Source organism: Rhipicephalus sanguineus, chromosome 3 (assembly GCF_013339695.2).
Source record: "Rhipicephalus sanguineus isolate Rsan-2018 chromosome 3, BIME_Rsan_1.4, whole genome shotgun sequence".
Taxonomy (NCBI): domain Eukaryota; kingdom Metazoa; phylum Arthropoda; class Arachnida; order Ixodida; family Ixodidae; genus Rhipicephalus; species Rhipicephalus sanguineus.
In genome coordinates this window covers 90,455,204-90,527,292 of record NC_051178.1, presented here as the reverse complement: position 1 = coordinate 90,527,292, position 72,089 = coordinate 90,455,204, and the positions used below count along the sequence as shown (strand labels likewise).

General features: G+C 44.6%; 2 protein-coding genes across 2 annotated transcripts; both read right to left on the bottom strand.

Moving 5' to 3' along the window:
• Positions 1–13,200: 13,200 nt before the first annotated feature.
• On the bottom strand, positions 13,201–16,681 carry LOC119386837 (uncharacterized). The gene is made up of 4 exons (XM_037654101.2): positions 16,590–16,681; positions 16,125–16,212; positions 15,378–15,529; positions 13,201–13,563 (listed from the first exon to the last, which is right to left on the bottom strand). The coding sequence occupies exons 2-4, from the start codon at positions 16,174–16,176 to the stop codon at positions 13,222–13,224; spliced, it is 546 nt and encodes a 181-aa protein (XP_037510029.1). The 5' UTR covers positions 16,177–16,212; positions 16,590–16,681; the 3' UTR covers positions 13,201–13,221.
• A 46,806-nt stretch (positions 16,682–63,487) lies between these two features.
• Positions 63,488–71,259, bottom strand: LOC119386836 (uncharacterized). Its single transcript, XM_037654100.2, has 4 exons — positions 71,162–71,259; positions 70,471–70,527; positions 66,500–66,639; positions 63,488–63,893 (listed from the first exon to the last, which is right to left on the bottom strand). Exons 1-4 carry the CDS (start codon positions 71,205–71,207, stop codon positions 63,567–63,569), a joined length of 570 nt encoding a protein of 189 aa, XP_037510028.1. The 5' UTR covers positions 71,208–71,259; the 3' UTR covers positions 63,488–63,566.
• Positions 71,260–72,089: the final 830 nt, after the last annotated feature.

Sequence of the window (72,089 nt, the reverse complement as noted above, 5' to 3'; positions counted from 1 at the left end):
TACACCCGCCCCATATCTCGCCATTATCACTTTCCTGTGAGTCGCAACCAGATAACCTTGAATGGCAAACGAAAGCGAGTAAACAGGTTACTGACCCTATCGCCACCTTGTGTTACAACCTCAGAATGACATATTCGTGAAAGAGGAAGCTGCATTCGGGACTGCCATATCAGGGTGTCATTCTACATGCATTCTGAAAACAATAGGAGGGTGGCCACTTTAACAGCATATGTCCGCAGTTCCTGTCAGAGAATTATAGAGCACGAGCACAAGACAACATTCAGCGATGTCTAACGGTACATCGGCACTTGTCCTATATCTTTGGAACAATTAGTGAGCAGTAACGCTAAAAAAAGACAGTTACACCGCGAGTGCAAAACAATAAATGCGAAACAGGCTAGCAGCTCACTCCTTTAGCAAATACGGCTCATGAAGCGTGCGAAGTGACCTTAGTGTGGTCTATGGCATCAGCGCCAACGTGATGAAACGTGTTGTGACGAAAACATAACTCGTACGAAGCTAGAAGCCATCTGCTGAACCCCTCGAGAGAGTTGCATGCCCGGTCACGCGAGCGAAACGCCAGTCCGTTCTGTGCGATTTTTCCAACGTGCTTGAATTTATTCAATCGCACAGAAAGGACTGGTGTTTCGGTCGCGGGACCGGCCTTCGTCGAAGGGGCGACGACGTCGGACACCGACGAAGGCCGGTGCCGTGGCCTAAACGTCAGTCCTTTCTGTGCAAACTTTATTGCGATAGCAATTATATGGACACTCTCGGCGGACTTTTGCAGTCGCCGTCGCCGTCATGTCCCGGCTATGTATATTGTCACGACGCAGAAACAGCAGAAGTCGGATATACTCGTAGCACAGCTCACTTTAATTATGCGAGGCACTAGAAAAAAAGGGATCGGGCGTGAACCTCGTCTTCCTCCCTTGCTGCGCGAGCTCTTCTTTGTTGTCGCTGTGCAGATTGGATGCGGCATTTGCCTCCCTCCAGGGAGAGCATCGTCCCGATGCACTACTACAAAAGACGGTGTAGTAGACGTATAATGGAAGTTAATCTGCACAATAGGGCTTCATTCGTACAACATGCACGATTTCCTATTTGTGCTGGCGAGCTCGCGAGTGACTGTCCGGGATAACCTCATAGTTCACGTCACTTAGGCGTCGCACAACACTGTAGGGAGCAAAATACCGCTTGAGTAATTTTTCAGAAATTCCCCGTCGGCGAATAGGGCTCCAGACCCACACTTTCTCGCCTGGTTGATAGCTGACGTATCGATGTCGCAAGTTATAACGTTGTGCGTCGTAACTCTGCTGCCGGGGTATTCGGACGCGTGCAAGCTGCCTCGCCTCTTCAGTTCGTTGAGTAAAAGTTTCAGCGTCCGTGTCGGTATCATTGCAGTCATACAGTAACATAGCATCAAGCATCGTTGTCACTTCACGGCCATGAAGAAGACTAAATGGCGTCCTTCGCGTAGTTCCCTGCTGAGCTGTATTATAGGAGAACGTGACGTACGGTAGAATGTCGTCCCATTTTTTATGATCCACGTCTATGTACATACTCAGCATGTCGGCAATTGTCTTGTTGAGACGTTCTGTTAAGCCGTTGGTTTGTGGGTGGTAGGAGGTAGTTCTACGATGAGCTGTTCCGCTGAGCTCAAGCACTGTCTTCAGGAGCGTGGCCGTGAAAGCGGTACCTCTGTCCGTTATTATGACTGTCGGAGCACCATGCCTCAGAACGATGTTTTCAGTGAAGAACCGTGCGGTTTCTACGGCGGTGCCGTTTGATAGAGCCTTTGTTTCTGCGTAGCGCGTAAGATAATCGGTGGCGACTATTACCCATTTGTTTCCAGCATGCGAAGTCGGAAATGCTCCTAGAAGGTCCATTCCAATTTGGGCAAACGGCACGGTGGGCACTTGAACTGGTTGTAACAATCCATCTGGTTTTAAAGGTGGCGATTTTTGTCGTTGACAATCGAGGTACGTGCGCACGTAATGCTTCACAGTGGCTGGAAGCCTTGGCCAGTAGTATTTTGGTTGGATTCTGGCCAATGTGCGCGTGTATCCGAGATGGCCGGACGTCGGCTCATCGTGGCAAGCTCTCAGCACCTCTTCACGAATGGACGTCGGGACGACAAGTAGGTGGGTGCTTCCGCTGGAAGAAAAGTTCTTCTTATATAGCACACCACTGCGCAAGCAGATTGAAGGCAGGCTCCTTGCAAATGTCCTAGGAATGCTTGCAGTCCGGCCATTCAAGAAATTAATAAGGGGAAGCAACTCGCTGTCTTCTTTCTGCTTACACGAAATCGTGGCCGTGTCGACTACTCCTACAAACGCCATGTCATCATCTTCTGGGGCATCGTCTTGCTTTATCAGTGACCTGGATAAGCAATCGGCGTCGGAGTGTTGCCGTCCCGACTTATACACGACCGTCATATCAAATTCTTGAAGGCGTAAGCTCCAACGTGCTAGCCGACCAGGTGGGTCCTTCAAGTTGGTCAGCCAGCAAAGAGAGTGGTGGTCGCTGACTACGTGGAAGGAACGGCCGTAGAGATAAGGGCGAAACTTCATGACTGCCCTTACGACAGCAAGACATTCCTTTTCCGTTGTGGAGTAATTATACTCGGCACGGGAAAGCATCCTACTTGCGTAAGCGATCACGCGCTCGGCTGAGTCTTGCCACTGGACGAGTACAGCGCCTAATCCTACGTTGCTGACATGTGTGTGGATCAGGGTAGGAGCGTCCTCGTCAAAGTGAGCAAGCACAGGTGGTGTCTGCAGGCGCTGTCGCAGATCGTCAAATGCCGCTTGCTCATCGTCGCCCCAAACGAAGGGAACGTCTTCTCTCGTTAGGCGTGTTAAAGGCGATGCTATGTGCGAGAAATTGGCAATAAATCTGCGGTAGTATGCGCAGAGGCCAAGAAAACGTCTCACTGCCTTCTTATCCGTTGGCGCCGGAAATTTTCTGACGGCCGCGATCTTGTCGGCGTCTGGACGAACACCTTCATGGCTCACAACATGTCCTAAGAACTGAAGTTCCTTGAAACCGAAATGACATTTCTCAGGTTTCAGTGTCAGCCCGGCAGACCATATTGCTCGAAATACCGTTAGCAGCCGTCTTAGGTGTTCGTCAAATGTTTCTGAGAAAACAATGACGCCGTCTAGATATACCAGACAAGTCTGCCACTTAAGGCCTGATAGGACGGTATCCATTAGTCTCTGAAATGTTGCTGGAGCTGAGCACAACCCGAAGGGCAAGACTTTAAACTCGTAAAGCCCATCAGGCGTTACAAATACAGTCTTTTCTCTGTCTCGCTCATCGACCTCAATTTGCCAGTACCCACTTTTGAGGTCCACCATCGAGAAGAAGCGTGCATGCCTTTCAAGCGAATCGTATATACGCGGTAATGGGTATACGTCTTTTTTTGTCACGCGGTTCAGCTTGCGGTAGTCGACACAGAAGCGTAAGCTTCCGTCTTTCCTATTAACCAGCACTACCGGTGATGCCCAAGGGCTTTTTGACGGCTGGATGACGTCATCGTCGAGCATTTTCTGCACTTGTTCTTGGATTGCTTCGCGCTCTTTCGGTGCTACGCGGTATGGATTTTGTCGAATTGGTCTTGCTGTCTCTTCCGTTATAATCCGGTGCTTCGTCAGTGGCGTTTGATTTACCCTCTAGGTCGATGAGAAACAATCTTCGAACTGGTGCAGAATATCTACAAGACGCTGCCTCTGCGCTGGTGATAAATCCATGCTCACGTCAACAGGTGGTGGTGCTGAAGCGGCTGGCGTCTCTTCCTGTTGCACTGCAAAACACTCGCGGGCGTCTAAAATCTCGTCGAAGTAAGCAACTGTAGTGCCCTCTGTAATGTGTCGACGCTCGTTGCTGAAGTTCGTCATCAGGACCTCTGCTTGCCCGGACACGATACTGACGAGACTTCTGGCAATGGCAACACCTCGAGTGAGTAAAAGCGTCGATGCTTGTTCAGTGATACCTTCTCCGGTATGCTGCGTGTTGCACGTGATTGAGACAAGGCGGCACGATAACGGTGGTATGGTCACGTCGCCGATGACACGCAGGGACTTGCGCTGTAGCGGTGCGCTATGATCCGCCGAAAAGGTCAGGACACCGTCCGGTATACTGATGATGGCGCCGTATTCACGCAAGAAATCCATCCCTAGGATTGCCTGTTTACAACACTCGCAAAGAATAACGAAAGCTGCGACGAATGATGAATCCCCTATCTTGATTCTTGCAGTGCACTTTCCAGTAGGTGTGAGCATCTGCCCTCCAGCTCCTCTAATCTGCGGTCCCGTCCATTCCATTTTCACCTTCCTGAGCTTATTTGCCAGATTCTCACTCATTATTGAAAAGTCCGCACCAGTGTCGACCAGTGCCGTCACGTCGTGACCGTCAATCTTAAGTGTAATGTCGGCGGTAACAATCTGATTTGTCGTCGAGTCATTGCCAATTTTCGGCTCTTCGTTCAGCAGTAATGGGGGATTTTCAGCTTTTCGACGATTCGCAACCTTCCCACTGAGGTCGCTGCTTTTAGTTTCCCCGGCGTGGGCTGGGAGACCTCCCTCTCGCCATGTCAGTGGGGGTACGTCTATTAGAGGGGGAATAACGTCCTGGAGAGGGTGAGCGCGAACGGAACCCAGGAGAATCATCCCGCGAAGTCGTCATACTCGTTTCGATGTGAGGTCTTCCATTGAAATGGCGCCGAGGAGTAGTGGGCGGAAAGCCTTGGTACCCTGCGACGCGATAAGGGCAATACCGAACGATGTGGCCTGCTTCCCCACAATGAAAGCACAAGGGCCTGTAGTCAGGGGTACGCCAAATGTCGGTTTTTCGAAGTGGTGGTCGCATCGGCGTCGAAGTTTCCCTGTAGTACCAAGGCGCTGTCGGCGGCTGTGGCTGATGGTACTGCTGCGGTGGCGGCCGATTCGATGGCTGTCGACGGACAATGTCTGCATACGATGGCTTAACATTGTCGATGTTCGGCTCGGGAAGCGAAAGCGCTTGCCTTATCTCCTGACGCACAACTTCGGTGACTGACGCAATTGCGCAGTCATTCGGCGTGGCAACGAGCTTCTTCACCTCTCCTTCTACGATTTCTCGTATTAGTTGGCGCAAAGAACGCTCGTCAGGTGTTGTCACTGCGGTCACGGCTGTGGCGCTGACTGGCCCACTGTTGTTTGGGCGGTCATACTGGCGGTAGCGTAGGTGCAGTGCGCGTTCGATGGCTATCGCCTCCTTAGAAAATTCTTCGACGCTCGTAGGCTGGCTGCGCACGAAACCAGCAAAAAGCTGCTCCTTAACGCCGCGCATGATGTGGCTGATCTTTTTGGCTTCGGACATATCCGGATCTGCCCGATGAAATAGACGGGCCATGTCCTCAACAAACATCGCAACAGATTCATTTCGCTTCTGAATCCGTGATTCCAGGAGTCGCTGTGCATGCTCTCGTCTTTCGGTGCTTGCGAAAGTGTCCAGGAACTTCCGCCGGAACTCGTCCCACGATGACCACACGCGATTCGTGAACCATGTTCGGGCTCCGTCTTGAAGAGGGAAGTACACGTAGCCCAACTTCTGTCCGGCGTTCCACCCGTTAACGTTCGCTACGCGTTCGAACTCCTCGAGCCAGTTATCTGCGTCCTCATAGGTGTTGCCGTGGAAGTCCACCGGAATTTGAGGGTTCAAAACAGTCACCTGTGTCGCGCTTGAGCTGGTCATGTCTGGGACACTGCTTACAGGCGCGGTCATCCTTTCTGGCAAAGGACCGAACTCTGGGCTCAGGCCCAACAGGCGGCGGCTGGTGCGGTGAACGGGTGTGTCTACGCGCGGAAGTCTTTCTGGGCTAGATGCGGGGCTGCTGGCAGGTGTCCCGAACATGTACCCAGCGCCTCCACCAGTGTCACGACGCAGAAACAGCAGAAGTCGGATATACTCGTAGCACAGCTCACTTTAGTTATGCGAGGCATTAGAAAAAAGGGATCGGGCGTGAACCTCGTCTTCCTCTCTTGCTGCGCGAGCTCTTCTTTGTTGTCGCTGTGCAGAGTGGATGCGGCGATATGTATGTGTATAAATGAAAAAGTCACAAAGAAAAATAAAGCAGGAGAAAAATTCTGAAATACCCGACCAGGGATTCGAACCAGAGGCCCTTCGCTTCCCAGCGCCCTGCGTTAGACAACTCAACCACAGGCCATGTATGCGGCGGCGAAATAACGGCGAGCTATTTATGTTCACCATTTAGCGCTGGTGGTACGCAGATCTCCGAGGAGCTTGAGCGGGTTTTCTATCACGCAACGCTCCTACATTTTCTTTTAATCTGAAAACTGCCATTGAGACGCAGCACGGCAAAGTGTCCCCTTTCTGTACCCACTCGTGATGTGGAACGAACAAAAAAAGGAACATCGGGCACACCTTGCATTAGACGTCTCCGGTGGCAGGAGGCGCAGAGGGGCCGCCCCACGCGCCGCAGTTTAATATAAAAAGCAATAACTAAGAGCGTCTGATTCTCCAATGTCCACACGCAGTCTTGGGAATCCCCCAGAGTGGGTATGTGCCATAATTTTGAGGAAACCAACAAACAAACAACCATTGTCAACACTTGCGGTGCGTTGCCAAAGCATATATACATAACAATTGTGACAGTTGTTAGTTTAGGCTTGTCCAGTGTATACCTGCGCGTTCACTTCGGGCGTCCTTCTTTGTGCTTCAGTGGCGCTGCAACTATCGAGCTGCTTGTCGTTCTTTAACTTTTACTTACGGGCCCTGTGTCAGCACTACAGTATATATATATATATATATATATATATTTATTTATTTTTATTTACAAAATACTGCAGGCCATGTGGCCCATGCAGGAGGGGCAGGGCACAACATAAATACACGTACAATGCACAATTTGGTATCATAAACAAGTAAAGTAAAGATAAAAACAACTCTAAATAAAAAATAATTAGGAAATAGTGAGGAAGTAATTCTGTATTGATTCAGTCGAGTCGAGATGATCAAAAGGTATCAGGTTCCATTCTTCTATGGTGCGGGGAAAAAAAGAATATTTAAAGAGTTTAGATCTGGCAACATAATGGGAGAGTGTGAGGGAATGGGAATGACGGGTTTTCCTAGTCTCAGAAAGGGTTATGAAAGGACTGGGATCTAAAAAAAAATTCACGATTTAACAAAGAATGGAGGAACTTCAGTCGGGATATTTTACGTCTCATTTGAAGTGTGTGAGAACCGTTAGAACGTATAAGATCAGTTACAGAATCCTCGCGGCTGTATTTAGAAAAAATGAATCGCATGGCTGTTGTCTGTATTCTTTCAAGAGTATTAATATTGGTTTTGGTGAAAGGATCCCAAATAATGCAGGCGTATTCTAATTTGGGTCTGATAAAAGTGGTATAGGCTAAAGTTTTCACGTCAGGGGATGCATGTTTAAGCTTGTGGCGAAGTAGACATAATTTTCTGAAAGCTGAAGAGGCGGTGTTATATATATATATATATATATATATATATATATATATATATATATATATATATATATATATATATTGTGATGACAAAGACTCCGATGTTCGGGCGCGCGGGAAGGGAGATCGAGGCAGAGAAAGAAGAAGTAGAGAATAGAACAGCCGGCCTATTGAACAGGCGTTGTGTCTATGTCTCTTGTTTCTCGGCATCACAATGGCGCAGTCTACGAACTATCAACCGTAAGTGCGCCCTCGTGGCTCATTGGCGCTGCGGACCTTCCCTCCAAGGAACGATTATGCAGCCCGTCTCGCTACTTCTGCCGGAAGCACCTGTGCCACCATGCAAGGACGGCGTCCAGGCCTCCTCAGTGGCTCAAGGGCAGGCTTTCCCCGGCGCCGCCACGACAGTACACGGCCTACCGTTGCCTGGGAATGCCATCCACGCTTCCCGCAGCGACAACGGCTTACTCGGTGCTCCATCGGCACCCGAGCCGCTTAGGGGTGCTGTCCAAGCTCCCTCGGACAAGGGTCCCTCCTATGTGAGTACACCGATTGTGTCCAAATCCTCGGACGTCACCACTGGCTCCTCATGCGGCTCGCCCGAGAGCGCCGCCGAGCTTTCCGCCACCATCATGGGACTCCGAGTAACGGTGAACGCCTTGGCAGCGTCAATCTCCGTGCTGTGCCCTGCCGCCTTGCCAGCACTGCACTCACTCAATGCCGCGTTGGCCGCCGCCGCCTCGCAAGACCATGAAGAGAGCTCACCCGAGAGCCGCAGAAAGCTCCTGAATGCCCTCACGGAGCTCTCATACCAACTAGGCTGCTTGGCGTCGTCATGCTCCGGAGTTTCGGCTGCCGTATCACCATCACCGGCTGCCTGCGAACTACCGGAGTTCCGCGGCTTCCAGGACGACGCCGACCATTGGGTGGCCACCGTCAACGCTCTAGGAGCTCGTCAAGCGTGGACGGACCAACGGAAATGGTGCGTGGCCATTGACCGCCTTCGGCATGCTGCCGCGGCGTGGCATAGATTCGAAAGCGTGCGGCAGCAGTCCTGGGCGGAGTGGAGCTTCAAGCTCATTGCTGCTTTTGGCCGGACACCCTCCAACTTCTATGCGACCACCGAGGCCAATCTGACTGCGACCGAGGTTGGAGCTCAGGAGGAGAACCACCTCGAGGCTGCAACTGCGCATTGCAGCTCACCGGCGGGCAGTTTGACAACCTGTCCTGGTACGCACATACCTCCGAAACCAGGCGCACCACTTCCTGCCCCGGTATCTGACACCATACCATCCCGGATAGACGCCGAGACCACATCCCATTCACAGCGGGCCCCGACGCGGCCTCTAAGCTGGTCAGCACTAGAGCGCACGGAGCCGTCGGCCTGCTGTCTGACGTCAGTTTCCTCGCAACAAGTTGGAAACAATGGACGAACCGCCACTCCATATTCGACCATCACTTGCAAGTCACAGCCCCGGAAATCGCGGCAGTCATTGGCCGAGTGTGCGAGCGTTTCACTCGCAGAAGCCAATGCAAACGAATTCACAATCGTCGAACATCTGGCCGTTTCGTCAAGATCTCCTGACGACAACATGGCCGGGCCTATCGATGCAGACGGTGTCGGCATCGACAATTCGGGCTACATGGCGTGCGAGCCTGCTGATGACGCGACGCACTTCGTTCTGGCTACGGGCGTACCGCCTGAACGCCGCGCAGATCAAGACGAAGCTGTTCTCGTCGCTACAGGACTCACCACTGATCCTTCGGACAGTCACCGCAGAGCAAAAGAGTACGATGACCGCGAGGGAGATGCTGCTCTGTCAAATAACGACGATCCCGTCCCGCTGCCTGTCCGAGTTCGCACGCGTTCTGCGTTGCGCAAGTCTTCGCCGGCTCTGCACGCAAACGCAGATAAAGACCAGAGCGTCAAGCTGAGGCGGCACAACGATTGTCTGCTTGGCGTGCGACGACCGCTGCATCACGGCCAGGGTCGCCCACCAGACCCAATTACGGCAGGTCCACGAGCCAAGTCACAGCGTGGCCGGGACCGTCCACTGCGATGCAGCCAAAGCCGCCCACCAGAGACACTGCCGGCAGCTCCGCGCGCTTGCAGTCATGGCCGAGTGTGATGACAAAGACTCCGATGTTCGGGCGCGCGGGAAGGGAGATCGAGGCAGAGAAAGAAGAAGTAGAGAATAGAACAGCCGGCCTATTGAACAGGCGTTGTGTCTATGTCTCTTGTTTCTCGGCATCACAATATATATATATATATATATATATATATATATATATATAGATATATGGACACCCCCGGCTGTTTACCGTGGTCGACATTGTGCCCCATGTATATATATACCTGGTGGCGCAGCTAGTGTCGCGCATGGCGAAAACCCGGAAGTGTCGATATAACTACTACCGCAATAAAAATTTTCAAGCTGCGTGCTTTTGTTTTTTTTTAATATGTCTCTATTTCTGCCTGTAGTATGTCCAAAGGCGTTATTCATACCATATTATTCATTCACACCCTAACATGGCCATGCTGTTCATGATCGCGCGGCCATGTTGGCTGCAAAGTGAAGACCGCCAATGGTGGTTTCTCTTTAACGGCTACCGTTTCTCTTAAGCCGCTCATCGGCCGATTCTTGAGCAGCGCGACAAGAATCGTGGAGATGCTGAACCCGACAGAGACGTAGGACCGTGATATAGGAATAGCTATGACATTACGCTTGAGGTTAATTTACGTGGCTATAGTTGTTCTAGCGATGAAACATACCTCAGTAGAAGCGCTCGTGGGTGTAGCGAAGGTGACGTCTCGCTCACCGGTGTGAACATCTGTCACATTCTGCAGCTCCTTGATCGTCTGTCAGTCGCCGCTGTCGATGCCCCAAAAGCCTTTCGCCGGCAATTTAAGGAACTGAGATTACAAAAGTCGGGTAAGCGGGCCACTCTCTTCATCGATCTCTGATGGCATTGTCCTCCTCTTGGCGACGATCCTGCCAGGTCCCTCCGATTCTCGTAAGCATTATCGAAAGGCCTCCCAATATCGCTACGCGTCATTGGGCGCTAGCGCTACACTCTCAGTACAATCCTACTGACGCCATTGACCGCGTCTCAAGAGGAAGAGGTCACAACGACGATACTTTCTATGCAGAGCAAAAAACAAAACACAAAAGCCATCGGTGGCCTTCTTTGTGTTTATGCATAACTGCCCGCTCTTTATTTTTACATGGCAACGTCTTGCTCAGACGCGCGTCTGAGGTTTCGTGTAAAAACACAAATCAGTAGTGCACAGTGCGCAGGCATGACACACAAGTACACGACGGGAACGGAAACCAGGACCGTCGCGTGGGTGGCGAGTGGTGTACATTCTACACCGCAGATGCGTACGTGTATGTCAGATGACTATTTTAGTTTAGAAGACCCATGTTCACGTAGTCGTTTATACAATTGCAGCGAGAGCCGTTCATTTTTCATTCGTTGGAAGTTGCTTTTTTGCGCGTATACGTGACAGACCTGCGGCACTTATCGCGTCCTGCAACATCAAATGACACTGCCGCTGTACCCCAGTGGTTAAAGTACACGGCTGCTGACCAGGAAGACGCGGGTTCCTTTCTGGCCGCGGTGGTCGCATTTCGATTGCGGCTAAATGCATCTTGTACTGTGCGGTGTCAGTGAACGTTATACCCCAGGTCAAACCCATCTGGAGCGCTCCACTACGACATCTCTGATAATCATATCATGGCTTTGGCGTGTGATACTCCAGACAATTATTATTATAAAATTATGTTGACATGTAAACCTTAAATATCGCTTCTACTATCGCTTCGGCACGGTGTTCGACTGTTGAGTGCTAAGCAGTTTCATTTCCCCTTAGTGAAGCACCTGCAGTTTAACCCGACACTAATCCTAAATGCACGTGGTTGTCATTTTCGTGTATAAGTTGCTAGACAAGTTGGGAAATTACTCTTGCGTCCTCCTCGTTGAAGTCGATTGTCCAGGATGGCCGATGTTGGTTGCAACAAATGCCTCGTGGACGCGACCGACGTATCGATGCTCGCACATTTGTACACTATGTGGTGAGTATATTTGAATCGCGCTACCTACGCGTGGTTTAGGGGTGAAAGAGAGACAGAAGAAATGGAAAGATAGAAGCAGCGAAGGTAGCAGCATATCTCCAGCTTCAGTTGCACATTCCAGGCAGCAACATCGAAATCTTATTTCATTCATGATGCCTCTTTCTTCATCGTTTGAACATGTCGCGCCATCGTACAGAAATGCTCCTCCTCGACGACAAGTGGATGTTTATAGCGAGGAAAACACTCGATGCTGGTGCTATGCACAAACGAAGGAAGCTTGGGCTGCGTTCCGTTCAAACATTCATGAATACCAACAATGTTTTTGTAACATACAGGGAAATGTTATCTTGGTCACAATCTGAAAACCAAGCATGCGCATTGCAGTAGAGGGTTTGACCAAGACCAGCGCTGCCGGAAACTTCTGCAGTGAGATTCAAGAGTTTTATCTCTGTACGCTCATCCTTCCCTTGATAGAACGGTGCTACGTGCTGATTGGGGATGGGGAGAAAACTGGAGCCTACCGGCTCCAGTTTTCGCCCCATGGCTTTCTACCGGCTGCCCATGGCTTTTCGAGCCACTTGGTGAAGAAAGGATGGCAGACGAAAAGCCATGGGGAGAAAGGTCGAAGGCAATGTCCACGAGCATAACGAAGTATTTTTCTTTTCTGAAAGCATCACCTTTCTTAATTTAATAACACACTCTACAATGAGGGTATCCTAAAGTATATGCAGTACATATCCAGGGTGTTTCAAGAAATCTGTCTGAACCCCAAAAAATAGGAAAATGCAATATTTGCTCGCTTCGATCGTCGTTACTCTTTCTGTGGCAGCAGACATCTTAACGGGACCACAGCTATCAATTACGGCGGTAATTAAGGAGGTTAAATTAAGTAACTTTTCAAATCATGCAGACAGGTGGTCTTGTCAAATAGGAGAACTGGAGCACTTTCCGTCGAGATTCCAATCCCGTTTAAGATTTTCAAAAAGCAGCTGCTCGAAATTTTGGCAGAGTGATGAAATTTGACCAACATCGCCGGCGAAACCGAAACCAAATCGAGGAAGAGCGCAACTGCCCCACTCTACCAGGACGTCTAGAATTAGCGGTCGCAGTACAACCAATCATCGATCTACATCATCACGTGAGCGGGGGGGGGGGGACGCATCGCACACGTACGTTACCGAAGACGGAAGAATTAAGACCACTGCAGTCGTTGTCGTGAACAGTGACGTCGTCATGCTGTTTGTCTGTTACTCATGCTCCTCCACTCTTCTGTTTCGCTTTTGCCGGTGAATTTCGTCGAATTTCATTACTCCGCAATAATTAGCGGAGGGCGCTTTATCGAAATCGCAGCGATGCAATGAGCTCTTTGCACGAAGGGCTTCAGTTCTCCCATTTGACCCGACCGCCTGTTTCCGCTAATTAAATATTTAAATAAATTCATTTCTTTAATTACTGCGGTAATTGATCTGTCTAGTCATCTTGAAATGTACGCCGCTATTGAAAAAGTTATTATCAAGGCAGCGAGTGAATATTTCATTTCTCCTAGTTTTAAAGATTTTCGATCACATTTCTTGAAACACTCTGTACACAAATCGGGGCACTTCTTCCTAGCTTTTAAAAGTATGTCACCACTTGCACCCCGTTCAGAAATTCTGAAGTTGATGTTATTCTCTAAGAATTTCTGAGCCTTGCCCTATCAGCGATCGCCCAACTTGCTCAAGAGCCTTGCTCAAATGCTTGATAAAGTCGCCGTTGCTCTTGAGCTCTGACGAGTCCGTTTGGGCAGCGATCTTGTCCATGATTTTTGTCACAATGAGGACGGCCTTTTCCTTGGCTTTCTCTTTCGCTACCTCGACTGCTGCATCCGCAGCTGCTTTGACGACTTCTTTTATGGAGCTTTTCACTTCCTTTCCCAGGTCATAGAAAAAAACGGCGGCTTTTTCAGCACCCTTCCTTACTGCCTCTTTCAGCTTTGCCCAGAAGGATTTGAAGGAGTACTCGTCTGCCTGAAATCAAGAATACAGATAAACAAAACAGTTCTTTTATTCCGTTGAGCTCAAAGTGGTATTCTTAGGCTTTTATATAAGGGCGTAGAAATGCATGGTAAATGTTATGAATACATCGAAAAATGCGTCTTTTTTTTGGTTCTTCAAACATTTTGAGCGAGGAATTGTTTCGAGCGCACACATCAAGTCATGATGAACGAAAGTGTCAACCCGACTTGGAACGTTTCATTGCACAAGTAAGAACTGTGTTTGTATGTGAAGGGTTCTACAGCACCGCTTAGGATATGGAAAATTGTTTAGGCATTTGCCAGAGAAGGAAAAGCAACACAGTTCACCTGTGTATAGCTTTTTCCCAGCGCGAACTCATTCATTCTCAAAATATATCAACGTGTTTACCTTCGACCAGGTGTCGTTTGACATTTGCAATTTGTTTACACTCTTGTTCGTACAATTGTAGTTAATTTTCAAATAACCCCTTAAAATGTAAGTAGACTGTCTATAGACTGTCTAAAGATGGGTTCAGGCAGTCTATAGACTGTCCACGTATATTTTTGTAAGGGACATAGCCGCTTGTTCTTGAAAAGGTGCACCGCGCAGCCATCAGAAGCTGATCGTGCTGGTCACAATCTTGCCATTCAACACACGTTGCTAGCAACGCCATACAACGGGCCATGTTGTCCCGCTGTGTAGATAACGCTGCCGTAAAAAGAGGGCATTAATATAAGTTAAGGTCAAACGTGACCCCTTGACCCTTCTTAGAGGCCTACAACTTCATCTGCGAAGCAATAAACTGAAATGCATTAAAACTAAAACTAGCAATTAAACAATCTTTGGCGTAATAGCGCGGAAAAACGGCAAAAGACTAAGGGGGCAACGGTTTTTCCGCGCGATTACGCCAAACACCATATAGTGCAAACTATAGCCCGAACTGCTACCCGAGTGCGAGAGCGAATGCATCGACAACTGGACGCACATGGTCACAAATTCTTGCAAATCAGTACTGCGGAATCCAGCAAGGAATCTCGCCACCTCACGAAATTCTCCAGAACTGATTTGCAGTAGTACTCACATAGGGCACTGTGTCCAGTTTTAGGCGCTTGAGCTTTGCAGAATGGTTCATATTACTGCAGAACTGATTTGCAGTGATATGTGTCCATGTCTGTCGAGTTGTTCATGAATTCGCCCTGGTGTTGCCAATTACTAGCTTCCTGGTTAGCTCAATTGGTAGAGCGACGGCACCGGCTTCGATACCCGGACCAGGACGAACGTTTCAGTTGCTAAGAAGCTTTATTTGTAAGAAATCTGTTTGAATTTTTTTGCAGCCTTGTGCTACTAACAGGTGGTTGTCAATTCCCCTTTCTTAACCCTGCCGCCGCCTTGCGGGATTCCGCAGAGCTTATTTGCAATAATCTGTGTATGAAGTGTAAAACAGCACATATAACAGGACAAATTGAAGAGACAGAGTCGTCCCGTCTTAAGCGCTGTTTTATTCATCATCTACAATGCACCAACCAGTCCCATCAAATACCTTGTACATTAATGCGTGCCCATGTGCTTTGAGTTACCGATGAATTCACCCTCGCGCTGCCAATTGGCAGCTTCCTGAATAACTCTACTGGTAGAGCGACCACCCCGTAAAAGCGATAATCGTGGGTTCGGTACCCGGACCAGCACGAAGTTTTCAGCGAGAAGCTTCCAGCGAAGTTCGTTTATATTTCCTTGTGGCTTCGTGCAACAAACGGGTGCTTGTCAAATGCCCTTTCTTCACTACATCAATGCGCGTGCAAAGGCAGTTACGTTGCCCCATTACTCACCTCGTTGTCTTCAGGATCGTTTTTCTCAAGCTCACTTGCCGCGATACGCAGAATGTGCCCTACTAAGATGGCTTCCTTGGCAGCCTCCCTGGAACCCACACCAAATGCGGCTTCCACAGTGAAATCATCTTCAGGAAGTTTGTAAGCAGGCGCTAGAAAAAAAAATTTAGGAAACAAATTGACCAGCATATTGTATGAATCAAGTGCTCACAAAATATTTCATAAAACTGTAGATTGTGTCTGCCAACATTCTTTTGAATAAATTGGAACAAATTTCCACGATGACAAGCGAGGTATCATTCACTGCTATAGTGACCTGTTATGGGTATCTTCTGTTTTCTCTTGGAAATATATAACGAATTATTTCACAAGGAGAAGCGGTGGTGAAGTTCGTACATTGTGTAAACCAATGAAAAATGCTTAAGTATTATGACAACAGCTCGAAGGAGATAGCACACTCATAAAGTCGAGACAAGCCACAAGAAAACTTGCATAAAATGAAACTCGATGCCTAAAACACAATACAAGACAAGAAAAGGTGGAAGAAGAATTGAAGTTGTATAGACAGCTTAATGTGTTGAAAGTGGTAATATTCAATTTTGTAATCAAACAACCAGTTTATTCCAGTATTCGATATAGTTTCGTCGAGAAAATGAAGTGTGCGTATATATGTAAATAATAAAAAATCACTGCTTCATTGACTTTTAATTGCGTAAGACTTATGCGTAATGAAGATTCGTAGCTTACCTGTGAAGAGAAAGACGCTCAGAAGCAGGATGGTTGCGATTACTTGCTGCATGATCCCGACCTCCGATGCCAGCAACTCGTTTGCGCTCTAGAAAATGGCGAGAATTTATTAGTTCCAGTCAACATTCAAAAAATTAAGATATGGTCGCGTAAACCTCACACTCTAATATGGTTTGCTAGTAATCATAACTACGAATTACTAAATTTTTCTTTGACAACAAATATGAAGCCCTTCAGCACAGAAGAATGAACTGTAATTAGCATAACGAAGAAACTGACAATCTATTTTATTACATGTCGAACAGTATGCAGCATTTCCTGTCAGTGTCGTAGTTTTATGACGTTTTAGGCACTTAGGAAGCAGTTGCGTTTTCGTAATGCAATAGCACCGTGCCTGTTTGCGCACAACGGTCGCTACTGGGATCCATGACAAAGCTTTTGTTGAGTGGATGAAATAATACTTACAGGTGATAAACCTACCCGTGAGGTCCAACACGTTGCCTGCAGACCAAAGTGACATTCGTCGACACTGACTCCATCTTATATGGCTTCCAACAACATGTGGTATGTCGCAATTTGACACCTACAGGATAAGCTGATAATTGTAATCAATGACCTTAGGCAAGAACAAAGCCTATGTGATATCAGACAGCACAGCGCAAGAGTGCAAGGTCACTAAGTGGCACAACGGCCCAATGCTGTAAGAGCTGTTTTGTCATATAGGCCTAGCGACAACTTCAAGAGCACTCGAAGTGCCAATTTCCGGGATTAAATCCCAATTTTTTCGCGAGACGTAACGCTCTATTTCAAAAGTGGGCAGGCGATACAGCGTAAGCGGCAGCCGCCTCTTGTCTTTGGTGCCTAAATTACATGAACAGTGCGAGGTGAGAAGAAAACGTAACGTCCTTCTGATCAAAGTTCTCTAATGAGTTCTTAGGGCATACTCTTCATAGTAATTAATGCTTCATATCGAATATTGCGGGCGAGTATCGTTAGGCTTTGACAGTGGCTTGCAGCTCCCCTAAGCCAGCAGAGTGATAAATGAGGAGGCAGGAAATAACGCAATAGAACAGCACACGAAGAATAAGAAAGAAAGCTATTACGAATGATGAAACGAATATCACAAAGAGAAAAAACAGCAGAGCATTTGTGCACGTGAGAATGCGCCGTAGTTTTCGCAGTTTTTTAATGCCTTATTCTTTTTCTCCCCTTTCTTAAGTGTCTTAAATACTGTCTTTTTTGTGCTACGAGACAGTCACACTGCATTATTCAAAATTCGTGCTACATTTACTTTGCATGAGATTTCACCTGATCTCTACTACAACATTACTATATCGTGTAACATATGCTTGCCCAATGTGTGAACAGTGCTATTGACGCGTGAACACTGCTTTTGTGAGAGGGCATTTTTGTGCGTGAATTGTGCATCACTTTATTGTTACGGATAACTTCATGAAGCAATATCTTATGTAAGAGAAAGGAGCAGCTGGAGCCATGCCTAAGCGCCAACCCCTCTTTAAACGCATTTAATAAAAAATGTGTACTTTTTACAACCGTTCCCATTTTTACTACACTTTCTAACACCCCCTGTACGCTGATGTAACCATGTAGAGCTCTTACAAGAGATATATACGTTATTTAAACTCAAAAATTAAACTGCGGGATTCCATAGCAGGTCCAGGTCGTGTAATCACACCTCTGAAGGATTATGTGAAAACCACGATCAAAGGAAACAATTATATTTTATCAGATCCTGTCCTACAGACACATGAGCGTGCACATAAGCGTCGATATAATAAGCATCGATTTCTTGGTATTACTAGTACAGTTCAAGCGTAGCGCTCACAAGACAGAGGCTGAATTTGTAATATATTTGCTTGATTTGATGGTGTATTCGCAAACATAATCACCACTTTGCATGTATTGTTAGAATTCGCAAAGGATTTAAGATTTGATTTTTCGAATTCGTTTAGTTTCACCGTATTGGTACGTTTGTAACAAAGCAAAATGCACTATTTCGGTTTTAACTTTCATTAATTTTGCGCGCATTATTCATAGGTTATTTCTTATCGGCTGACATGAGGGCTAGGCAAATATTCTCACAAATGTATTCCGGAATACCGATATTAAAATACATATGATGGAAGCCTAAAATAAAGATACTGAGATATATTTATCTTTGACGTAGCGGGATATTTCGGAGATACTTTTGCAAAAAGACAAAATAAGTATCCCGGAACAAAGCTCCAGGAATACATATGCCAGACAACAGATACCGGAATATGAATTTTATTTATTTCGGGGACGCTGGTGCTCCGCAAAGGCGTTTATTAAGTACAACATATCGGGAATAATGTTGCAGCACAATGAGACTTACAAGTCAAGCATATCTCGAATAACTTAAGAACAGCAGTGAATTAAGAAAAAGTATACATATATTTTGCAAACAAGATCTCGTTGGTTGAGAAGAGTGTTGTATTATTTGCACTCGACCAGGGCCGATCCGGATCGGACTTCTTGATCGCGATCCACAAGTTTGTAGATGCTAAACGGTACAGCCTAATACGGATCGAGTTTGGCGCAGACGTCAGTGACATTGCGATCACGAAGCCAGATCCCGGTGCTCAGATAGTGGTCCTGTTGATCCCGATTAAATGTCACCGTGTAGCAGCACCTGATCCGGATTGAGCCTAATCCAGATCGGCCGTGATCACAATCAAAAGTTGTCGTGTCACACCAGTATTACACAACGTCGGTTCAGCCTCAGCGCGAGACTCATAAACGAGAAATATCTCTCTACCGCAGCAACGAGCAAATGTTCAAGTTATAACAAATAAATACCGGTTTCATGACTGGAAACTCTTCCAGCATGGCGATATCTCTTCTTGAGTCATCTAAGTACTGACGTCCTTCCACTCTCACGTGGGCAATTCTGCGCTTTTGGAGAAACCTTCCCCACCCAGCCTGTGTCACCAACACGCGGCGCGTCTTGGCGAAAAGTCGTCCTACTTTCACAATTTAGAAACGTAAGCTCATTTCCGAAAGAAATAACGAGATAGCCATAGACAGTATCGCGATACAGTAGTTGTATCGTAAAAGTATTTCACTACTGAGATACAAATACAATTTTGAAATGTGTCTCGATACAGAAATACAGATACGCAAAAGTATCTCTAAGATACTTGCGCGATACTCTTGTGACACAGCCGAGCCCTGGTTTACACTTAGCTTTACCTACGCTAACGCTCAATTCCTAATAAGGTGATAACTGGTGCAAAAATAATATTGCTCCCTTGCCTAGTTGATAAAAAATCACGCAGACGGTGCATCAAAGAAAGCACGTTTGCTACCTTTTTGCCAAGGTTGCCCTCGCAAAGTGACTAGTGTTACTAAGATGAAAACAAGATACCTCAAAATAATCACTCACCAACAAGCTGAAGTATTGAATCGCCGGCACGAAGTTAGTGAAATTTCGTTACTTGTAGAAAACGGCGTGTACCCTTTTGTTAGTTTGGCAAAACACACTTCTGTGTGCATGCCGCACAGTTAGCCCAATGAGTTGTTCGATGTCTGTTGAACACCTCCATCTTTTCTCTGATTATACGTTCTTCGCATTAGCACGTATTATAAGGCCAGCAGTGGTATCAATATTAACAATATATGTCACATACACAATAAACAGCGCATAAAAATACTACCATAGACAAAATGCTCAGAAAATTCTACAAATGAAACAGCGAAGCTCGGGGCGTCAGGCTAACGCATTTCTATATTTTGCAAGTTTTTCAGATATGTTGTTTCACTGCTCTTTATTAGAGACTCTTTGTTAAGCTTTGAGGTGGCACTATAGGCACCATCTTTCATAACTAAAGAGTATCTCGTGATAGTTGTGTGACTGTGGTAACGCGCACGCTATTTGTTTGCCTAACTGTTGCCTTTTTTCTTTTTATTGGAAGTTGTGTGTAGTGGAATTTACCCGATTTCCGTGGCACAGATGCGTTTATGATGGTGATAGTTTTCTGATAGGCTGCACAAATTTCTGTGCCGCATACCCGTTTGTCGGGCTGACTGTTGCCTTCATTCTTAGTGGACCAGTGGTGAATAGTTGGATTTACCCAATCTGGCGCATACGCGTTTATGATCCCCACAAGCGTTACCACGGATCCCGGACTTGAAGGGCTCAACCAAGAACAGCTTCGCTGTTGAAAAGCCCGCAAATGAAGTAATTTACGTGTGTATCGGGTGCCATTTCGTCGCAGTTGTCATCAACAAAAGACCACACAGCTGAAAGTATGGATTTGTCTTGGTGCGGGGCGCTACAGTAACGGTTTCTATTGAAGTGGCTTGGATAACTTAGCGGAACACGGAACATTCTGGTGGAAAGGATTGTCGACACACCGCTATCACATAACACACACACAACGTTTTATTGGACGTTCCCTCTCTCTCTCTCTCTCTCTCTCTCTATATATATATATATATATATATATATATATATATATATATATATATATATATATATATATATATATATATATATATATATATATATATATATATATATATATATATATCAGAACAACAGTGAATAGCTTAAATTCGGGACCAGCTTAGCGTGGCGCAACCAAATCACCGTCATGGGTGTTCGTCCGACGGCAGCACCTGATTCTGCAAACATGAAAAGACAACCAACGTTCTTGACTGCGGCAATTTCTTGGCTGCTTCACGCGGCTCATACTAGAGCCTTGTTGCATCTCATGACCATCCAAGCACTCCATACTTATCCGGTGAAGCTGAAATGTGTAGTGAATCCGGCGAAGTGAAATGTGTTAACCGGCGAAGCTGAAATGTGTAGCCCCGTTGTTTCTCCCTGGGTTAATCAGAAAGGTTCGGTAAAGACTCCTTCAGTTATTGGTTACGTTTGTCTACCAAATCTTTATAGTGTTTCCTTTCTTCATTTTATATGGACCACTCGTGAGTAGGGCGGCTCGCCCAGTTTCTGCGGCACATGCCTACTTTGATTCTTACGCATATAGACCTTATGCAAAATTGCTGCCATCTGTCGGAGGTTTGACGAAACTACTGATTCGGCGCCATGTTGGAGGCTTGTGTCCGAATCGTATTGCTATCGCTGCTATAACTTCTTGCTTGTATCTGCGTTGATAGTCGGCAATCGGTGCATAAAAATGTCAGACGAGCCTGTACACGTTACCGGAATTTCCTAGTTTTTACGTTGGCACCTCGCAACGAGAAGAAGGTACATGTTTGTCACCGAGTCACATGTAAGCCGGTCGTCGCTGAGACTGAAGCTTTGCGCTTGGTTATAAAATTTGTCTGTTTTTAGTGGTGTAGCGAATGAAGCGTTGTTATATAGCTATCGGAATATCATGCGTGTGGTGTAGGATTTTTGGGAGGAGGCAATGGCGCGCGAAGCGGCTGAGCACAGCGATGACGGTAAGAAAGTGCTGTTGACCCATTTCAAAGTGTATTTCATAAGGGACAGCTATACGTCGACCTAATGTATTGTGCGTGTTAGTTAAAAAAAACCGCTGTCCTGTTTGTTGTTTTTGAAACAATGTAGTCACTATGTTTTGCATAGAGCTACCACACGATTAAAATGTAAGAAAGGTCCGCTTCCCACGCACGTGAAAAGTGAACATGAAACGCGTTAGTTACTCCAAGAAGTAGGCGCCGATTAGCTAGTATTTTATTAAATTGCCTTCCGACATGTACTCGTAAATAACACGATCCGCCAAGAGTATTCGCGTTCACATCGGCGCTTTCGGGGCCTACTCGAGCCTTACAATTTCAACCAGTTGCAGCAAGGCAATTTTGCGTCGCCGACTGAACGCTTACGAAACCATCTCAGCGCGCAGCCAACGGTAGCGCACCGATGGTCGAATGTAACACATCTGCGGGAACAGCATGTTTTTTCAGTTTCATACGAAAAGTGCCACACAAAAGCATATCTTAATATTTCATAGCACACAGTGGTGGATACAGGATTTTTTTCCGAAGGGCGATCAGCGTCAGCTGGGAGAACCTGACATGTGCTCTTCTTGGGGTATAAATAAAAAAAAAAAAGTAGGGGGGAGGGGGTGTCAGGCCATCCAGGCCGCCCCTCTGAATTCGGCAGTGATAGCACATGAAATGCTTGAAAAAAAAACGCATAGTGAAGCAATAGGCGCGCAAAGCACCCCGCCAGACGCTACCTTTTTAAACTACACAATCGAAAACAAACTACAAACAACACGTTCCAGCACAATCGGTTCGTTCGCTGAGAATCGATGACGCGTCTGTCTAACATGTAATTGTTATCGAAATGAAATAAGCAAAGTAATGCTGTCAACCAGGGGCGTAGCCAGAAATATTTTTCGGGGGGGGGGGGGTTTCAACCATACTTTATCGATGTTCGTGCGTGCGTTTGTATGTGCGCGTGTACATATACGCCAGCAAACTGAAAATTTTAACCCCCCCCCCCCCTGGCTACGCCCCTGCTGTCAACAGCAGCGCAGGCATGCGCGAGTAGCCGCGATGCAGCTTTGGAGCTCGTACACGAAGTCCGTTTGTCTGTTCCTGCAAAAGTACACGGCGCGAAAACTGTCTCGTTCTGGCATGACACGAAAGAGTGTTCTCCGATGAGTGCCGATGTTGTCACATACCGCATCTATTAAGAACGGCGAACGTAAATACGGCGTTAATCGTAAGCAGTAGCCGGAGCAACGGAACGATCTGCCGCTTCCCGTCGGCCGCAAGAAAAACTATAATAACAGATGGAGGCTAGTTTCCTGCTAACCTTTTTTCAGCATTCCATTTTCCTCAATCTCAGCAACACGGCACACGAAAATATGTCGGCATTGCCGTTCCTCTCAGCCGCCACACGTCGATAAGTACGTTCCGTGTGTGCACATGCGGAGCGCGCTTAGCCTTCAACATGGCGGAAATGCGCACTGCGGCCGCTAGATGGCAGCAATTTTGCATAAGGTCTATAGGACGGACGAACTTTGGGTTCGCCTAGCCATATACCGCATCGCTGTAATATAATGGGTGCCCTTTAGAGTCAAGGTGTTTATCATGGCACGTGTTCGCATCTGGGATAGTCGCTTGATCCCGCGCTTATAGGCAACCCGGCGTTGGGCATACCTTCCAGTTTCTGCTTGTCGAGAGCTATTGTTTAAGGCGTCCACCCTTGCACCATATGCACCCTGCTCAACCTCAACGAGTCGGCTCACAGTGCTGCGCGAAGGGCCATTGACCGCGTAGCTACCGGGCTTTGTGTCATGTGGGACAGACAGTCGGGACCCTCCTTCCTCGTACAACGAACTTACTAAGTATTTTTACTTGGCTCCTAGCATATACCCCCTCCCACATTGTAAAGCCAAGAGACCTCCGGCTCTCAAAAGGGAAGCTGGCGGTGTTTTAGAATTCGGTAAAGCTTCGTGGTTAACAAGGCCTGATAATACTGTCGATGATGTCGTAATTTTTGCCGTGGTTGTTGCAGCGGTAGCTTCAAAATACGCGAATGAAAAGGCCGCTTTGCTCCGCCCACGCGAGCGCACCAATAATGTGGGCGTAGAAACGGACTACATCATCTTCGGTACCTTTGGCGAAGCTGCGCGGCATTCCGACGGAATGTTTCCGGCCGTTCACTGATCCGAACTGCAAGAACGCCATTTATGTACCCGAGGCCCAAGTACTTATAAAGATGCTGAAATTTCGGTACTAAGATCACAATATCTACCATAACAACGAACAGCCGAGCGCAATGTGATCAAGAGTCTCGGTATCTTCAACCGTGGCCTCCGTGACTAGATCCGTCTGCGTGCCGTTGCTGGAGCTTATTGCGGATGCCAGGCTCTGACAGTGCTGCTGTTACAGATGACGCGCCATAAAAACGATCGCGCGACCTCGTTCGCTCAGCGTCTCACCGACTGCGGCCCTGTGGCCGCAGCTGGTGTTTTTCGCTAAAGAATGCTAGTTGCGTTCATTTTTCAGAACTCTCACGTCGGTTTTAGAATTCAGCAGAGGTCAAACTGTCATTAGAGGCTCCAAACTTATTTTCTTAAATGCTTTAGTATCCTTTTAACACTGCGGCTTTACAAACGGGGGTATACCCAAACCCCTTAGCCTTCATTGAAATTACCGCGAAAGTCAGACAATTGTATGTGCAATATGTAATGACTTAGCGAAAATAGATCACATGGTGTCGTGGTGTCCCGCGTTACGCGGCGATGGAAGGAACACTCCATCACGCTGAGATGCTGCTCTACATAGCCCCAACATCAATGAACATTTATGCGCTGCCCGACGGGCCCGCGACGCGGCGGAGACGCTCCGCCTTTCTGGCCCGACGTGGAGGAGGCTCTTTGCACGCTAACGAGCACCCTATAACACCATACTAAAGATTTTCATCCATCCATCCATCCAGCCCTGTAGCGGGGATGGTCGGTGACGTAAATGCTATATGCTTCTCCTGCTACCATTTGCATGTTTTAAGTATGGTCCGACTCTGATAAGCATCTTTTCCTCTTCATCTTTAAAACTTTTTGTAGCGCGCAGAAAAGACGTGGACACAGAAAGAAGGCACAAACGAACGCTTACTCACAACTGCTTTATTTTTTGAAAGCGACAACGCATATAAGCACAAATAATTATCACAAAGCATGCGCGGAGCAAGTCATGAGGCATGTGAGCAGAATACAACTTAACCACAATTAAAAAAAGACGTTTGTTTGTCAGTAAGCGACACCAATGCTTGACTGATACACTTTTTCCCAAACCAATTTATATGGAATGCTTCTGTGGCTTCACGTGTAGGGTTATCAGAATGAGCAAACAAAATATCTGCGCCACTGAAAACAGGATTACAATGACATGATTTGCAATGATTGCACAAGTACGAAAAGCTTTCTTTCCCCAGATAACCTTTATGTTCTTTTAAACGTGTGTTGATACAGCGACCTGTTTGTCCTATATACATATCTCCGCAAGTTAGCGGGATCCGACAAACAAAGCCTTTTCTGCACCTTATAAGCTTCAGGCCTTCTTTCAGCCCACAACTAAATTTTCTGTCTTTTAAGTTAAACATTTTTGGCAACTGCCAGGCACAACTGTTGTACTTTTATAGGAGCGCTGAAAACAACATCAATGTCTTACCCGCTGCCAACATTTTTCAAAGCAAAGTCAAAAATGAACGTACGGCACAAGTGCACAGCGCTTTTTTATTTTATTTATTTATTTATGCTTACATACTGCAGCCTCAATGAGGATAGTGTAGGAGTGGGAAAAGAAAAAAGTCACAGTTTCGCCGCAAGGGCGAAGCAATGAATGTGATAGCAAGAAAAGCGGCCCGTGATGGACGCGCTGCTACGCTGCAGAAAGATCTGCCCCCCGGCAGCAACTACCGCGCGAGCAGACAGCCGAAGGGCAAGGTTCCCGCAGCGCAAATATTAGAAGAAGCGAACGAGCTGGCCGACGACTTTTAAATGCGCCCGTTGCGCTCCTCGCGCCATCTCGCTGGTAAAGAAGCAACGCTTTTAAGCGCCTGCCGTCTCTGAGTCCTTCCAGCGGTAATGGGTGTGTATTTAACGCTCGCCGTTGATATGCGCTTTGTGGCGTCGTGGTTAGCGCCACGGGCTGCGGTGCGAGCGGTCGCTGGTTCGCTTCCGCGCTGCGGAAGCATTTTTTGCTGAACTATGTTTTGGGGTTTCTACATATATATACATACTTATACGGTGCATGACGGCGGCGGCAAAAACCAGTCGAGACTGTCCATATAATTGCTATCGCAATATTAAAAAAAAACAATAACAGCAAATCAACATTCATGAACAGGCTTCCAGAACTTCTTTGAATGGTAAGAACGCACACTTCCGGGCATCAAATTCCAGGCTTCTATAGTTGCAGGAAAAAAGCAATTATTGAACATGTCAGTGCGGGTGAAAAAAGTTGCAGTGTTAAGCGCGTGGTCTCTCCGCGTAGATGAGGTGTGGAGAACTTAAGACTACTGTCTATAGTGTCGAGGCGGGGAGAATTGATTAGACTGTAAATAAATTTCAGACATTCAACATGGCGACGCTTCGCTTGTGTAGTGAGACCTAGTTGATGGATAAAATTCGACGGATTAAAATTCCTTTCATATCTTTTGCATACAAAACGCGCAGCTCTTTTTCGAACGGATTCTAGTTTTTTAATATCACATTTCTTACGTGGTTTCCACACCACGCAACCGTATTCGAAAATGGGACGAATGAGAGATTTGTAGGTAAGCAGTTTGGTTTCTTGATGAGCAAGACAGAGCGTACGGTACGGTACGAAGAACTTTATTTAAAGATCCGGAGCCCACGATGTGAATAACCTAATCTCTTAAGGGCCTTGTTGTGTGCGTGATCAATGTGTTTACGCCATGAGAAATTGTGTGTCATAAGAATACCGAGGTACTTCAATTCGAGCATCCTGCACAAACTAACGTTGTTAAAACCATATTCAAATGTCAAGGGGCATGAACGTCGGGTAAATGACATAATGACGGTCTTGGAGAAGTTAATATTCATTTGCCATGATTTGGGCCAGCTACAAAAGTGAGAGAAGGAATTGTTGAGGGTGGCATGATCCAGCGGAGATTTAACAGTATGATACAGGACGCAGTCATCTGCGAAAAGGCGTATCTTCACAGGGGTGTGCAAGGGGAGGTCATTAATATAAAGCACGAATAAGAGGGGGCGTGCGTGGCAAAAAACCTTGGAGAACTCCTGATAAAACAGGTATCGAAGGCGAGCTAGTAGAGCTGAAGCACACATACTGTGAACGCTGCGAAAGAAAGTCAGATATCCAGCCAAGCAAGGATACGTTCTTTAGTATAGCAAACAACTTGTGCAATAGTTTAAGATGTGAGACAGTGTCGAATGCCTTGGCCATAAAGATGGCCCTGTTCAGGCTGTTCCTTGAAGGCGAATGTGCACCCTTTACTCTTCGTTTAAGTTTATCAACCACTCTGGTGATAACCATTTCTGGGAAACCAGCTGAAGTTAACCTGCCTACTTGTTTTGAAAAACTTTACTTCAATAAATGACAGCAGGACTTCACTATAGCCCCTTTGAGACACGCCACTGCTACTGCGTTGAATAGATCTTATAGTCAATTGGTCATGTTCCTCTGCGATTTTTTTTTGTTAGACCGGAAAAACGAAACAAAAAAGAAATCGTCGCAGGTGGGAATCGAACCCGCAACCTACGCTTATCAATGTAACAATGAATGACTAACACCCTTTTTGTGAGCCAATGACTTCGTCACATTTATTATAATTACAGGTCAGTTTTGCGCAGAGCCCTTCCGTAGTTCTCAAACTGCCTTCCCACACAGTTTATATCATTACGAACGCTTTTCACAATGACAATGTGGCTTCTGCTATCTTCAAGGGCAAACCCCGCCATGGCTTTCGATAACACTTTAATGACGGCTAAGTTCGCCTTCTGCGAACAAATCTAGTTCGAACCCAGGCTTTTTGCATGAAGAGCAAGTGCTTTCACCCAGTGCTAGGCCAGTGCTTGAATTGTTTTCGGAAAAAAGACTATGCACGCGTCATCTGTGGTCAGGAAGCGCGTTAACGAAGGTAATAATGCGTGACTAAAGAGTAGAATCGTACCAGTCGTCACACCAAACAAAGTACATAAAGGAGGGGTTGGTTTAAAGCTTCGCACCTATCAGAAATGGTTCAGCCATAATTCTTCATCATGCGCATAATAACTTACCTCAGCAAAAAGAATGTAGCTACTCAGGTGCGCGTATTGCCTCAGAAACGCGCTGTGTGATCGCATAATGCCTTGTAAAATGGTATCGTAGGCGTGCGCATTGTTACCCAATAGGCGAGGGGGGGAGAGGGGGTGGCAAGTTTTACTGCTGTTCGACGAGTCCGACGACAAACAACCTTCACCATGGATGTGAAAATGAAAATGAAGCAGTGAGGTGCTGCTGACGACGACCTGCATTTGGTTGCCGACATTGGAGTGGTAAATGCGGAAAGTAAACCTGCCTTGGAATAATACATGAGGGGTCCTGTGGCACCATTATTGTCAATAACGTGCGTGGTCATAACTGTGCAGACTAAGATAGGACAAGATAGGTCCGACTAAGCAAAGGTATGGGATTTACGTGGTGCCCCCTTCATATGATTAGGTGGAGGTGTATTGGCCGCGCCCTCACCCCCCCCCTCCTTCCTTGTGTGCGCGTCTATAAATAGGATAATAAATCATCGAGTGGGTACCTCGCAACTGTATTTGCAGAAGGCGCGCTGTGAGAGATTATAGTAAAGTCTATGAAGGCTACTCCGCCGGCTTACGCTGGGACTGTGCTGCGCGTTTGCGCTTGCGCTTTTTTAGGTGGGAAGCACCTTATGATGCACTCGGGATGTCGGCGTCTCCTGTCGTCGTATCGGGTCACTGTGTATCTCGTCGTCGCCCGTCACGGTAATGCAAGCGGCATATTAGACGGCGCGTTCGCTCGGGAAAACCTCGCCGAGAACGTGCGCTCGCCCACAAGAGACAACGCTACGTGCACTTCTCTGAGTGACATATAAGACGGTGCGTTGGCTCAGGAAAAACTCTTTCTGCGATGCACACTGTCTGCGATGGGCGCCGGACGCTGCGTGCGACACCGTCTGTAGCAACGTCTGTAGCAATGAGAAGACTCTGCCCTCCTACTGATATTGTGGTGTCCCTATGAAAAACACCAATGATTCAACCTCGCCAGGTTTCCCGTTAGTGGATCTGTTTTTTCGCATGACTTCTCACTGTGGCGGTTATCCAGTGTGAAACACGGCTCGGGGTGTGACAACTGCGCCGATGAGGGTTACCACGTCTAGGGGATAGAAACCGTTGTTTCTACCCCCTATATGTACTCTCTATACTACGCAACGCATTTCAGCTTTGCGTAGTATAGAGACCGCTATTGCGCTTTAGGACGGCGAAACATTTAGCCACATCAATCGTATTTGAAAGGAACAGTTGCGCTTAACCTTAAACACGAAACCAACAAGTTAAATATAAAAACACCATATCATTAAACTAACTTCAAACACATGACCCATGAGTGCATTCGTTCTAGAAACGAAATGCAAGTTTTAAAATGTGGTAAGTTTAATTAACAATCCACCGCACACTTCTCATAAAAGAAAATTTCGGTCAGTGATGAGATCTCGTCCCCGCAATACGGCCCTTCTCTCATGTCACTTCGATTTCCAACTACCTACGCTGACTATCGCCAAATAAATGAAGTTTTTCAGAGAAAATAATCCAAAAGATATATTCTAGGTTAAGTACTTACTCCCCTTCGAGCTTGAAATGCAATTAATATATTGGAAAATAACAAAAAGTTATAGTAGCCACTATAAACACAAAATTTATATTATTTGCACAATTTTTGCTGCAGTATTACCTAGAAAAACAGGTGTTTCGCAGAATATATCGCAGGTGTTCTGACGTCGGAATGGTGCAAGGCCAGCTTTTATTAGGTTTTCTTTCATTATTATTTTGTAACAACGCATTCTCTCATTAATTTACTCCTGAAATTGCCATGAATTGGGCCCTAATAATGGTGAACTTAAGCTACAAAAAAGAACAGAAAAATACAGAATACCTTAAGCGATGGTGGTACATGATTTTAAGTAATATATCTAGAAAACGAATTTAAAACGGACACAAACGGGGTGCAGAACGAATAGAAAGACGTACAACGTCTAAAATTTAATTACATTTTAGTATATAACGACTGTTTCTCATCAATCGGCAAATGTTATACTCATGTACCTAACGTTCAATGACGCTATTTACGCTGGGGATAATTTTATTACTTATCTACATCGTCTTCCAGTTACTGGATGCAATACAAATTTGGAAGCAGTAATAGAAACAACAATTTTACTTGTAAGCTATGTTTTTATTTATAATATCTAATGAAAAACGGACTATGCGTCTCATGGGAGAAACATCGAGGCAGTATAGAATGACTACACCACCAGTTTTATAGAGAAAATTGCCACTAAAGCGGCATTAACTCCCACAGTGCAAGACCCTGTTTACACAGACGACTTAGTACTGCGTTTTGCAGAGTCATTGCACAAGGTTACTCTTTACGAAGCCCAAATTTTATATAACAGCTGAAATAGCCTTTAACGTCGCCAACACGGCGCGACTATTTCGTTCTATCGAAAATGCTTCTACTGTCTGACTTTGATACGGTGAGCACATTGGTAACTTCTGACCTGTATCTTCTGCAACGAAACAATATTAAAACTACAGAAGGAAATGAAGAATACGACGACTAATACACGGTAATTATTTACTGTTAAAGCGATTCCTAATTATTAAAACAGTTATATTATGCGGGGGTGTTCTTGCTCTCTGCGCCACTGCGCAAGTTTCAAACAGAAGAATGATTTCATTAAGGGAATAGTTGATAATCTTAGTTATTATATAAGACTGTGGAAACAGCGTGTATCATTCCACATAATTAGTCGCAAAATGTTGCGACTACTAGTGCGATAGTACAGCTCCCGAAATATTTATCTAGCGTGCGCGAGCGGCAACTTTTCCGTGTGTCATTGTCATATGACCGTACCAAGTTGGAAACAGCACAAGGGTAAGCACATGCCCACGAAGCGCGCTCAGCTGGACCCATCGTGTGTTACGCCGCTCCTTTTGAGGACATCAATTCAGTGTAGCAAACTTCAGAGGAATCACGTTTTGCGGCTTGTCTCATGAGCGTGGGCGTGGCGATCATTTTAGTTTCACTTCCTTGATTGCTTGCTACAACGTTCCGCTTCGAAACATAAGATAGAAGCAGGACCATTCGCCTACACAGCTGCCTGTTCGTCTAAAGTGTGCTGGTACGGGATGACGTCCTTAAGAAGGAACTGCCTAGCAGACGATCTATAGGCCTAGCCAGCGCCTCCTCTATCTTGCTGGCCCCGCTGAGCACGCTTCGTGGGCATTCATGCGCTTACCCTCACCCTGCTTGTAACCTGGCTCCGTTAAACAGCGCTGACTCACAGAAAAGTCAACGCACACGCACGCTTGTGAAAGATTTGGATGGTTATATGTAAATCTGTTACCGAAGGCACATGCACTGTAGGAGGGCGTTTTAACTATGGGATAGCTATCGCAATCAGCTCAGGCGTATCAATGAACCTATTTAGGCATTAGGAGGTAAGAGTAGTGCAGCAAATTCGTATCTCATGCCATTATTTTCGTGTGCGGAACCCCTTTGCTGTGTTTACTTTTCCGTTTATTGTCTTCGCAAAAGCAGTTACCCTTTATCTGAGCACGCAGGGGTTCCTCAGTGTGTGCCGTAGTTCGGCTCTTGGTGAACGTATTTGCACTATGCATGTGCGCGTCGCCTTTTTATGCACATTCTTTCAAAATACCGTATTTATTCAAGTCTAAGCCGATGTTTTTTTTTTCGAAAAAACGATGCGCGAAAGTGGGTGGGGAGGGGGGGGGGGTCGGCTTAGATTCGAGTACCATGAGTAAGTTTTTTTTTTCTGGCCTTGCGAATTTCGAGCGTCGGCTTAGAATCGGGGCCGGCTTAGATTCGAGTAAATATGGTACGATCTCATTGTATTCTTGCGAAGGTACGTCATGCTTTCCGCCCTCTATACTAAGCACTCCTCCTGAATGGTTCCTATTACAACGACAAGCTCAATTTTTAAATTTTTTGCTCTTTTTAATGGGCCAGGTGGCACGTGTTGTTTTATTTCTATTAGCTCTGAAGTTTTTCATCAGGCTGCTGGCCCACGTTCATAGGTTGCTGTGCTACTTGTTGGTTGGCCTCACTCGGGGGCTCCACGATGCTGGTGGGTGTCTCAGAATCTTCGACAGGAAAGATACTCTTAATTGCGTCTAATAACTTCGACACGGTTTCGGCTGCCTTGTCTTTTATCTGCTGGTACGCGGTCATTGCGGCATTCACGATGCTGTCCTTGGCTTTGATGAAGGCACCTACAATCGAGTCTTTTATCCTCTTCGCGCCGTTCTTCACTGCTTCTTTTGTTGTGTCCCACAGGTCACGAAAAATGTGCTCGTCGCTCTGAAAAACGAATAAAATCACGGACATTATCCTAAGAGATTCCGGTATCAGGGTACAATGCTTGTATTTTATGTACTTTCAACACTGGCGCAAGAACCAGTAAGGAACACACCACCAATAGGAGCTATAAATAGTCAGCGCTCACTATATATATATTATATATATATATATATATATATATATATATATATATATATATATATATATATATATATATATATATATATACCGGCTGTTTTATCACTAAGCAAACCTTTCTCCCCTTTCGCTCCCTTTCTCTCTCCCTCCTCTTCTTCCTCTCTGCCTTGATGTGCCCGGCAACAAAAACAAAATTTTGTCTCGATAAAGATCCGTCTCTGACCGAAACGTTGACTAAATAAACGACGCGACGTTCAAAATTGTGTACGACCTTACCACAACGTTTATCTGTTCAAACGTTTAGGCCGTAGTCCGGCTTACGTGAGGGTATTATTTGACGAAGGCTGAACCCCGGTCGGAGCCGGAGAATTGGAAGAAATGAACATTCTCGTACGTTCGTCAGTCGTTTGCAAGGTGGAGGTATTACTTGCCGAATGGGAACATTTAAAATGGACTTCGCTCTTATGGAACAAAAACCCGCAGTATTTTTTCCGTTATTCACGGAGAAGGTTTACTCGGGGAGAGATTTGTACACTACTTGTAGCAAACAATATCATAGACGTACTTTAGCCTGTTTATTACAACTTTGAGTCCTAGACGATAGCAGTTATCCCGTGAAAAGTTTATGGTGTGGTGCACCGCTTTATATTTTACCCTGGTATTTCAACTCACCCGAGCGTCAAGCTCCTCATCATTTGTCAGGGTCTGTGCCTCTTCTCTGAGAATTTCACCTACACGAGCAGCACCTTGGTTCGCTTCGTCGAATGTTGCGTCAAGGCTGGATTCATCTACTGGTAGTTCGTGGGCATTCACTGTAATGGCATGGGCAGCACATTAGGCTAAATGTTTAAGACTCATGAAGGATATATTGCGCGTAATATCTGAATTCCGAGATTACGAAAGATTTAGTCTAAGAGACACAGATTGTCTCATGTACATGTGGTTTGTTAATATAATTATTGTGTTAACGAGCACTATTATTATTAGTGATCTCTAACGAATTAGCAAAGACACCTGGTGGCAAAGTGGAGCTTTTAATTTTTCTATTAACGCTTAATACAGTTGATTAATCTTCGGTACAAGGGAACGGGCGCGGGCATTCACAATTTATTGTGAGCTTCTTGAAGCTGTCCTGAAAAAGGTTTATCTATATCACGCAGCCCTCTATTTTCCGCTCGCAAAGCAGACGTTTCCATAGGTAAAAAGTACAAAAGAACACAACAAATATGCATTTTTATATTGCCAACAACTTGCAAATGCCACACAAAATTGAACTGTGTGATCACTTTTTTTGCTGATTGATTTTTGTAGAGTTAATCCTTAAGAGCTAACATCTAGATGAAATATCCGGAATCTATTCTCAGGTCTTGTGTATTGCGCAAGTGAGTGCAATGTATTTATTATAAATGAGTTACCATGTACTTCTGTTTCTTTGGATTAAAATTTAAATAGTCAAATTGTCTTGTTGTTGATCAGAAGTCATTTCTTACGTACCAGCAAAGGCGACGAGGCCCACGAGACAGATGGTGGCAAGTACGTACTTCATTCTGTCAGTGGGAAATGTACAGATCTTTACTTTTGCGGTGATGACCCAGGGGTTACTGTCTTCTTTTAGAAATACGCACCTACTGTACAATAAATGTTGAACATACATACTGAAAATTGGTCCATCATTTATTGCCATAATCCACCCTTTGAAGGGCTGCTTTCTAACGTAATTTCGAATATTGTAGAGGACATGGCGGATACAAGGTAGATGATGTTGTGCGCCTCACTGAATGCACAGCTAATCCGGCTTAAGCCGTGCCTACACTCCCATGAGACTACGAGAAACCTATGTATAGGCGTGAAGATGACTACCAGGAACGGGGATCGAATGACAGCAGCAGTTCGCAGGCACAAACGCCTTGTCTAGGTCGTAGGAGACACTTACCGGGCGCATCTGTTGATTTGATGAACTCTTTCAGTCCCGGTTCAGGGTATACGAGTAGTCTCATGGACGCAGAGACAAATTTATCTTACTTGCTCGGAGGGAGACACAACACCACCCATCATGCCTCCGCAATGTCCACAACATTATCTATCATTACGAGAGAAGGCATTTCATGAATAAAGAGAGAGAGAGAGAGAGAGAGAGATACGAAAAGGAAAGGCAGGGAGGTTAACCAAGCTTTGGCTCGGTTGGCTACCCTGCACTTGGGGTGGGGGAAGGGGAAATAATAGAAAAGAAAGGGTAAAGAAGAAAGAAGAAGAGTATGAAAGGGGTGGATGAACAGTTTGAAAGTACACAACACGAACTCGCGCTGTTAGTTCACAGGCGCTCGTGAAGTCCTGTGGTCCTCAAGAAGCACAAGAGGGCTTTCGTGGCCTTGCGCATATGCGAGACCGTAGGCCAAGGTCCCAAGATCTTCTTTTCTGTCAGCGGTCTTGAGTCCAGATGACGGAGCTTGACTTCCATACTACGTCGTTGAGCTTGGTATGATGGGCAGTGGCATAGAATGTGTTCAAGCGTCTCCTCGCAGGCGCAAATGTTGCATGCCGCACTGCTGGCCATTCCAATGAGACTCGAATACGCATTCGTAAATGCCACGCCCAACCACATGCGGCACAGTAAAGTTGCATCGCGTCTTGAGAGCCCGGATGGCAAACGAAGTTGTAAAATTGGGTCAATTGAATACAGGCGCGCGTTGGAAAAACCCGGCGTATTCCATTGTAGAAGAGTGATACGGCGTGCGAGTGATTGTAGTCGCCACGCGGCATCTGTTCTCAAGAGTGGTATGGGTGTCCGCTGGTCTTGGTCATGAGCCGATCGTGCAGCTTCATCCGCGCGATCATTGCCGACAATTCCGCAATGACTCGGCAGCCATTGAAATATAATGTCATGTTCTTTCTCGAGTGCTTGGTGGTAGTCGTGCCTTATCTCGTACACGGATTGTTCGTGTAATCCGTGCCGTAAAGCAAACCGTAGTGTTTGTAAGGCTGACCTGGAGTCGCAAAAGATGGCCCATCGATTAGGTGGCTGCTGAAGGATGTATTTGACCGCACCTTCAAGCGCTGCGAGTTCTGCGGCTGTCGACGTCGTGATGTGCGAAAACTTGAACTGTAACAGTATGTCATCAGATGGAACAACCACCGCTCCGGTAGAGCTGTTGGAATTAGTGGAGCCATCGGTGTAAACATGCTTGCGGTCAATGTAGGTTTCTTCCAACAGACGCAAAGACAACTGCTTCAGGGCTAGCGGTGACATGCGTGCCTTCTTAACGATTCCAGGAACCGATAAGCACACGTCAGGTTGATGGAGAGTCCACAACGCAGATGCCGGACGCATCGCAGGTTTGAAGCCAGGTGGTAATATGTCGTAGTGTTTTGTCACAATACCGCAGAATGAAGCATGGGGCCTCCGCGCTGGCAAACACGCTAAATGATGTGACGGTAGCCGTGACAAATGCCGTATGTACGTTCTCAGCGTCTCAACGATGATATGTGTTGCGACCGGCTGTTCTTGTGCAATAGCGATAGTTGCAACTGTCGATGAGCATCTTGGAAGGCCAAGACATGTCCGAAGTGCTTGGGCTTGCACGCTCTGTAGTGCACGGATGTTAGTCTTGCACGTGTTGGACAGGGCAGGAAGGCTGTACCGTAGAAATCCGAGAAAGAGGGCTGTATAAAGCTGCAGCATTGAATGCACGGATGGTCCCCATAATTTTCCGGCAACGAACTTAAATACGTTCTCAATGCATATGAGTTTTCTCTTCAGATGTGCGACATGGGGACTCCAGGTTAGGTCGCGATCCACGATGACACCTAGGAATCTATGGCTGCTCTTATAAGCAATTGAGTGACCTTCGATGCACACTGGGTAGAAGCACATCGGTTTGCGTGTAAATGCCACTGCTGCACATTTTTCTGTAGCGATAGTCAAACCTTGCTGGCGAAGGTATGCAGATGTCAATGTTGCCACCTTCTGTATTCTTGCGCGCACTTGAGGCCGTGTCACGCCGGACGCCCAGATGCAGATATCGTCAGCGTAGAGAGATATATTAGCCGTCTGTGGCAGCGTTTCGGTGAGCCCCACCAGAACTAGGTTGAAAAGAGTCGGGCTCAGCACGCCACCTTGTGGCACCCCACGACTTGAGAAATGCTTATTCGTAGGCCCATCTTCTGTTAGAACGAACATGGATCTCTTTGTGAGGTAGCTTCTTACCCATCGAAAGACGTGACCTCCAAGTGCTGCTGCTTCGAGAGCTTCGAGAACGGCCTCGTGGGTCACGTTGTCATTTCATGAATAATGTAGATTATTGTAATGGACGATGGACAAACTTTCAGTAGGGATTGCAGGTTCTCAATAGCACAAAGTTTGAAGTTAATATGCGTTTTTAGTCCAATTAAAGCATATTTGTATTATTGCCGAAAAATTTAGGCATCAATAACACCCGTAGGTATTTCCTTCGCTGCCTTAAGGAAATTACCGACTTATTTAATGTACTTTTATTTTAAGACCACATGGTTGTCTTTGTATCAGAAGTTATCTGCGTTAGAAGTTCATATTACTTGAGATAACTTTTACAAGGATATTGCTTACCAGGCCTCAAACGAGAACATCTGTATATAATTTAGCAATGCGCTTAGAAAAATAAGCTTCTTTTGGATTTTCGTTAACCGATAATCGACAGAGAGCATCGGCTTTTGTTAACAACACACTCTATAGCTTTTTGCATTTGCCAAGCAGCATAATTCAAACACTACTAAATGTATCGGAAGTGTGGTCTGTGCAAGCTAGCTTACCAACTGAACAAGCCCACAGGATGGTTACAAGAGTGCATAATGAAGAACCTCCGCTAACCACGTAGCTTTAATACCATTCAATCATCGTATGTTGCTTTTTTTCCCAATAAGATATATGTCCTTTTCGCAGGAATAATGTCGTTGGGAAACAAGCGTACTAATCCACCCACCGAAATTATCTCAAGTGGTGTTGCGAGAGTTATCGCTCGTTGCACAGCATGGCATGATAGACTTGATTTTACTAATGCCTACAATCAAACTCATACACACCCACTTATTAAAGCAATGACGCGTTAAAGTTAACCTGGTTCGCACGACAGTTTACTTTGTTTTCCGGTAAACTCAGCCAGTATATGCAAATAGTTAAAACTGCCAACGATTTGTAAACGCAATTGCTTCGCAGTATATGATGCTGCTTGACGCCCTGGATTTTCAGATATCTAGAGAATGTAATAGTTAACCATTTATGTTTACATGTAAAAAATATGACAAGAATGAAAGAAGTGTGGATCAGTCGTTGTTTTTTTCTCTAACGACATCCAACTAAAACTAATCATGCCAGTATTCTTGCCTACATCGTAGCTGAGGATTCTGAGTTACTTTTAACCTCTTTATATTTAGTGTTCAGTTATATCTGTAGAAACAAACGTCTTTGGTTTCCGGTAACATTTTTATGTGGCCGCTCCTGCTGAAGTTCACGCTCGGGTCTTCGCTCCTATCGGCATATGCACTAAGCCACTGTCGCTATAAAAGGGATCATTTAGAATCGTGAGCTTAAATATGACCAATAGCATGGAGTGTACGATTAGTTTACAGTGGCAATAAAATTTGCAAAATAAGACACACGAACTGTACCTTTCAGTATGCCAAATGAGTTTGAGCCACTTGCAGTATAATCTTCAGGTTCAGCACTAAAGGTATTCGCTGAACAAATTGTAATACCAGAGGGTCGCAAGCCACAATGAGAAATGTCAGTGCTTCGTGATGTGACTTGTTATAAACAATTTTCCAGCTCCTGTTTTCAGCTTGATTACTTCTGACAGTAATAAGCGAGTTCGATTTAATTAAAATGTTGGATCTCTTGCGTTGCTAGGTTGGAATTGCTACAGGCAGACCAAGGACGCCGCGTTTTAGTTTCGGCCTACAACCACGTATATTTTTTCTTTACGAGAGCATCGATGCCATAAATGATGCAATGTAGGAAATTATCGCTGTTTATTTTATTGCTCTTGAAGTTGGATATGCAAGAAACCTTCGGTTAAATCTTTGTCCGTCGATAACCTAATCAAATGTGTAGTAGTAAAGCGTCGGTGGCCTGAAGAACAATAATGACAGGAAAAATTGCGCGGTAGCTCCATCTATCTCTACTATAACAAAAATACGTAAGCGCAACAAACTACTATAGCTAAGGATTATTTCTAAAACACTTGCTTTAACGTATTTCGTTTAACTCGAAGGCTCATCTTGCCACACTCTCCTCTAACTTGAACAATTAACTTTCGGTTGAATATAAATACGTTGAAATTGCATAAGTCGTGCTTTATTATTTGTTTCTGATCGCTTTTATTTAAAATAGTAAAGTGACTGTAATATCACGCTGCTCTGTAAACACAATGTATGTGTTTACTATGCGTACAAGGACAAGCCATGGCATGCCCATGCATACCTTCATCAAAAATAGTCATGTCTTGCGTTAATATTGCGTTTTTTTCTTTTTTTTGCTCACTTTGATTGAAGAATGTAAAAGGCCTGCGATCTCAAGCTATTGAAAATCCCCAGTTTGTATCCTCATTATGCACGTGACCGGCGAAATTATGTCCGCATCTGCCTTGTTTCTGCCTAAGTGTCGTTATTCGTAGCTTTTATTTGGGGCTTACCAAGGGAATAGCGCACTGAAAGGAGAACTGGCACGATTATGTATCAAAAAAAGGACATCTTTCATTTCACTGACATGCAGTGCTAAATATCTCCCCACACCGAAGCCAGCAAACAGGTATAAAACATTTTAGTTTGATTTTAAAGTTTTCTTCGCCCCGCTTCTGCAAGCCAGCCCCACCGCAATCGTCACTATCATAACGAGTGAACAAACTTTTCTGGGTTTGCGAACTGTGCGTCCTGCACGTAGCCTAAATCGCTGTCTGAGTGGCTGAACGAGTATTCACTCGTCGTAGTATACGTGTGCCACGTGCAACTGACAGCACACGCTTAAGCTGCTGCTGTCCCCACGTGATTGACCTACGTTATACTGTGTTGACACATCCTTATCGAAGAGCCCCTTCGATATCGAGACCGAAAGTGGTTCCTTAAGGTAGCGGCATTAAGAATACATACAACGCATTCAAAGGCACCGTGATATTCTTTTTACGGTTCTCGACAACAGTGCTTTTATTTGGAACAACAATACAAAATATCTAAAACTCGTGACAGTACTCCTTTTAGCCTTGCGAGTGCTATTAGAAATATACTCAAGAATACGGAAAGGAAAGATGTTGATCAAAGCATTTTGCGCATATTAGTTAAAAATTATGTTTGCAATTTAGCAGCCTTTGTATAGTAGCTGTCGAACCCATTTCGTGAGAGTTGGCAGATATTGTTTTGTACAAATTGGCCTAAAGTAAGCCCCTTACAGGGATTTTTCCCTGTGCGGTCGTCACTGTTCCCCCAGCACCAGCATTCCCTTTTACACCGCAGTGAGGATAAGAGGACTGACAATGTTTGTTGTCATGTTATACACCATGGCACAATTCCACCTACTTACCCAGGCGTCTGGAAATAACCTGCGGGAATGGTACGCTACAGCTCTTTATATGCTGTTTTCTATGTAATGAACTCTGAACTCAAAAGAATATTGGTACCACTTTGGAAGCTTGAAAATGATGCGCGATAACCTGCTTAATTGAAGCGCAGACGCTTGGTTTGCGCCGTGACAATATTCTCTCTTTTCCACCTAGTGGCTCTCCTGATTCCGGAAGAAACCAATCATGCTTTGCTTGGCACGCCTTCGAGGTACAGTGTTTACGGTGCTTGGCTGCTAAACCGAAGATCGCGGGTTCGGTTCCGGCCGCGGCGCTCGCATTTCTATGGAGGCGAAATGCTAGATGCCCGTTAATTGTGTCATGCCAGTGTACGTTATATACCAGATAACAGAAGTTTACGGAGCCCTCCACTACGGCGTTTCTCATAATCATATCGTGGTTTTGGAGCGCAAAGCCACAGGCAATGTTATATTGTAATGTGATGCTTGCCCCTGCAACTGTTCTCTCAACTAGACTGAATAAACATAACTACTTTTATTTTTCTTGTTAACGTGTACGTTTTCCTTCCTATTCCACAGTTTTGTGCATGGGATAAGAGTGAGAACGTGGCCGCCTTGTAGGACTATATTATGAATTAATTCTCATTTATTACCTATGCAGGCGGCATCAGGGGAAGTTGCTCACAATTCCAGCATGCCTGTCGTTTTGATGTTATTCACAGTCTTCTCTCTTCATTTTTTTTGTTTTCACATATTCAGCATACTTACCATCATCGGATTTACTGAGCGCCTCAGCTGCGTACTCACAGATATCATTCCTAATTATGCACCAAATGCAGTTCCCGACCGCCTACCGTCATTCTGACTGTACCGTACCATTTTTCATGTTTGCCTCGAAGACTTCTTGACAGAATATATTTCGTTGATCATCTCTCGTTGTCTACTTCGCTGCGACTGAAATTTTGTCTTACAGCCATGTACAATGGTTGAGTAGAAAATAATCACGACATAGTCCCACATTGACACACATTCTGTCATTCTTCAAGCAGGTTATGTAATGTCTATAATAAATTTCTCATGTAACGTGAATTTAACTTGTGAGCAGTTTGTCTCGTCTTAGTGGCCGGGCATGAAAAATCCGCCACATGCTTTGTTTATATTATATATATATATATATATATATATATATATATATATATATATATATATATATATATATATATATATATATATATATATATATATATATATATATATATATAATGTGTGTGTGTGTGCGTGTTTGCATGCAGAAATTTGTATACACTTCTTATATTAGGTTTTATTGCTATGTTCTGTGTAGCGACCATCGCGGTGTATTTGAAAATGATTTGATTGATTTATTGAACTGGTGAAACCACGCTAACTGAACAAATTAGTTTCACAGAAATTGAAGTAAAATATTCGTTTTTCCTGACTCACTTCATGTACGCAGCGCCTCTGAACACAGAACACAGTCTGTTCCAGGCTGTCAATAAAGTTGTGTCTAAGAAAGAAAAACCAAGCTCTTCAAATTCCCCTTCATTCGTTCATTCTTGCGATGGTCTCACCTGGGCAGAAGTGATGCCTTCAGGTAGTATGCGAGGGATTATTTTTCAGCTTCCTGCTCGTAAAATGATCACGGGTTACTTGACGCGAGCTGGCAAAAAAAAAAGAACGTTCCACACTCGCGGTAACAGCTGCGAGCGGCGTTAACTAGCACTCCGAGGTTTAAATGCGCAGATAGAGTCGATAAAGTGGACGGGAGGACGATCGTCGCCATAGCTCAATTGGTAGACCATCAGGCGCGTTATAAGTGAACCCTCACTTGTACGAACGTCGGTTTAACGAATTCTTGAAAATCACCAACTTTTAGAAAGTGCCCGGCTGTTTCCGCATGCATTCTACACAAAAATCTTTCAGTTAAAGAATTTCTGAATAGTGAATATGTGCAGTCTGAAAGTGGCCCTGTTACCTGTGCAGAACTATCGGATTAGGAAATTGTTTCCAGTGTTCGTCCAGAACCTGAAGAAGAAGAATGCCACGATGAAGTTGTAATGACTAAGGCAGGTTCAAATCCTGCATCTCTAGCCGAGGCTGTAGGGTATATTACAAAGTTGCGAGACTTGGCGTCACAGCAACAAGCTGTGCCAGAGGCAATGCACAGAAACGTAGACTCCCTGGACAGCTTTGTCTCGTGCTCTTTAAGAGCGCCAACACAAACGAAAATTACAGAATTCTTTTCAAAATAACTTGCATTTCACACTGTTGACCCGATATCTGCTGTGCCTAGTGCTGTTCCGTATTCCAGTGAATATTCAGTTCTGCGAACTTTCAGTTAAATGAACTATTTCCTTGGGTTCCTCGATGTTCACTCAAGTGAGAGTTCACTTACAAAGGTTGCAGGTTCGGTCCCGGACTGCGGCAAGTTCTCTGTTCGTCTATTTTAACTTTCTCGACATTTATATTGTACTTTCTACAAGATAACGTGCTCTCTATTTTCGTTGTTTTCATTGTCTGTTGGTTTTCATTAAGGTTGTGTCAATCAATGAAAAACGAGCCCTTAAAAGTCCCCTTCTTTTGTCGCACGTAATGCAGCTCTCCGCTGTGTAATGAGGCAAACAACAGGGTGAATATATGAAAGACGCTGATTTATCACGTAAAAACATTACGCATACGCATGTTGTGATGCCCAGTGCTTTCATTTCACTGTCCCGGCTCCGGAATATATTGTTGTAACGTATTTCGTGAGCGTCTGAGTTGCTGAGATTTCAAAGCACAAGGTTTCAAAAAATTGTTTTTCGGAAGGGTCGCTTTTCTTGCTCCTTTATTATCACGAGAGCTGCAGCTGTCCCAAAGCCATTCCACCCCTGACCATTCGTCCTGCCGTATGACGGATGAGATCGAGCAGCACCTTCAGAAAGTTTCCATGACCGTAACCCTCGGTTTCATCCACGGCATAGCTACTCGTAACTTTTCTTAGCAATTCAGATACGATCACAACTGCCTTTTCCTTGAGCTTATCCTTGGCCTCCTTGGTGACTTTCTTGATGTTGTCCTTGGCCTCATTGTATGCTCCCTTTACGGATAGCTTCATCTTCTTAGCAGCATTTTTCACAGCTTCCTTCGTTTTGTTCCACAGGTCGCGGAAAAAGTACTCGTCACCCTGAAAAAAACCATATAGGTTTGGAAGCTCGACACAATCCGTCAAATTAATTTTTTATCTACATTTATTTGAATACATGTACGTGAGTGTGAAACAGGACGTACACAATGCGCCATGAATGCCGCTCCTCCTAAAGACAGCACGCAAATAACGTTTCTCCTCTATAATTGCGTTGTCCATGAGCAAGGGAAGAACATACGGATGTCATAGCGGATGTATGTGACTGTGTAGCTAAGCATCCTCGGCGCCAGAAATACGAAGAGAGAACAGCACAACAACCAGAGGATAACACCGAAACGCCCTAACGCTATTCACTGTACTCTTTTCCATACTTCGGTGAAAACAAACCGCATTTATAGGCGCACCTTTAAGATAGCGGCAAACAGCGGTGTAGCCTATGCAGCAAATAAAGACAGCCGTTATTCTTGTTCGCATTGTGGTAGAAAGCTGCCACTTGGCAAGTCATGTGATGCGAAGGATAAATTACCACCGATTCAACATAGGAGAATAATTTTCAAGATCTCTAACTATGCTGTTATTCATAGCATAATTAGAGCACTAACTAAGACACAGAAATCACAACAAAATGTGGGTAGGGAATGAGGTGGCTTTAATATATGTGTGAAAATCACCATGCGGTGACATTGTATGTGACAGTTTGTAGGCTCATATCAGGCTGAGTACTATGCTACCATCTGATTCTAACTGAAAAAAATCTGAAAATAAGCAAACAGCCATCCAGCATGTAGCTTTCAGGCTGGAGACCTGATAGCTCGTGAATCAGCACCTCATAACCGCGCACGCTAATTATCCTTGTTTTTAAGGTGAAGTCTGTTGCAGCCATACTTTTGCTATGAATGAACAAATGCGAACATGTGCAGTTTTTTACACTGAATTCTTTTGTAAGCAATATAGAGAATAAGCAATATATGACCACGTGACTGCCGCCTAACGCGCTGCGATTTTAGCGCCCTCAAATGTATCACCGTGCTCAGTGCGCAACAGCAGCTGGTCATGACTTGTTATCGAATCTGGTCGTGTTCGCAGTGACGAGGGGTCCATGTCTAGTGAAGTATGAGGTATAGTACAGCTGTTAGAATCCGCCATTGCCTCGGTCATCTCGTCGATAAATTGCCTGTCGATAGAGCCGGCAACGTGTCGGAACCTAAAGTCACCCTTCGCGTTGGTGAGGTATGGGCCGTCGAGGCTGGTAGGCCTGGATAGTGCTACGTAGACAAACATCAGCAGATGTCGCTTGTCTTATTCGTAGACTACCTGGGTGTATGTGGCGTACGTAGCCTAGTAACGAGGGTCATATATATATATATATATATATATATATATATATATATATATATATATATATATATATATATATATATATATATATATATATATATATATATGTATATATATATAGATAGGAAAACAAGAGGATGCACGTACGAGAAAGAAATACTGTATGTCTAACGTTTCGGCCTAGGCACGGCCTGCGTCATATATATATATATATATATACACAACTCACCTCAGTGGCCAGCTCTTCGTCATTTTCTAGTGTCTCTGCTACGTCATGAAGGATCTCGCCCAGATATATGGCCTCTTGAGCAGCGCTGTCGAACACTCTGTCAACGCTTGACTCTTCCTCAGGAAGGGTATATGCATTCACTGAAATGAAATTAAAAGCTCCAGTGAAGTTAACTTAAACCTCAAGCGCACTCTAGGAAACTTCCTTGTAGGGTACACATAGACTGAATGAAGAGGAGAATACGTGAGTGATAGGGGCTCGTCGCTTGTTGTGCTATTAGTGTAGCGAGAAGGTGGACGATTGAATTCGCAATTCTTAAGTTTTCTATGCATACGCATACACGCATACCGGAAAACGCACGTACGAACTTACATGAATGGGGCTCGGACATCCCCTGAATTACGGTTGACTTGTGGCGAGAGTAATCTCAATGCATAAAACGGGCGGCAATACTAAATTAGACATCTGCGTCTGATGTGTTTTGCCTGTATTTGCTACAAACTACGATGCATAATATAGCAATGCTAAAGTGGATTCTTGGGCGTGTTGGTACGACATAGAGAAAAGAAAAGAGCGCAAAAGACGCAGCGCAAGAAAAAAGGAACGACAAACAACTGCGCTGACTTACAAAAAATCTTTATTCGTCAACACCACGCAATATAAGCTAACGCAGTGCAAAACGATGGCAAGAAGGGACAGTGATCAACAAAAGATAGTATGAACAAACTATCAGTATCATCAGAGCAACCCATGCACATTTTGCGTACAACCATCAGGTAAATAATAAATTTTCTTTCCTGTCAAGGCAAGTGAAGGCCTGCTCACGGACACGCTGCCCAGCCTAACCATTTCCAAAACCTCCATAATTTCTCTTGTCAGCTCGTCCTGATGTCGCTTGATAACCGCACAAAGCTGATACTCAGGAACACAGCCACAGTCGCTGCAGTCAATATCAAGCTGGCCAGATACCATCGCAGAAACGCTGTAAGCCTGTTCGTTCAGATGCTCATCCAGACATCGGCCAGTTTGGCCGATGTACCGTTTGCCACAAGACAGTGGTAGTGAATATACCACAACTTCGGCGCATGGAACAAAGTTATTCCCATGCTTGGTTCTACAAGCGCGGTTTTCCCGATCATCAGGGTTGACAGCCCTGCACAAGCTAGCCAACGTCTCAGGGGCAGTGAATAACATATCAACCTGGCATCTGCCGGCTATTCTCTTCAGGTTATGGGCCACACCGTTGATGTAAGGAATGCCAACAAACTTTCTTTTCTCTGGGCCATTCCCACGAGTTTGAGCAAGCGTCCCTAGGCTCATTTTTATTTCCTTCAGCAGACACTCAACAACGGCTGTCATTATGTAAGAACGGAATCCAGCGTTGGTGAGGCGTTCAGCCTGCATATTAAAGCTGGCCTCAATCTTGTGGTGGCAGGACCTTCGCAGAGCGTGCGAGAAGCAAGAGTCTATTTGTATTTCTAATAAGTTTTGTTATTGTAACACCCAGTTCCTAATTGTGATGCCTTAATACACTGCGCTAGCATATATTGCGCAGTGTTTAAGGTTAAAGCATTGTTATAAGCCTGTGCGGTTGTTCGTGGTTCCTTCTCTCTTGTGCTCCCTCTTGAGCGCTGTTTTCTTTCCGTTATAGCAACGTCCATGTGCACGTTTTTGTTTTAACAAAAAAAACTTTTTTTTTTCGAAATGAACGCGGGTCCAGGCGACGTCTTTCTACCACTACGCAGTAAATTAAGCTATCAGCGACATTTCTAGCATTTTGAAAAACGATGATCAAATTGATGCCATTTACTTCGAGTTCTCTGAAGCCTTTCACGGGGTCACTCCCTCTCTGTTAATCCGGCAGTTGGGACGAATAGGAGCAAATCACAGTTTAGCGGAATCGGAATAGCTCCACGTACATCTGCTCGGTCTAGCGCAGTATGTGAAATTAAGTGGCATGAAATCGAACAATTTATCAGTTAAGAAGCACCACTGTGGTCTACTTTAGGTCTAGTTATATGTTTTGCGTGCATTAATGACATCATTTACGATATCGGTGAACACATGACTGTGCGTTTATAGGATATAGCTTTCTTCAGGTTGTCGAAGAAGCTAAAGAATGAACTGGATCATTAACACTTTGTAAACTACCAAATGTTCTCTATCGATGTTCGCCAGAAACCTAAGCAGCAAAACGCATACGACAAATATGGCGAGTGCTGCAGAAAGGGAACCTTCGTTTCTGGTGGAGAAGTTCAATCTCGCATCTAAATGTGTCAAGCTATCCACGTTTCTTCTCAAGCAAGATCAGTGTTAGAGTACGCAAGAATTAACTGTGATGCATTTGAAGTGGGTGTAACAAACAAACGCAGGAAGGTACAAGTGTTGCACGGTTCATTGTATTCAATATTCATCCACTGACTCAAAAACACGTGTTGAAACTGCTTAAACCACCAGAACTATCGTATCGGCGTCTTGTGACAGGACTAAAACTTCAATTTCTACTTCTATACAGAAGTTAACATTGTTATAGCATCCAATTTTACCGAAATCAGTTGAACTCTCAGGAAATTCCCGACTTCATTTTATTGATATGATGTGAAGGAGCATCAATAAGACACTACCTATTGGTCGTTGTGTTGCAGCTACGTATCTACACATGCGTAAGTTTATTCCTTCCTTGAACTGTTTATAACTGGAACGCCCATCCATCATCAGTTGTGCTGTGCACCTCGGCTAACGCCGTTGAAAAAAGCATAATGGCGTCACTGCAGACCTGAATGCTAAGGCTTATTATGATTATCTTCATTTTTGCACTTAATACTATGAATCACACTTGATTGCTCTAATTTCCTTTTGTATCACGTGCTTTGTGTTTTGATAAGTACTGTTTCATCATGAGTTTAACAATACTTTTTTATTTTCCGTGCTTCATTGGTGTAATTGCAGTTGCGAGAGTATATTTGTATTCCTGATAAAGTTTGTTATTTTAACACCTAGTTTCTAATTGTGATGCCTTAATACCCATTCTGGAGCGACTTTATGGCGAACAATATCCTGAATAAAAGAATGATTAAAATGAAATTTATGGTTGCGCCGGTGTATTGACCCACAAATGAAAGGTTGAGTTGCCTAACATTTTTTCGCTCGCAGATTTCAAATTCTCAGGCTGGAAATCACTAAGAGTAGTGATTATGGGAAATTATGTCAGCTACCTGCGGCTCCCTGAGAAGGTAGCACTATTACTCAATAGGTGAGTGCACAATACTGCAATCAATTAACAGGAAGATAACGACTGCTATAGTTCAAACCCACATGAGGTGAATTACTTGACAAGGGTTCTCTACTTATTGATGGCAAGCTAGGATTATCAAATTATGCAGCAGCACAATTACGATGTGTTCAGAGGGGATGCTGTTCCCGACAGAAAAGTTCAGACAAATAAACTGCGTTACAGTGCACATGGCGGACATCCCGAAGACGTGAAAAAGGTCGCGTCAATAAAGTTTATGATAACGCACAATGTACATACCGAAGAAGTTGAAATGTGAAAGATATGAAAATATTTATTTTGTGGCACACGCATGCAATCTGTTGTGACAATCATCCAGCTCAGTCATGAGAATAATTAGCTTTATTTGTTCATATGAGCAAATGTTACGCTTACCTGCTAAGGCAGCGAGACCCACAAGACAAACGGCTGTGAATATCTGCCGCATGACGGCTGCGAAAAAAAGTAAATATTGCAGTTGTGTGTGACAGAGTGATACCCAGCTTTACGCGCAAATAAATACGGCAGCTTTTCATTACATTTAGCTTTTTCGAGGCAACCCCCTCAAGCCTGTCATTTTTAACATATGAGGACAGCTATAATAACAGAAATATGACTGCTGTACTGAGTAACTGTTCATTACCAAAACTCCTTTGAAGCTACAGCAGCTCTGTAATTAGCAGTCGCACTTGTGATCCTCACTGTACATCATGTTTCATTTAGCTTAATTTAAGAACACAAAATAATATGAGTTTTCAGTGAGCACTTCTACAAGAAAACAATGCCTTATTCGCCCCAGGAACTATTTTGTCTGGGATATATATTTCACAAATGGTGTCAAAGTAAGCGTGGAGATTTTTCTACGTTACTATGACTCACATTTATTTGTGTTTAAGAGGGAACATTGCAGAAAAAGAGCACACAAATCTCAAGTACACTGTGTGCGACTCGACTTACCAATGAAGTGAGCGACGAAACCCTTCGATGAATGTATCGAGCTCAATTCTATGTGAGCTATGACAGCAGCACGTCTTTTATACTTGATGCAATCCGGTGACCGATATTCTTCATGAATAAGCAGATAACGTCCAGCCATAAGATCATTGATCGATGAATAGCGTGCACGTGACCTTGTATATCGCTTCTATCTATAGACAGGCAGTAAAGATTGTTCGTTGCAAAAACGTGCGTCGAAACGCGTCATAGACCTAAATCTGCTAATCTGATCTCGTAAAATCTCTCTTGCGCCCCTTTATTGAAGCCGTGACCTCTCAATATTTAACTCTATGAAACAATGACTTCTTCATTGTCGCTTCTACACAATGAGGACAAGGTCACGATATTGCTTCATGGTCACCACGTGTCGATGGCACCCCTTGTCCGCGTCTAGCGACTACATTCGCTGGCTTGAATTACCGCAGCTTCGAAAAAAAATGTGCCACGTTCACTATGAATCTCATCTAAAAACGTTAGCGCAGCTTGCACTAAGTCGTGCAAGTGTGGCTCACAGCAGAGCTGGTGGGCACTTAGCTGGTCCTAGCTTAGCTAGGCTTTTTTTTTTTTCATAGAGGTACATAAGCAGACTCTCATTTTACGTGTTAGTTATTTCTGCAGCCCGACAAAGCTTTGCAATGTATTAGCACACAAAAAAAACACTGCGTGCTCAGTTCAGTTCAGGGGTTGATTGCAAGTTGATGGCCATGTTCAGGCCATCTACTGGCCGTGATCGCCGTTATTGCTATGCCAAGCATATGCACGGTCTAGGCGGGAAGACACTCAACTGTCGCATTCACTTCTAAACGGGGCCGGGCGCTATTCGGCCTCTTCTGCTCGCTAGGCTGTGGGTTCTTACGCTGCTCCCGAATTTCAAAACCTCCATTGCATGGAGTCTGTGCGCCACCGCATGGGCTCAGAGCTTCATTCCAAATCGCTATGGTCCAACTATGCTTTTGTGTTTACATTCTTAGGATGTCCTATGCATCTCTTGTAGTTTTTCATCGCTGTTGCCGACAGGCCAATTGCTGTTGCAGATTGCAGATTGTTGCAATTGCAGACCATTGCTGTTGCCGACAGGCCGTGGGGTGGCGTCAAGGCGCCTATGGGCAGCTTTTTTTTTCCCATCGCCCTCAATCTGAGAATGTATGCATGGTAAAAATAAAGATTTGATTTCATTTGATTTGAAAAGCCGTTATTCTGTAAATATTGTTAAGTTGGGGTTGTAAGAAAATTCAACGGAATCACATCAATGATCCAAGTATTGATTTACTACTGCTATATATTCTTAAATCGAAACACCGTTTAGAATGGTTCTTGGAGTTAGCTAACACTTTCGATATGCATATTGTACTTAATACCTCATGGCTATGCGAAACAACTTGGATAATTCTGCACAGACGCGAAATAAAGAATGCGCAGAATATCAACTTACAACATTGACACGCTTGTAGTTTGAATTTATTACTATTATCTTTCGTGCATGGTCAGGCTTATATATGATATGCATCCTCACGGGTTCCCAAATTAAGAACGCGGCAGAAGGACGGCTTAAGCTAAGGGTATATGTAAACTATTAAAAAAGCAACATTAGTACTACGAACAAGGAGTGACCAATATATAATCCGGACGCGGTCATTTATGATAATCAGGAAATATTTGTACTGTTCAATAGGATCAACATGATGGCAAACAGTTTATAAAAGTGGAAGTAATAGTAGCAGCTGGAATTTATATAATAGTTCTTCAACAGGTGTCCATTCTTTATGTTGAAGCCTATCTTTCGTCTGTGCATTAAGGCGTTCTATTTATTTCTTACCATCTTATTATCTACGGGGAAAGCCAGTCCTAGCAATCTGTCTTCCTTTCTTTTTTTGTTTGATTTCACTTAAGCTACTAAATTGGCTGTAAGCTGAAAGTCGCATCCACAGCCAGCGTCTGCGTTTTCATTTTCATGCACGACATCCAGGAACATGCATTCAGCCTCCTGGCTTTCTGCATATTTTATTTATTCAGCCTTTACAAAAACTCGTTTATGGAAAAACAGGTCTGTCGAGGCTTTAGGATGGTACTGCTTTAATTACTGATAGCCAGAAAATAACCATGCTGCTCTTTATTTCAGTTGACACTGTTGTTCAAAAATAGAGTTTGAAGTTTTTGTACACGTATACCTTACCATGTATAGACTGCGTTAGTACGCGCGCGCCGGCGCCAGTACGTCTGCCATGGCTACGACGTCACCCCTCTCGAATGCGCATACCGGCGGCGGCGAGTCGCGCGCGGGGGCGGCGGAGTGCGCGGGAGATGCCTCCTCCGGTGCGCCAGCTGTGGAACATCACTGATCCTCGCGCATGCGCAGCACGGCTCCTGAGCAGCGCGCGAAAGTGGCTCGGCTGGGCCTGTGTAGCTACCGCTACAAAAGACGCTGTGCTTCTGCCTTGATGAGGTCATGCAGAATCTGCACAAAGTCGGTGCAGCTCATAGAATTTTGTGGAGCGCAGTTTCTGGTGACGTTGGTCAGCGACATGGACAAGTTGTTGCTTTGACTTCGTGATTTGCTTCCATAGTGGCTTTCGTGATATTCTACTTCGATTCTTTGTACGGTCCCGTTACGTATACCTTCACATTCTCATTGGCATTTTTCACGACTTCCTTTGGTTTGGCCTACAGAGCATGGAATAAGTACTGATTGCTCGCAAAGCGAAAATGTCAGGTAAATAGTCTGCTCTCCACTCACATGCCAAATATACAAATTACATGTAATACACAACCGATAAAACAGAGGGACAAGACAAGGAAATCAAGGGAGACGTTAATTGTTGTTTTAACTGTGGTGCGATGGTTATGACCTGAACTGAAAGGAATTAAAGTAGGCGAAAAGAGCCCTTTCCATCGGCGAGATCCCACTGACGGAAATGGTGCTTTTTCGTCCACTTCAATTCCTTTGGATTGAAATTGATAGTCGCACTTTTATGGGGGCGAAATGGAAACAAGAATCGTGTGCTTATACCTGACGCATATAGGAACCCCGGATAATTTAAATAATCCGCAGTGCCTCAAAACGACATATCTCATAATTATAACCAGGCTCGAGAAGCCCCAGCAATTTTTATTGGGCTGTGGAATTATCTCAGCTGCTTTTCGCTGATGTTGGGTATCACCTGTGGCGCATGGCCACTTACTGGCACGTGGTATGCGGCTCTTTAACACACGTGACTTAGGAAAATGAATTTCGTGACGTACACGACAGGCAGCTCATTTTATTCATGTCGTAAGCTGTGAATCCTGTCGATCATACACTCATGTGCGGTATGCCAGTAGATAGATAGATAGATAGATAGATAGATAGATAGATAGATAGATAGATAGATAGATAGATAGATAGATAGATAGATAGATAGATAGATAGATAGATAGATAGATAGATAGATAGATAGATAGATAGATAGATAGAAAACGGTGAAGTTCCTTTTCTTCTCAAAGAATGGCTATTCGCAGTTAAAAAATTAAAACGCAGGATTGTCGTAGCTTGTTAGCGCTGACAACCAACTGATGCCGTTTTCCTGAATACGCATTTCTCATTAAGGAATATTTTCCACGTGGTTCGTTTATCAAGTCTGACTTTAGTGTAAAATGAACAACCCTTTATTGCCACCAGAGAATCGTTGTAACGAAATTGCTTCTGCCTTATTTTATTGTTGCGAGGTCATAATCGGTTAGGCGGTGGGAAATATATTTTATTAGCGTCTTGGTTAATAGAATTTGAAAGAATAAGCTTTCAGAGAGCTTAAAAATACACACTTTATTGGCCTTCTATTTTCACGAGTGCTGCAATTGTTCTGAACCCTTCCCCACCTGGCCCACAGTCGATCTGTAGCACGGTAAATGAAATTCAGCAGCATCCTTCGCAGAGTTTCCGTAGCCCTATATTTCATCTACTGATTACCCGCTCGCAACTATTTTTTTGTCAGACGTAGCACTATCTCAAGTGTCATCTTCTTCAGCTTATCCTTTGCATCCTTAGTGGCTTCCTTGACGTGGTCCATGGCGCATACTTCCTTTGAGGATAGCTTAATCTTCTTGGCAGCATTTTTCACGGCTTACTTGGTCTTGCTCAACATGATACGGAAAAGTACTCTTCACCCTGTGAAAAGAAAATATCTGCGTATGTAAATTCGTCCATGCCCGTCACTTGAATTTTCTCCTAGACTTATTCCGACACATGTGCGTGTATGTGAAACAGGAAGGAGTCCAGAAATCATGAATTCCATTCCTCCTTAAATCACGAACTGAGATCGCGCATAATCTTTCACGCGTATAGATGCGCTCTCAGTGAGAAAGGAAAGAACATACGAATATCATATCGAATATGTGGGACTACTGTACAGCTAAATTTCCTCTGCGCCAGAAATGTGAACACAGAAAAAAGCAACCGTAAAGAAGACCGCAACACTCTAACGCTATTCACTGCGTGCTTTGAAATATTTATTTATCTAAATATTTAATTTATTTTTTTGCAGATACTGCCATTTAATACAAGATCATAGCAGCGTGGTACATATATAAGTGCATAAAACAGAAAAACCAACAAGGAAAAACGGTCATTGAGTTTCTTCACAAACGCACGTTGAAGAAAAGAACGATTAGAGAAGCAACTTTGCTGCAACAATTTTCAAATCAAGCAGACAATGGCTTGCGACGAAAAAAAAGAAATAAAACACACAAATGATCTCAGCCAGGCCAAAAATGATTCCCACTGAAGGTGTGACTGAAATTGCGAGAGTGAATTCTGTGTAACAGTTTTATCGGGAACTATGGTTCTCGAAAATAAAAAAAAATGTTTGAAAACAGTTGACACGTGCAATGAATGGGGAGGGGGTGGTGGTACAACTAGTAAGCGTTTGTGCATGGTAGCGCCACTTGCTGCATACATGAGAACGCGAGACGTGTCGATGGCAGCCAACGAGGAATATTTCCAACGTCTATAGTCTTTCGATTGAACTTTCGGGTTAAATAATGCTGCGAATGAAATACAACCAGAGAATGAAGGTGATTGCTGGCAGATTGGTAGAGAAGGTCTTAGTGCAGCTTGTAGCCTTGTGCTACAAACTAGTGGATGCCAATTTCCCCTTTCCCATTGAGGCAGGGATGAGTAATACGTGCGAAAGAAAGGAACTGTTCGATTACGTGCCAGGGAGTCGTTAATAATTACAGAGAATCGGTGTCTAAAATATCTCATAGACGGCGGTTATCTAGGCCACACGCTGGTAAGGTATGTCTTTGCGAGTGGGAAAATTTAAGAACTGAAAATTCAGATATTTGCGACGCATAAGAGCAAATCCTGCATGTCATTTAAAAGAGTGACATGCACCTTCTCGTCTGTCTTGAAGAAAAAATGAGCAACTAATAAATGCTATGACGCTGTCATATGAAACTGAAACAAGCGTATTGACAACAAAGGCCGAGAAGCCCCGCACAGCCAGTGGTGGAAAAGAATCGTTAGGTTCCACATAAACACACCCATCGAACAGCAGTGGACGCAGTAAAGGAGGGTATATGTTGTTCCTGTTGATAATGTGATAGAAAGCTGCAACTTGGCAACAAACTTCACCTACAGAAAGGAAAAATTAAATGATGTGTCTATTTTCCAAATGACCTGAGCGATCAGTTCTTCGTCCCTTGTTAATGTCTCTTCGACGTCGCGAATGATTTCGCCCAGATAAAAAACCTCCTGCGCTGTCGAGCACCGTGTCAACACTTGCTTCTTCAATAATATATGCAATCGCTGAAGTGAAACAGCACCACTGGAGTTTAGCGCGCGCTATATAAGGAGCTCTGAGATACCGTTTTCTCGTAGGCTTCAAATACAGGTGAAAGAAGGGGAGTGTATCTCGGCGGACAGAGCCTCGTAGACTGTATTGATCTGTCAAGCAAAACAGGAAGCGACATGTGATTTCCGCTCTAAGAATTGTTAATTTCATAGTTGAAATCATTAACCGTACTCACAACCGGTGATCCTAAGTCAAGGTATCATGGCAAACTGTGGCTCGCGCAGCCGGTAGTATCATTACGCAAAGTATGACATGAAATCACTCAATTTATTAACACAATCATAAGGTCTGCTAAAGCCGAACGTCACATGATAATTATAACGTACAACCTAAACTTGACTACTATTGAAATGTTTCGCTAGAGTTCCCGATTTATTCATTGAAAACTAGGGTTATGAAATTAGTGTAGCTGTACAATTGTGATTAGGTCAAGGTGAACGCTCTTCACGAGAATAAAGATTGGGAACATGTAAACGTGGTATCTGTGCACATTGCTGGCATTTCGATGGTGTGGATGACATCTTGCCAATACAGCCTATAAAAGCGTGCAAAATTCTGAAGAGTGTCTATTGTGACGCACCCGCTTTGTAACGCTATGCACTCGCTGTATAACGATGCACCCGCTGTGCAATGAATGTTACACTTAGCTGATATGGCAACAAGTCTCACAAGACTAACGGGTGTGAATATCTGCCGCATAATGCCTGCAAAAAAAATATCGTAATTTTTGGTAAAACAATACGACCCAGAAGTATGCCAAACTAGACATGAACACTTTTAGGGGCGAAGCTACCTTATAGCATCACCTGGTCGGTCGTCGCTCCACGCGGCGTCCTCCGCCGTCGCGTCTCCCGTATCATTAAATAGATTGCGCTGTCCCATATAGATGCATGCAAACTGCAGTTGGGTGACGATATACAAGATAGCGCTGGCGCATAGAGATGTGTGCAATATGTGTGAAAAAAAGTAAAAAAAAAGGAAAAAGAAGAAAAAAAAAAGCAGCGGCACTCTGCACGCTAGATGGCGTTCAGTAATCAAAGCCATGTATCGCTTTGATTACTGCTGGGCGAAACCACTGAAAATTTCACGGTGTAACCATGATTGCTTCAGGAGCTTCGCCCAAGCTCTTCATCATTCACCCGTGGATATGCTGTAAATTTTTTTTATCACGTGTACCTATTTTTGAGGCAAACCAGAAAAGCATGTCACCTTTAAAATAGAGAGTGAAATAGTAATACACGAATATAACTGCCGTATTTGCAATGGTTATTTACTAAAGACGCTTCTCATGCCATGCAGTTGTGTAATTAGCATTCCCGCTTATCATCCGAATTAATCCTCATAATTAAAAAGTCACATTATTATGTCGCTTTAGCGGGGAAGACTAGAAGAAAAGTGTAGAATTTCTCATTGAGAGCGCCCGGCCTTAGGCATATATTTAACAGATGGCGTCAAGAGAGAAGACATAATAGAGAAGGAAAGGCAGGGAGGTTAACCAGTATAGGACAACCGGTTTGCTACCCTAGAGCTGTGCACGGGCCGTATTTCTGAGCCCCAGCCCGGCCCGGGCCCGCTGACTTTGTCGAAGGCCCGCCCGAGCCCGACGGCAAAGGGCTGCGAGCCCGCCCGGCCCGGCCCGACGTACGAAAACACAATCCCGGGCCCGGCCCGGCTTTTTGAAGGTTCGCTGCTAAAACAAAACATCGTTTTCCGGTAATTTGGTATTTTATTGAGCATATCAAATATCATCAAACGGCACACGACGAACAGTCTCTATTACACAGATTACAAATTACAAGTAGACGGCCTCATGCCAGCAACAATGGAGTTCGCTCACCAAAGCCGTCACGTGTATGGGGTATGCCCATGCAAGCGTCAGCTTGCACGAAGACGATCTACGTCGGGTCGCTCTTCGCTGTCGCGCGCATTTTAAGTCATATGGGATTTGGCCTTAAATCTAACGCGAACAGTCACGAGGCGCCGTCACTAGCTCAGGTGGTGTTACTTCTCTGTTTGTGGGAGTTCAACCGAGGCAGCGCTTTACCTGCTCCCCTTTTGTTTAAAGTAGCGAATGGAAAGGAAAAGCGGTAAAGGGCGGTTGCGGAAAAGGCGCTGCATGCGTGCTGGAAAACAATTCCCGCTCATTCTCTATATTTCAGGCTTGAGTCGGGCTTTGCGCCGGGCCTGAGCCCGGAACGATAAAAGTCCAAGTAGCCCGAGCCCGGCCCGGGCCCGAGTTGAAAATACGTCGGCCCGCCCGAGCCCGGCCCGCGGGCCGGGTCGGGCTCGGGCTCTCGGGCTACCCGGACCCCGTGCACACCTCTATGTTACCCTATACATGCGGATAGGGTGGGGGAGATTAAAGATGGAGAGGAAAGAGAGAGAGAACGATAGAACGATAGCACATGACACTGCACACACAGAATGAGTCGGTCACTCTTGCGTGGTACGCGACATTTACTAAACGTATACGCCTTTAGAGTTTACAATGAATGAAAGTTTATTGTCTTTAACAAGGAACACCATTGAAAAATTAGCATAAATCTCGAGCATGCCGTTGAATGTATCGAGCTCAATTATGTGCGAGCTATGAAATGAGAGCAGCTTTTCTATTTATTAGAATTGGTGACCTGTATACTTCTTCAATAATTACATACCTTCGAGCAACAAGATGAATGATCGATGAATAGAGTGCACTCGAACCTGCCGACCACTTCCTTCTTTAGAGAGGCAGTAAGAATTGTTTCATGCGCAGACGTGTGCTGAGAAGCGTTATGAACCTATATCTGCTGATGTGGTGTGGTAAAATGACTGTTGCAGCCCTTTGCATAAGCGCTGACCTCTCCACTTCTTATTCTATCAAGCAGTGGCCTGTTCATTGTCTCTTCTATACATTGAGGACGAGGTCACTAAAATGAGCGGCACTATCTTGCAAACTCATTCGAGTTCCGCGTCGAGCGCTGATTTTTGTTATCTTGTATTTTCACAGGTTCGACATAGCACGCCGTGGCATTTACCACTAACATAAATTGTCAAATGGAAATTCCTGCCATTGCGCGTTACCTTTGCCTAAACTAAAGAATTAAAGAAATCTGTGAGTGTACCAGATATGAGCTGTAGCCCGCAGTATTTCGCTATGATGCCAATCCACAATTACTCACCGTTTAAAAATGTCACAACGGAAAAGGCCTAACGAAAATCTGGAATACCAGCACTTCCAGGTGAATGGACGGGCAAAGAATTTGAATAATTCTGTTTTCTTATTTTCCAATTTTTTTCTTTTTTTTTCAGCAAACCTCACGAATGCGATACACGTTATCTATTTCTGTTGCACGGCAGACTATTTTTATTAGAGTACAGAAGAAAAAACGCGCACGCTGTGCTTAATGTTTAGCCCAGGGGCCCATTGCAAATAGATAACATAATTGTATCTATTTCGCGGTTTCTATATTGCCCTGGGCATTTTTTTTTTCTTTTTGTGGGCGTTCTTGTGAAAGAAACACATATTGAGTATAAGAACAAATATATTGGACGCCACGTTATTGTTGTCATCGTTTGCGTTAAATGTATTTCCGATGTACTTCTAAAGCCGATTTTTAACCACACCTGCATATTTCCCATTTTCTAACTACCTTTGCAAGAGCATAGCAGAAAACGCTTGTACCTTATGTGTAATAGGTATCTCCCAGGTGTGTTGGCCCATATTTTGGCCTAGGTAAAATTACAGTCATTGCACTGTGTAAAGGTGGATGACGAGCGGCGCTGTCGAGCACTGCCGTCTGCACTCTCGACGCCGTTCTTCATGAGCCCGTTGACGCTCGAGTGTTCTTAGAATGCGCCGTCGACCCCATACTTGTGACGAACGACCGCGCCTACTCTGTGCCTACTTAACTGACGCGAAGAAACACGTATGAAAGGCGTGCCCCTTGTGATGCAGGCTTCTTTTTTTATTCTCTCTGTTTTCGACAGCTCTTTTTACGATGTGAGCGTCGGAGAGCTTTATCAACGATGAAGCCGTTGGTTTGAACACACACACAAAAAAAACTTTATGAAACCATTAGAGAGGGGGAAAAATCTACAAAACACTAAACACTGAACAAAAGGTTCACTACACACGGCAAAACGTTCTTAACCACATACAAAGCACAAGTTCAAAGTTTTAAGTTAAGCGTTATAATTCCGGCACGGATGAACAGCGGAGCTGGCAAGAATGCTAGTCTGGTCTCACCCACTAGCGGAGGCTTGGCTGGAGGACTGTAGAGTTGACGGGTCTGCCTGGTGTGACGAGGGGACGGCAGATGCTCGGCGATGCATGGCGAAGCCAAGATTAGCCGGATGAGGCGGTTCGATGCAAGACTCGGGCCCGTAGCCCAACTGCCGTTGCTTTGCCTGCACCGGGATCAGCAGGCCTTGCTCTCGAACGGACGAACCGTTGAAGTTCGCCTTCCCTGGACGCCGTGGTCCGAAGGTCCCGGCCGGGTGAAGTCGTGAATGCTCGGGTCCGCAACCCGACTGCCCGTCTTCAGCGCTCGGCTACCGCCTTGCTGCCCCGTTCGCCTCGAACTCCCAACTCTCTTGTCTTCCAGGCTTCTCCTCGGTCTCGGGTCAACTTGTCCCGTCCTGATTGGCGATGCTCAAGTTTCGTGGTGCCCAACTATTGGCCCCTGGAATCTCCGTGGCGAATTCCTATTGGGCCACTTGTCCGTCGAACCCTTGTGCCTCGCGCCCTCGTGAAGGTTTTCGCCATCGTCGTCTTCCTTTCGGCACGTGTGCTCATCTCCGTACGCGCACATCTTGTCTTTCTCTTTATAGCTCTCACTTTTCAACGGCGCACAATTCAAACGCGCACTCCACTCATCACACCCTCCACTTAAGTTTCCTGGTTAGCCTCCACGATCGGCCCACGTTAGAACGATCAACGATGTCAATTGATGACCTCATCGCGTGACGTAATCCTGACCTTGATAAGTATGGCGAGCTGCGGCCTCACGATGCCATTATATTACGACGTCATTACGGGAGGTAATTGCTTCCCCGGAGCAGGTCGCGTCGTGTTTTTCATTTCGTGGACGAACGTGGATGAACACCAAAAATCAGGCAATGTTCCATTTACAGCTTCGTTCCGAAAATGCGATTCTTGCTAGTGCTGAGGTTTGAACACAGGGCTACACGCCGATTCTCGCTAAATTGGGATATAACTGAACCATCAATATCACTGCGCGGTATTCGCTAAGCAAAAGAAATGTAGAAAGAAAACAATTTTCATGGAGGCTTCGATGCATATGGTGGAACTAGAATCTGGAAGCAGGCTGCAGGACAAGATTCAGAGCCCGCATGGAGAGTTTCACACATTAGCGAAATTTAAAATTTGCAAGAATTTAATTTCAATATCGCGTTTCGGTGATTGTGTGATGCTCCTTCTGAGGCGCCCGTTCCGGACACCCGCGATGGCTTGAACAGATATGAATGAAGTGCCACGTCTTTAAAATATTCTATTGTATCGTAGGGTTTCGTATAGTTCATTGCAGACGCGAAGCCGTTGTCGCTCGAGGACAATGCTCTAGGGCCGGCTGCAACTAACAATACCACTGTACGCTTAAGCATCTGTCATATAACTCGCAAAGGAGATTATGCGTGATTTCGAAGCTAATCTTGTTATGAGCAAGAGATTTTGGTGGCGGTGGCGGCGTTCTATGCGAGAAATACGGCACCCGCGAGTGTGCCGAAATGCGGCACTCGAAGGTGCGACGATCCCACGCGTATTTGTATGCACCGTTTCCCAATAATTGATGGTCTCTCGATCGTGGGTGTCACAAACGAGTGTTCTTTGGAAAGAAGCGTCAAATCTCGGCAGCAGCCGAGCCCTCGCCGCGACACAAAAAACCCGCCCCCTCACCCAAAGTAGACGCCCCGCCAACAGTCAGCATGCTTCGCATAAAGCGCTCGCACAAGCGCTGGAACAAACGAGATATCGAGATATAATGCCATGTCGAGCGAGGCCGCTACCTCAGGCGCGTCGGCCGCCGAGAGGCGTACATACATCACGGAACTTGTTCACTCTTTCCTAAGTCTCCACTGCGATCTGAGCAGATTTGTCGAGTCAAAGACTCTGGAACGGGGCCAAAACCCATATATGCACGCAAAGATGGCCGGATAGCAGTAGTTTGGTCGGTCAGAAAGGAAGTGTTGCGTTATGATACAGTGCTCTCAATCAGTCAGCTTAGACGGAAGTGTTATATAAGGTGTCACCGTGAGTTCACTGAAGTGTTTTGAAAAAGTTAGAGAAATCTCTCAGGCAGTGATGCCGAGAAATGACATGTAATCGCCGAAAGCCGAGAGGTAACCAAGGATGGATATGAAACGACTTTGAGTGTTCTTGAATATTCTCGAGTGCCTTGAACTTCAGCGAAATTCGAACACTGCTTCTCTCTTGTTAAATATATTTGCGTTGTTATTTAGCCAGTAAAGTGTGCGTGAATGTAAGATGTTCGTACTACCTTAAATGAGAAGATATTTTGCCTTTGTCTTAGGTACTCTTCCCTCTGATTCCGTCTATAGGCCACAAGCGGCCTTCGCGGGTGAGATAAAGGGACCTAATCTTAAATTGTCCGTCATTTCGTGGTGTTTATCGGGAGTAGATTCATGAGTCCTTTGAATATGCCCAGCTATATCCTCCAACGAACGGGTTTTGACAGTCCGCCTGTTGACGATGAGCCGGCTCTATTATGGCAGTCCGAGATTTTATCGAGGTCACATTCTCCTTTCACATTGTGACATTTCATTGCTGCCTTTAATTGCTTCATTCCATTGTTTCCCTTATGACCGTCGTTGGTGACTGTAGCAACAGAAGTGTAGCGCTGCTAAGCCCGTGGATGAAGGTTCAATTCCGGGCATCGAGAAAGAAAAAATGTAGGAGGGAGCATTACGCAATGCAACAGCAAGAAATAAAGAAAAATATTAGATCAGTCAGGGCACGCCAAGCCTGACTTGCCCCCATTTGCCTTGTAGGGGAAGGAATTGACTTTTTTTGTTAGCCAGAGAAGACGCTCTTGCGTTAGATTACGTATGGAGGACCTCCACTCTAAATTCCGCAGGAGTCCAAAAATACATAGCTCTCCAGCGTTACCATACGTTATATTGATTGTAATGATGACAAAAAAGAAGGAGAAACAAAATCGGGAATGAACTTGTTACGATAATCAGGAAATATTTATATTGGTCAATCCCAACAGAATGTTCTAGAAGGAGAAGAATATACTTTTATTCTGAGCAAGTGCAATGTGCGCCCAGAGTGGGCGGCTTCCTTATTCCAGGTAGCCGACGGCATATGGGCCTCTCCCGAGCTTGTTTAGGCGACGGCATACGGGCCTCTCCCGAGCTTGTTCCAGTGTTGTACACGTTCCCCGAAAACGGGAACGAAAGCTCGTTCCTCGTTTCGTTCCAATTTTGGAACGAGTTCCCGTTACGAGTTCGTTTAATCAGAAAGGAACTCGTTCTAGTTATATTTCGAAAATTGAAACGTGTCGTTACATTAACGTTACATTTGTATTTTTATTGAAATATACTGCCGGTCAGTGCCTGATAATCCTGAGGCGAAATAAAGTGAGCAATTTAAAGTTCACATCGAGCTACGTATATTTTACTAATTTGACATCGCCGGCAGCAGGTTATAGGTAGATGAAAAGAATCGAAAGAAACGCTCCTAGATAAACGTTTTCAGAGACCACGGGCAATACTACAGACACGTCTAACTGCAACTTTCGTGCTTGTCTATTACAAGTGCAACACATATGGCACTTTCCACGTTAGTCTTCAAATACGTAGTCAGAATACTTCGCTTCAGATATTCAAATAGATATTTCCACACAGGCATCAATATAAAGTTTCTTGCACAGGAAACCGCATGGAAAGAAACAATACAGTTCGTAGGTCGCAGGCTCGGCCCCTGCCGGCGGCAAGTTATCTTTTCCTCCACTTTACTATCTTCAAATTTACATCATGATTACTAGAAATAACGTCCCCTATACTTTCCTTGGCTTTCTTCTCTGTTCTGAAATTACAATACATAGGTCTTTAACGGTTGCTGATTCAGCCTCGCAGTTTCGACACACGCACACACACACACACACACACACACCTTGGTTTCGACCCTTGGTATTACATCCCAAGAACTGATTACTTGATATCTCTACTCCCAGGATGCCGGCCACCAAAGAAAGGCCTTTTTGAGAAGCACGTCGTCACTTCATTTCCATTTTTTGCATCAATTTCTAAGTTTGCTTAACTTATGACCTGTCCAAAAGAATGGGAAAGACGGGGGGAGGGGGAGCTGACGTTGTGGTAAAGCTTGGCGCGGCCCCTAATGGAGAAACTCGCATAAACTGACGTTTTTCTTATTTGTGGTTAACCTTGAATGAAAGTCAAAAGTGCTGAAGCTTCAAAAGTCAATTCATGCTGATGTCATAACTGGTCATATTTAGGCTACGTTCAACGCAAATTTCAACGTTGAACTCACTGTTGAATTTTGCCGTCTCTGATAGCAAACAGTAGGTAGTTTTCCTGTATGACGTGCCGTACAACAAGAAGAGTAAGAAACTTTCTGCGAGAGTCCGACACTCATGTAGAGGTATGCTTTACATGAAGTCGAAGATACGGCGCAGTGCATTATGTTGTCATTAATGATGTCATTTTACCGACCACTCCTGGTGTACTCTAGCGTCATGTCTGGTACTAGGAGCACTGGCATTAATGTATGTTTATTCTGATGACATGATTGGCCGTGTGTCTTTCATGCCTTTTATTAGCATTCTCAAAGAAATGTGAAAAAGAGAGCTTTAACGCAAATCTTGTTCAGAACACTTGTTTTAGTCTTTATTTTCACGAGTGCTGCAGTTGTCCCAAACTGTTTCCAGCCTTCCGTAGTTGCTCTTCCGCTTGACGAAACATTTTGAGCAACTTCCTCATAAATTTTCCGTAACGGTCAGTTTCATCCGCGGCATAACCACTCGTAACCTTTGATAGCAATTCAGACACGATCTTAAACGCCTTTTCCTTTAGCTTATCCTTGGCCTCCTTCGTGGCTTTCTTGATGTTGTCCTTGGCCTCCTTGTACGCCCCCTTTACGGATGTCTTCATTTTCTTAGCAGCATTTTTCACAGCTTCCTTTGTTTTGTTCCACAGGTCCCGGAAAAAGTACTCTTCACCCTGAAAAATCCAAACACCGAGGCGTGTGAGTTCGAAATTACTAAAGTCAGTGCACACCATCTCACCATTTTTTCAATAATTTATTCCCATACACGCACGTGTACATGCGTGTAAGAGGAAGAACAGCAGTTCTCATGGATGCCATTTTTTCTTAAGTCATGAATGAGCTCACCTCACAAGTAATTTTTCTGACCAATAACTGCATTGTCAACGAATGAACGCAGTACGTATGAGTAACTTTGTAATTGTTACCACTGTACAACTAATTCTTTTATAGGCCAAAATAGAGAGACAGAGCAAGAAACAGGCTAGCCAAGACAACCCAATTTTCAAGTCAATTCGCGCGTGCTTTGAAACATTCAAACTCCTATAGCGTCCAGATTAGGCTTTCCTGTTAAAATAACACTGTGAATGTCATAACCGCACGTTACGTAACGTCACATGATGACGTCATTTCATGACATCGTAGCTTGGTCAAAGGTGGTCCGATCACCGAGGCAATACAAAACCAGGTGAGTTACCTCGGATCTTGAAGGCAGTGCGAAAGCACATTAGGTGCAGAAAACTTTCAAAGGGTGGCGGAGCATGATGAATACATCGACTGAATACATCGACTGAGTCGTCTTAAGTGATTGCATATGAGGACCCTGCATATTTTGTTCATAATGTATATAAAAAATGCAGCTTAAGAGACCATCCGACAGACTGCAGTGGGTCTACTGAAGCGGCATTATGAGTACCACGGGAAGGAAACCAGAGCAGAAGGTGGCAGAAAAGTAGGCGTTGTTATCATATATCGAGAAATTACCCTAAGGTAGATAAGTACATTTTTAGGCACAAGTAAGAGCGCTATGTTATCATTTGTTTGTTACCCTAAGTTAAACAAAGAGCTGCCTGGGCTGGTGCTTTCAGGCTGCATATATCAAACCCGTGATAAGCCAAGTACTCTTGTTCTTGAGGTGGTTACCTTTACCGACCCATATTAACTACGACGAACAAACGCGCCGACATATTTGTCTCAAACATTGCTTGCTTTCGTAAACAAAATACATTTGCCTCTATTATCTGTTGTTTTCTCGTGCAGCAAAAAAAAATATTACGCAAGTGTATTTTTTTTCTTCAGCGCATTGCACGAATCGAGAGTCGAAGAATAACTTCGCATCGCTAAGAGATGAAAAATTACCTTACAAGGGGCCGGAGCCGATTTTTCCACAAGCGAACTTGTTTTCCTCTAGGTTGCAAGCGCTTTCCTTTGCGGATGTATGTATATGCTTCGTAACCTTGAGATCGTCAGAGTTGTGACCAACTACATTAGGACGCTGTGCCACTGTTATCGGTAATTTTTGCGCATTGTCCGCTCGATGCCCGCTTAATCTAAAATTAACAGGCTGGTATGTGTCGCCAATCCACTGTTTATGCGATATCTTGTGCTACAAAATGTACGGTGGCTAGACAGGATGGCCTGTTAATATTAGAATAAACGGGCCATCGCGCGGACATGGCGAAGAAATGACCGAAAGCAGTGGCACCAAATTTTAACGTAGCAGGTACCAACTTCGACAATCTGAAATGTTACATACTTCAGTAAAACTTCCGATCCCTATGAGACAGAAAATATAGAGAATCATACCCTATTCAGAAGTTTATGCACTGCAGCCAGCTCGTATAAACAATTAAAAGGGGGCTCTTTAATCCATCGGATATGGTACATGCACAACGAAAACAAATGAGAATTAAGCCCTTCTTCTGGAATTTCTAACCGTACTTATTCCGGTAAAGTAATGGTTGTCTAGTGGTGCCTCCTCCTGAAAACCATAATTAGGCAAAATGTCCACCCCACCCCCAACCTCACCTTCACCTGCGTTCCTTTGAAGGACTAAATTCTCTTTCATTTTGACTAAGCCAATTCGTCAGGACGGCCCCTCCCCCATACACCCCCCCCCCCCCCCGCCGATTTCGCAGTTGCCTGTCCTCCTTTGTTTGGGTTGGAGGAGAGAGTAGGAAGCCTATAGACACACGCGCTAAGGCAAAGAGTTGCAGGCTTGACGACAAGTCCACTTGTCGAAACGTCAGCCCCAGCACGCCCAGTGTTCACGATTTTTTCATCTCTTCAAACTGCTACCTTCCCCTGACTCTTGTCTTTTTTTAACTGGTATCGCTAACAAAGGCGTATTAATTTTGTGCGTTTAGACAGTCACTTGACATCAGTATTCTAGAATGCGTCTTTCTCTGAAACAACTTCTTGCTAAGGGTCCTTATTTAACCTACAAGTGCATGTCCGCTAATGCAGCATTATCCCAGGTAAGGAAAGTAATCGAGCTTAAGAACACACTTCATGTGTCCTTCATCACTTACAGGACATGCCTTGTTTAAACTAATTTCATGACGAAGAGTTTAATATCTGATTGAGGGAGGGGGGTTATATCCCTTTATATACACAAAACTTTACACGAATAAAGCGCTCACATCCTTTCTTTTGTGCACCACATTTAGTAGGCCAAATCAGATATATTAAGAAGGGATATATATATTATGCATGCTGGATAGACTGCCGCCTGTCATGGAAAGATGAATTCTTCAATATCCTCCCTCGTTTTACAACTCACCTCGGCGCTCAGCTCTTCGTCCTTTTCTAGCGTATCTGCTACGTCACGAAGGATCTCGCCCAGATAAACGGCCTCTTGAGCAGCGTTCGCAAATACTGCATCAACGCTTGACTCTTCCTCGGGAAGAGTATGCGCATTTGCTGAAATAGAAACAGCGCCATTAGCATTTGGTGTACACGCCAAGTACACTATAAGAAACTGCTCATAAAATTAAAATCGTTAAAGCTTAGTGAAAAGCAGTATATCTCAGCGTATAGCGACTCGTGTATTGCACTGATCTATCAAGGAAAGAGAGGAAGTAACGTAACAACTTTTTAGCTCGTAATACTTAAATTGAAAAGGAAGTGTAAATATTAGGTGTGCTGATCATCGGAAAGCATCGCCACTACCGGCGGCTCGCGAAGCCGGTAGTACCATTACACGAAAACGGTGACTTTGGACTATATTGGCGCACTGACAAAGTGATAACGATTACTTCAACCGAGCATCATCTAAGCTGAACACCGTACAATTGAAAAAAAAATAATTAATTGCCAGGCAAGTTCTTTGTTTATTGATTTGTCAGTGGGATCATTAAACTGTGCAGTAGTATTGTCATTATGAGGTCAAAGGCGATGCGTTTCATGAGAGTGAAGTAATGAATACAATCAAACTCGAGCAGAATAGTGTCAAACTGTGAGGCCTTGCGACAGTTCCGTTCTAGGAATTTGGCGTTAACGCCGGCGAAAGCATGCGCTGGAACATGTCTCATTCCCTCGAAGCTAATGCAACATGCTTCCAGATTCCGGGAATCGTCTTTGTTGGAATAACAATAGCATTGCTCTACGAACAATAGCATTGTCTTCTCTAGGATGATTTGTTATCTCCCGTCAGACATGACTTGATAGGTGTGCAGTAGAGGAGCCGGTTCACTTCAGCTTAGCACTCAGAAATATAGCGGTTGATGAGGGTCCCGCCTGCTTCTCCAATTCGATAGCTTCCCATTGACTGGACTGTGTGGCTTTCGGGGTAACGTGGTACATGATGACAGTATGAAGGTGTCCATTAGGGCAAGACACTTTTTTAATAAAGTTCATTCGTAATTTCAGCTTTTATGCAGTGTATTTTTCTCCACGTGCTCGCGTCATAACCTGCTGCAGCACTGGACACAGTTCTCATTGCTTGTCCTGTGGTGCGTTTGCAAGGGCCTCAACAGCTTGCAGAAAGACGTTAAAAAAGCTCATCTTTAGCAACGAAGAGCTCGCGCAGTGATGCTGGATGCAAAGCCGGCTGGACGGTCTTACAACGTACAAAACTCGAAGTATCACTTATACGCCCCAGTTCAATTCTGCCAGCAGTCGCGAGCAACAGTGGTGAGAATGATCGGCAGTAAGCAATTTTATAAGCACTTAAAGCAGGCTCACTGTCCTGTTAATCCGTCAATGTTTAAGTTCTGTTCACCATACACATGAGTTACGCACAAGTAAATTTGGAGCCGTTAGTTCTCACGGTTTTGTAATGTTGCACGACATGTAGACGATTTTAGTGCAATTTATCGCCTGCTTGAGAAAAAAAAATGGCGAGGAAGTTGCTCTATCATAGTAATTTCTTTTGGTATGTACGATCTAGTTTTTCATAAGTATTGATTATGCGACAAGGTGTTTTTTTTTATTGAGGCGAGAACCAGACGCCATCAGACGTATACCTTGAAAAACCAGGAGTGCGGTAGAAATGCCCTCGCGACCTCAAGTAAGGGTTCAAGACGGAATCGAACATGGGTGCTTTGCATGGCAGTCAAGTATTTTACCAAACAATAACGCCAGTGCCTGGAATATGTATTGAAAAAATACCCCATGCCGTGTCATGTCGCGAGAGCAGTGACTTAGCCGACGTATGATACTGCGTGGCAAAAGCTTAGAATTGCCGCAAGCGTCGCGGCATGTGAATTCCGTAAGGAGCGGTTGTCGCAATGGTCCACCCATTCAAAGCAGTCCGCCATAATTAATCATAATGATCATTCATGACTATCGTCATCATCGTAAGCAAAAGCAGCACGCACGTGCGCGCATTTCCCTACAGATGCGTGATGGGCGCTTCGCTAAAATGGGCATACATTTCCCAAGACGCACAAAGACAAAAGTGCCGAAGTTTAGGAGACGATGGAAGCTTGAATAGATAAAAAAATCGGCAGATCCCACGCGTTGCGGCAATCGGTTTCTTGCGAAGCAGTCAGCGAGTACTTCTATACTGTATTTTATGGCTTTGAGCCAAGCGCTACGATGTGGATCGACGTGTTTTTGTAAGTGTAGTAGCTATGTGCACATCGTGGGCTTACCAGGCACGTCGACAACACTGGCGTTTAAATGGTAACTTATGGTGCGACGTTATGTCAGCCCTCACGTATAGAGCACATACGTCAGTATTATAGAAACTAAGTGCGCTTTATGGTGCAGTCATGTGAATATCACACGTAACTTTCTTTAATGTATTCTACCGGGATTGAGCAATGCTCCAATATATAGCTTGCTGAATCATAGGAATACAAATGTAATGCTTATTAGACTGCTATAAAAGCGGTGCCAACACTGGAACCACAGACGTTAATGTGATATGACGCCTGCATCGTAGCAGTACATATGTAGTGTTTACTGCTTTCTTGTTAAATTAGATAGCCAGCAACAGAAACACAATTGGCGTTGTACTAACATTACGCCTTCATAGGCTCTTTCTGCTAACCAGTTTATATACCTGGCGTGGCTCTGTGGTAGAATACCTTATTGCCACGCAGAATGCTTGGGTTCGATTCCTGCTGATCCTAATTCTTATTCTTTCCATTCGTCGGGTCAACGCTGCCGATGTCGGTTTTTCTTAATGCTATCTCATTTAAATTACCAATGTCTGTTTTCGCCGTTCCGGGGTAGATATAAACTGTCAATCACCAGTGACGCATACCCGTACACTGCGGCTCGTGGTGAACGGGTATGTGCCACTCTTGTCTGGATTAAAGGGTTTGACGACGTACGCGACAGGATTTTCACGTTATTCATGTCATGGCCCCACATTCATGTTCATCAATTCCTCTGACCCTCCCATGCCACTTTTGTTATACACCAAGCTAAGGAAACGATCGCGAGAGCACGCTGACGTAGGCGGCTACATAGATAGATAGATAGATAGATAGATAGATAGATAGATAGATAGATAGATAGATAGATAGATAGATAGATAGATAGAAGTGCTCAAAGTGCCAAACGTTCGCTAAGAAATGCTTCACATTTAAATTTCGATAACACGGGGTGTCATAGGAGCCGACGTTTCGAGAAGCGGACTTGTCTTCATCAAAGCCGCAACTACTTTGTTGCAGCTTTCAGACAGTCGAAGCCTTGAAGCAGACAAGTCCGGTCTTCCAAACGTCGGCTTCCACGACACCTCAGGATCACAAATTTTAAATCCAAAAGTGGTCGCGTAAAACGTTCAAAGTATCGATTTATGGCATAGCATGTAAGTAAACATGCTATGCAATAAATCGTTGCGGCTCAATTATCTTACATGACTTTCTACAGGCCTTTTTTTTTCTCCGTGTGTTACAAGAGTCTAGCACAGCCCGTTTTTTTTTTGCTTTACGTAACTTAACACCGCCTTGAGCATAGCCGAGACGATTTCGCCCAATCATGTATATCAGCTGCGGTCTACAGAATGCGTTACCGTTCCACGAAATTCCGCCCCTGGGTGGCTGTGCACACGGCTGGCACTACGAAGATATGCAGCAGTTATTTCCAATAAATTTATTAAAGTTTGTGAATAACTTTATGAAAGCGCACAGTATACTAACTGATAAAGTTGTAACAAAGGAGTCTAGCAAGTTGCACCCGCGCACAATTTTTTCGAGGCAATCGTTAGGTTAAACTTGTTAGTTTGGTTAATATACGAATTTTGCGCATTTATGACGATATGTGCTTTTATTTGTTCATGAGAACAAATATTCTACTTACCTGTTAAGGCAACAAGACCCACAAGGCAAACTGCTGTGAATATATGCCGCATTATGACTGCGAAGAAAAATTAAATATTTCAGTCATCTGTGTGAGAGTAAGACCCAAATTTGTAGAAAAATGCATTTTTTTTCTTTTTTACTTTCGATACAGGCTTCTCACGCAGATCATAGTGACATCAGTATCCAAATACAACGGTAGATTTTTTGTACAAAAAAAAACAAACAAACACATAGTTGTAGAAAACGCTTGTACCGTCTCTCGCTTTTTTTCTGTCCCACGTCCATCGCGCTTCACTTTACCAAATAAACATCATTTAGTTGCCCGAAATTCTACTCTTTCGTAATTGCAGAAATTTACCAGCCTAATTAAAAATTATTATTTACCGAAGCTCTCCAAGTTATTTTTGTTTCGTACTTTGCGTCCCTGCATATCATACCCATGAACCTTCATCTTTTGTACTCCATATTCCAAAACGCACAATATATATAGCTTTAACGGGAATTCCTGCAATTAAAATACCATATATGTCACAGAACGTATCCTGCCATACTTATACCTTTGAGAGATAGTGTCAAATAGACGCGGAGAAGTTTACACACTACAATAATTCGCAGTTTTTGCGTTTAACAAAACCAGACTTGAAGAAGTGAGCAGAAATATCGCGTATGGCATAAGCGAGTCAACTTACCCAATGGAGAAGGCGACCTCGCGAAGTACGTATCGAGCTCAACCATGTACAAACTATGAGAGCAGCTAAGCTTTTATACTATATCCAATCGAATGACCGCTACTCATCGTGAGTAAATAGATAACCTCTAGCCACAAGATCAACGATCCATGAATAGCGACACGGGGACCTGCATACCGTTCCTATCTCTTGAGAGGCAATAAGAATTGTTTGTGGAGCAGACATGCGTGGAGAGGCGTGATGAACCTCAATGTTGTCATGTAATCTCCTAACGCCTTCCATGCGCCCATCAATTCAAGTGCTGATCTCTGTACTATTCACTCAAACAATGGTTTGTTCATTTGCTTCTTTAACACAATAGTGCAAGGGGATTGAAATGCTTGATAAGCACCCAGTTTGGAAGGCACCTCCTTTTATCATCTCGGATTTCCCAGGTCTCGGTTTTTTCTAGCTTCGAAATAATGTCCCACACTGCGCAGTAATCGGAGGTGTCTGAATCGAAGAGCGGTCATTTGCCCTCACGTTTAACTAAACAAAAGATAAAAATTGTCGGTTAGGGTGCCGAATATGAGGTGTCGCTTGCAGTATTTCCTAGTGAATCGAAGCTACAAGCATTCCCTGATAAGAAAGGCCGCAATTGAAAGTGCTAATAAAATCAGGAGTGACAGCACTTCCAGATATGTCAACTTAAAAATCATTTATATGATTGCCTTCTTTATATTTCCCATTCTCTTTTTCAGTAATATATATAAGCTCGGTTTAACCTTAGATGTTTCTTATTTGTGTTTGCCCTAAAAAGTCGCTGTTAGAACTAGGAATAAAAACATCGCGTTTTACGCTGACTCATCGGACCTCTTGCAGATGGATCTATTTGATGGTTTCCGCTTCACGGTCACTGTAGTGCCTTAGACTCAATATTTGCCCTCTT

What these genes read in the sequence shown, in the direction of transcription:
- LOC119386837 (XM_037654101.2), bottom strand. Translation starts at nt 16,176, where the DNA reads ATGCAGCAAGTAATCGCAACCATCCTGCTTCTGAGCGTCTTTCTCTTC. An exon ending in GAGCGTCTTTCTCTTCACAG is followed by an intron (nt 15,530 to 16,124) that starts GTAAGCTACGAA and finishes TTTTTTTTCTAG; the next exon opens with CGCCTGCTTACAAACTTCCT. An exon ending in ACGATCCTGAAGACAACGAG is followed by an intron (nt 13,564 to 15,377) that starts GTGAGTAATGGG and finishes TCTTGATTTCAG; the next exon opens with GCAGACGAGTACTCCTTCAA.
- LOC119386836 (XM_037654100.2), bottom strand. Translation starts at nt 71,207, where the DNA reads ATGGTTGAGCTCGATACGTACTTCGCGAGGTCGCCTTCTCCATTGG. An exon ending in GAGGTCGCCTTCTCCATTGG is followed by an intron (nt 70,528 to 71,161) that starts GTAAGTTGACTC and finishes TTTTCTTCGCAG; the next exon opens with TCATAATGCGGCATATATTC. An exon ending in ACGAAGAGCTGAGCGCCGAG is followed by an intron (nt 63,894 to 66,499) that starts GTGAGTTGTAAA and finishes TGGATTTTTCAG; the next exon opens with GGTGAAGAGTACTTTTTCCG.